General features: G+C 48.0%; 1 protein-coding gene across 2 annotated transcripts; it reads left to right on the top strand.

The window, feature by feature from the left end:
- The first annotated feature begins 12,890 nt into the window (after positions 1-12,890).
- Positions 12,891-48,878, top strand: LOC311605627 (overexpressed in colon carcinoma 1 protein homolog). Of its 2 annotated transcripts, none has more exons than XM_084796323.1 (6): positions 12,891-13,059; positions 26,855-26,879; positions 43,235-43,270; positions 43,924-44,003; positions 45,197-45,232; positions 47,995-48,878. In XM_084796323.1, the coding sequence occupies exons 1-6, from the start codon at positions 13,014-13,016 to the stop codon at positions 48,003-48,005; spliced, it is 234 nt and encodes a 77-aa protein (XP_084652449.1). In that variant the 5' UTR covers positions 12,891-13,013; the 3' UTR covers positions 48,006-48,878. The 2 variants fall into 2 exon arrangements, with proteins under 2 accessions (XP_084652449.1, XP_084652450.1); XM_084796324.1 differs by having other exon boundaries at positions 12,892-13,059; positions 45,192-45,232.
- The last annotated feature ends 22,275 nt before the right edge of the window (positions 48,879-71,153 follow it).

Genomic DNA, 71,153 nt, shown 5'->3' with positions numbered 1-71,153 from the left:
CCCAGCAACCACATGGTGGCTCACAACCATCTATGATGGGATCTGGTGCCCTCTTCTGGCCTGCAGGTGTACATGCAGGCAGAACACTGTATAAATAATACATACATAAATAATTTTTTAAGAAAAGGAAAAGAAATATACCTAGGCTATGGAGGGAGGAGGAATTAATTCTTCTCGGCCAGATAAAACACTGGCCAGTGAGGGTATATTTTATGAGTTGTGCTAGGCTTTTGTTGCTAGCACAAAAGAAAGACAAGAAAAAACAAAGAGCCCAGGCCACGGTCACTTGGCTCCGGGTTTCTGGGACAGCTGGTGGCAGAAGCGAACCATGTGAAAGATCTGCTTCGCCTCATTAGAGGGGAGCGGCCAGGAGAGGAGATGAGAGAAGAGGAAGAGGGAGGGGAAGAGGAAGATGAGATGGGGGAGACTGAAGGGAGAAAAAACAATGTAACTCAGAGCCTCTGACCCGGTGACCTAGTTCCTTCATTTAGGCTCCGCCTCCCAAAATTTCCATGGCCTCCAAAAATAGTGCAACCAACTGGAGACTGTATTTTTAAAACCTGAGCCCATGGGGGACATTTCACATTCAACTCACCACAGGGCCTTTGGTCACAACCTGGGAGTGAAGGTTTTGGGGCAGGGGGTGCGGGTTGGGGGTAGGGGGAGTCAGGAAGAGGACAGCACCCCCAACAAGAGCGCCTGCGCCAACACAAATGTGATCATGAGTGACTGTGTGAAGGGCTCACAACAGAAGCTCACGAAAGGCTGGAAGCTGGCAGAGAGGCAGGGTCAAACTGTGAAAAGGCAGTGCCTGCCCTGTGACAGCCTTGTGGCAGTGGCGGGGGGCAACATCAGGTGTTTAGTAGCAAGACCCTGTCAGACCCAGTATGGCAGAAAGAACATGTGGCATCAGGCAGTGTGTGGCTGCCTCCTCTCCCTGGGTACCATGCCTGTCTCCTCCAACTGCCTAGTATCATGCACTTGATGTGGCCTCCTGCAGGGAGTCTTGCATGATTTTCCCTATGTCCCTGTCACCATCCCCTCTTGTGGGTCTCTACCCAGTCCTGTGTGCACGTGTGTCAGAGCACACAGCACCCCATCCCGTGTTCATGTGTGTCAGAGCACACATCATCCCATCCCATGTGCATGTGTGTCAGAGCACATGGCACCCCCATCCCGTGTGCACGTGTGTCTGAGCACACGTCACCCCATCTCTCCTTCCTCAGCAGCCTGAGAGTTGGCCTCTTGACATCGCCATCTGGCGTGGGTGTTGTGGTGTATGATACATAAACGTGTTCGTGTTTTAATCCCAGGTGTGGGCTATGGGGGCTGCTCTACATATACCCATGTGTTTGTCTACAGTCCCTAACTGCCTCGTGAGAGGGCGAGTGATCCTTGTCAGCTGCGACCCGCCTCCTGCCATGGTGGTATAGTCTTTGCCAGTGGGGATACATGGTAGATCTAAAGCGAGTGGAGGGCAGGAGGGTCCAAGGAAGAAGAAGGCGGCTGCTGGTACTTGTCCCCCGCTGCTCCTGGTTGCTGTTGATGCAGTGTGTGACAAGAAGTTGGAGAGATCCTGGAACAGAGATTGGACTTGCCCCCGAGGAACCCGATGACCCTACACAGCAGGAAGCAGCTAAGAAAAACTACGCACCCCCCCTCTCCCTACTTTTCTCTTCTACCTGGTGTTGGCATGTTGGAAAAGATTGGGTGGAGAAGGGAAAGACTTAAGGAAATCAAAATAAAAATAGATTTAAAAAAACACGCCTACCACCACCACCATTTAGCATCCTGCATTCAACTACGGCTCAATAAGGACATTTGTTCTCAAACGAACAAGAGAATAATCATTCTCCTCTTTAAATTTCCTGCAGGCTGGGGCTAAAGAGATGGCTCAGCGGTTAAAAAGCACTGACTGCTCTTCCAAAGGACCCGGGTTCAATTCCCAGCACCCACATGGCAGCTCACAACTGTCTGTAACTCCGAGATCTGACACCCTCACCCAGACATACATGCAGGCAAAACACCAATGCTACATACAATAAAAATAAATACATTATTTTTTAAAAAAATTTCCTGCAGGCTTACATGAAGGACAGGTCCCGGCGAGCTGAATGCTTACCATTTGTGGGGTGCTCTGTGGTCCCGCTTAATCCACACACAAAACGGTTAGCTAGTAATGGCTAGAGTATCCCTGGGATAGTGCTATGTTTAAATCAAATCCTCAGTCGGGCGTGGTGGCGCACGCCTTTAATCCCAGCACTCGGGAGGCAGAGGTAGGCCGATTGCTGTGAGTTCGAGGCCAGCCTGGTCTACAAAGTGAGTCCAGGACGGCCAAGGCTACACAGAGACCCTGTCTCGAAAAACCAAAAAAAAAAAAAAAAAAAAAAAAAAAAAAAAAAAAAATCAAATCCTCAACATAGCTCCCATGTATGTGTCTGGTGTGCTAAAGGTTGGCTCTACTAGCCCATTTAGCCCTCAGAACAACTGGCTGCAGGTCCTTATTTACTCTCTTGACAAACAGGGAAACCGAGTCACAGAGTGACCAAGTAACTTGCTAGTACATGGCGACCTCAGAATCTGGACACAGGAGATCTTTGTTTCTATAGGTTCTGCCCATGCCACAGGCAGAAGAACATGCCACTCGTAGTGGCTACCCGTGTCTGTGGCTCCCCCGTTCTGAGCCTGCAATTTCCTTCCGTGTTCTAGTGTAAACATGATGTGAGCGATCCCCAGGGTTGTGGCTGAAGACACTCAGAAAACTGGATCTCCAGTGAAATGAAGCACCGCACAGAGGAATCTGAGTCATGGTTGGTTTAGGCACAGCAGACCCTGCCTACTAGTGGCTTAAAAGCTCGCGTGAGAAGAGCTGAGGAAAATCGAGACGGGAAACTGAGTTTGTAAGGAACGGGGAGAGGTGGGCGGGGGGAGGGGGTTGGGGGGGTTGGGGAGACGGCGGGGAAAGCTCATGCTGAGTCTATGTGAAAACCAGACACAGTGCTGGGGCTGGTGTTCGAGACAGGCAGATGCCAAGGTTGAGGGGCTGGGTCATCTAGCTAAATAGCGAGAGCTCCAGGTTCAGCGGGAGACCCTGTCTCAAAAAATCAGGGGTGACATGGTAGAGGAGGACATATGATATTGACATCTTACACTAGCAGGTGTCCTTGCAAGCGTACCTGTGTGTCCATGCTTGCATGTGCACGCACGCACGTACGCACGTATGCACGCACGTACGCACGTATGCACGCACATACGCACGTATGCACGCACAGAGGAATGGGAAGGAAGCTTTGACCTAGGGGTTTGCGGCCTGAGACGTGACTGGAATCCCGTTTTAATCTCTTCAAGCTTGGAAACCCTGCAGCAGTTCAATATTGACATCCCCTTATGCTCTCTGACATCCGCTGTAGCATTTCCAATCAGAAAAAGGATGTCCCCATTACGCCTCTACACCCCGCCGAGTCTCCTCTGCGCACAGGGCCTGCCTGCCTGAATTAGGAAATTGCTACTTTCGGAACCCCCACCTCCACCCCCTAAGCTCGGGTTCCAGACTCAGCATCCCAAGTATCTTAATGAGTCAGCCGCTGCTCTTCACCTCTCCTTCCTCGCTTCCAAGCGATTTAATCATAACTGGCCCTGGATGTTGTTTAGTTACTCATGGCAACCGAGCTGTTTCGTAGGCCAATTAGCAACACAGACACGATTGACATTGTGGCTGTGTGAGGCGAATTCCCGAGATCCTAGTACAAAAGTCTGACTGATTTCCACGCATCTCCCCAAACTTGGCTGATGAGGGTGTTGTAGGCGAAGGAAGTCTCGCTCACACGGCACACGTGCAGGAGGGCTCATTGACTGAGTCTGCAAACCCATTTGTAAGGCAATCACGAGAGGCGGGAGGGCAGCTTGTGTGGTCTCATTTAAAGTAGCTCTGAGGTAAGGATGCAGGGGGAGGGCTTCCTTTGAGAGAGGAGGACTTTCCAGGAGGGATGAAAGAGCCAGAATTTCCGTATCAAGCTTTTTTTTTTTTTTCCTGCTTAGAGAGACAAATCTGCAGCTGTTAAAATTTGGGTTTTGAGCTGGGCTTGGTGGTACATACACACTCTTAATCCCAGCACTCGGGAGGCAGAGGCAGGCAGATCGAGGCCAGCCTGGTCTACAAAGCGAGTCCAGGTCAGCCAAGGCTACACAGAGAAGCCCTGTCTTGAAAAACAACAAAACAAACCAAGAAATTTGGTTTTTGAAAATTGATCTGTTGCCGGGCGTGGTGGCGCACGCCTTTAATCCCAGCACTCGGGAGGCAGAGGCAGGCGGATCACTGTGAGTTCGAGGCCAGCCTGGTCTACAAAGTGAGTCTAGGACAGCCAAAGCTACACAGAGAAACCCTGTCTCGCAAAAAAAAAAAAAAAAAGAAAAAAGAAAGAAAGAAAAAAAGAAAATTGATCTGTGATAAAGACTTCAACGTATGTGCATTCCAGCTACTGCCCTGGCTCCCCCTAAGACTTCCTAGTGTTTTGCTATTTAAATATTGTATCTTAAAATAAAATTCAATAAATAGAAACAAAATTCAAATGAAAAGGCTACATTCAGTAAATAGTTGTAATTGGATACTACATTTGTAAATGGATACATTATAGTGTTTTATAGGTGTTTTTAAATCATCAAAAATTACCCAACTGTATTTCAAATCAACTAGTTAAATGGAAATTAGAATAAAAGGTTTTAAATGTGTTGCATTCTGTGAGGAATCCAGTACATTTACCATGACATAAACATTATATGATGCAGGTATGTCTTTAAATATCACATGGCACCTACATGCACGAACAAATTTTGTTTTATTTTTTGTTTTTTCGAGACAGGGTTTCTCTGTGTAGCCCTGGCTGTCCTGGAACATTCTTTGTAGACCAGGCTGGCCTCAAACTCAGGGATCTGCTTGCCTCTGCCTCCCAAGTGACTGCTGGGACTAAAAGTATGTGCCGTCACCGTCCAACACGTGTGCAATGTTTAAGTAACCAAAAGCTAGAATGTAAAAATGTAAACAAGCCTTTTGTGAGTGACGGCGAAGCAGGACGGACCGCCATGAAGGCGTCGGGCACGCTTCTGGGAGTACAAGGTGATGGGGCGCTGCCTGCCCACCCCAAAGTGTCATACGCCACCGCCGTACCGAATGCCCAACCCCCGCTTCTGGTACTTCGTGTCGTAGCTGAAGAAGATGAAGTCTGGGCCGGGCGTGGTGGCACACGCCTTTAATCCCAGCACTCAGGAGGCAGAGGCAGGTGGATCACTGTGAGTTCGAGGCCAGCCTTGTCTACAAAGCGAGTCCAGGTCAGCCAAGATAACACAGAGAAACCCTGTCTCGAAAAACCAAAAAACCAAAACAACGAGAGGAAGATGAAGTCATCGTGGGAGACAGTGTACTGAGGGCAGGTGTTTGAGAAGTCACCGCTTCATGTAAAGCATCTGGCTGAGTTACAGCTCCCTCAGTGGCACACAACATGTACCGAGAGTACCGGGACCTAACCACCGCCGGCGCCAGCACACAGTGTCACCGCAGCATGGGTGCCTGGCACCGTGCCCATGCGCACTGCATCCAGATCACGAAGGCGGAAGAGATTGCAGCCGGCACGCGCCGCTGGCCAGCTGTCAAGCAGTCTCACGACTCTAAGATCAGGTTTCAGGGGGCTGGAGAGATGGCTCAGAGGTTAAGAGTACTGGCTGCTCTTCCAGAGGTCTTGAGTTCAATTCCCACAACCACATAGTGGCTCACAACCATCTATAATGTGATCTGGTGCCTTCTTCTGGCCTGCAGGTGTACATGCAGGCAGAGCACTAAATAAATCAATCTTTAAAAAAAAAAAAAAATCAGGCTCGAGTTGCCCCACCACATGTTGCGGGTTCCTGCCCAAGTGTAGCTTGATAGTCCCCCAGTCATCAGGTGTGCCCAAGCAAAAATTCCTCAATTCCTCAGGAAAGAACGAAGATGTTTTTCAAATCATATGCTTCCAAGAAAAGGACAAGCCACCACTTATTTTAGAAATGTGTTAGACCTTTATCATGGTGCTGAGTGGGTGCCAGGCAATGGGTTTGCCTAGCTGCCTACTGGAAATCATCTCCTTCTTTCCCCTCCTTACCCCCTTGCTAGAGAAGCCCAGTGACTCTCAACAAACCTTTCACTTCAGATCTTAGTTTGTCCTGAGAGTCAGTAAGTTCATGGGAGCACAAGACAATATGAAGCTTTGATAGGGGGAAAAAATCTACATTATCCAAGTGTAAAATGTAACAGTGTCTCTACTTGTATGAAACATTCCAAACAGGCAAATCCATCAACACAGAAAGCAGGTTAGTGGGGGTGGGTGGGTTGGGGGGTTGGGGGGGGTAATGTGAGGGGTGGGAAGGGAGGTGAAGGGTGGGGGGGTTGAGATGAGGGGTCAGAGGTGAGGTGAGGGGTTGGGCATGACTGCTTGGTGGGTGCCAGGCTTCCTTTGGTGGGGAGGTGGACATGTTCCGGAATTAAACGTGGCTTTGGCAGCACCACACTGAGGATGTGCTAAATACCACGGAGCCATACACTTCACGTTGGTTAGTTCACACTTTGAGAGCTTGTGAGGGCTGGCAATGTGAGGAAATAGGTGTTTTATAAGGGGGTCCACTGCCTGGGTTGGGTCTTTGCTTTACTCCCTCCCATATTGAAAAGGGAAACCACGTGGACAAAGTAGACAACAGTCTAGACACTGTGGCGCTGAGGTGGAATCCCGCCAGGGACCTCCCGTGGGAACTCTGGATCACTTCTTGGATCCCTCTTCTCCATTCTCGGGGTCTACCTGTGCTGTCGCCCTGAGCCTCGCGCCCTGGTGGTGAGGGTGGTGCATGCAATTGATTAAAACAGAGCTTTAAGAGTTCTTGATCTATGATGGGTGTGGTGGCCTTTAATCCCAGCCAGCACTTGGGAGGCAGAGGCAGGTGGATCACTGTGAGTTGGAGGCCAGCCTGGTCTATAAAGTGAGTCTAGGACAGCCAAGGCTACACAGAGAAACCCGGTCTAAAAAAAAAAAACAAAAAAACCCCCAAAACAAAACAAAAACCAAAACAAAAAAACAAAAACGACAAAAACAAAACAAACCAACCACAAAAACAAAACAAGAAGAAATCTTGATCTAGCTCCTTGAATCCTTAAATGTCACCACCTAGTGTTTTCGATCTCAGCCCTTTGTGTGATCAAATAACCTTCCATACACTCATCCCAACAAGATGGGGGAAAGGGAGGCACTCCTTTGTATTTATTTCTTTTCTTGTCTGTCTCCTCTTTAGAAAGTGACCCTGGTAGGAGCACAGGCAGAGGCTCTCCAACACCGTTGAGCTCTTATCTGAGCAAAGTGCTAGGGAAACAGCAAGGACGCAAACTGGGCCTTTAATGAACGCCTTGTCCACGGGGAGAGACAGAGGCTCATACTAACAGGAAAGTGTACTGCCTTCAGGCTCAAGGCTCTGTCACTGCAAAGGTGACAAGAGTTTTCTAGGTAAGGGAGTAAGTACTGAGTAAAGCGTGAAGGGTCAGTAGAAATTAATTAGGCAAAGAGGAAAGGAAGCAGTATTCCCTGCAGGAGGCACAGGAAGTCTAAGGAGCTGAAAGACGGTGGAAAGAGGAGAGAAACGGTGACGGATAGAGAGCCTTACCGCCCCGTTAGGCATTTTCATTTTGTGCATAAGAAAGGTGGGGAACTAGGGAAGGTGTACGGAGAGCAGGAAGTGGGGATTTAATCAGATTTACATCTGAAGATCTACTCTCCAGTGGAAGAAATGCTGAAGAGAGGTCCTGGGCCTGGATGTGTGATACCATTTGCTTCCTCTTTGTGCAGTCTGAGTGGACAAGTGGCTGGAAGCTCTGAGTTCAAGTTCTTGCTCTGAACAAGGGATCCGCAGCGAATGAGACTTCCATGGACCTCAGTTTCCCCATACTCAAATGATTACATGCTAGAGGGACAACTGCCTTTTTTTTTTTTTTTTGAGACAGAGGCAGGTGGATCGCTGTGAGTTCGAGGCCAGCCTGATCTACAAAGCAAGTCTCTTGGACAGCCAAGGCTACAAAGAGAGACCCAGCTGTACATGCCTGGCACCCATGGAGGTCACAAAAGGGCATCAGGTGCCCTGGAACTGGGGTTGGATGATTGTGAGCCACCACATGCATGCTGGGAAGTGAACTCTCTCTACAATGGCTCTGCATGCTACGTCCATACTTTCCCTCATGAGGATGTGAGATGATGTGGCTTGGGAGACGACAAGGTGAATGACAGACATTGTGGCACAGTGTTAAGCTACTGACCTTCTGAAGATTCATCGGGGGCAGAAAGACGATTCTGGCCCATGAGATGGGAGAAGAAGTGTGCACAAGGCGGGAGCTCTCATTACTGTGTCTTACATGCGATGTGCTTAGGGGCCAAGGCAGCCATGTTGCAACTTATCAGCAGAGAAAGGAAGAAAAATGTAAATGAAATCCAAGCCATCCAACATGGCGGAGGGGCGAGTATGGGAGGGAGAATGGGGAAAACATGGGGACTTCCTCTGCTTCCTCCCAGAAAGCTGGGACAGAAAGCTCCCAGCTTTCTGTCTTCCTACACAGCAGATTCAGACACTTCTCTCTCTCTTTTCCACAAAGCGGTTGCTGTCCAAAGGTGGAACACAGGGGCCCAGTGGGGTGGTTTTCCCATCACAGAGAACAAAGCCACCATCGATCAGTCAGGAAATGGGGTATTATGCAGTAATGATTTTCTTTTGACTATGTTTATAAGCATCTAAATGCAACAAACCTTTGTCTGTAAGATAAGATTAAATAAGATGAAACAGGGCTGGAGAGATGGCTCAGAGGTTAAGAGCACTGCCTGCTCTTCCAAAGGTCCTGAGTTCAATTCCCAGCAACCACATGGTGGGTCACAACCATCTATAGTGAGATCTGGTGCCCTCGTCTGGCATGCAGGCATATATGAAAGTGAAACACTGTATACATAAATAAATGAATTTAAAAAAAAGATGAAACAAAACAAATACATTTTCTTAAAAAGGAAAAAAGAAGGCAAAATGTTTGCTCTTCCCATTGTATTGCCATCTGTTAGGAACTTTTTTCCTCCTGGCTTTCAAAGTTTCTCTGTGTAGCCCTGGCTGTCTTGGAACTCTTTGTAGACCAGGCTGGCATCGAACCCACAGAGATCCGCTTGCCTCTGCCTCCTGAGTGTTGGGATTAAAGGTGTGCGCCACCACGCCTGACCTCTTAGGAACTTTTCCTTGCCCTTTAACTGCCCACAGTCATAGCCACAGTGAAATCACCCCCACTCCACCCCCACCCCCACCCCTAGGCCCCACCTGGCCTCTAGCCTGGTCTCCTGGAGGGTTTTTTGTTTTTTGTTTTTTTCTCTATTGACGGAGCACACTCAGAATGTTCTTGCCTCAGGGATCTGTACTTATCCTTTTTGCCTGGGACCATCTTGGATGAGTCTGAGTTCTCATCCCGTAGGCTTCTCTAAAAACCCATGCCGTTATGACCACCTACTTTAAGTGTTGTCATTCTCTCTCCCCCCTGAGCCTTTATTCCAGGGGCTTGCTTTACACACACACACACACACACACACACACACACACACACACACACACACGTAGCTGCATGGAAAGCCATGAGTTCTCCAAAGACGAGGATGTGGGGAGAGACCTTACATGATTTGTGTTTCTAGTAGGTCATGTTGTTGGGATTTAGGAAACAAGATGCTTCCCCCCCCCACCCCCCCCCCACCCCCCGTTGGGTATCGTCAGGTGGCAGGGACAATCCCTTGGGTGTAGCTCTAGAAACAAGCCATCAGCAGTTGATAAAGGTGGCATCGGCTGCTCATACTCCCAGGACAGGGCATGTTCTCTGTTTATGCGGTGACTCATTGGCAGTGCTTGGACACGATTACTGAAAGGTCTTGTTTTGTGTCTCTGATCTTCAGTTAGAGTGGCCAGGGGTGATATTGCTGTCCTGGGCCATCATACTGGGCAGAAACTGCCCCAGACTAACTGGGGGTGTTGAGGCAGTTTCTGGATCTCATGGTATGTTCTTATAGGTATCTTGAGAAAGAAGCCCAGAGTCAGATACCACAGAAATAAAGAACAGCAATTTTTCTGGCTATCCCATAGTGGTACCCCCTCTACCCCCAATGTAAGATTTGCTTGGTTCAGGGGTAGCCACTGAACCAAGACAGTAGACTGTGGTTTGGGGGCCAGGTGGAAGTATTCATTTGGAAGGCTGTGGAACCTCTAAGGGGTGGAGACTTGCTGGAGGAAGGAGGTCCCTGGGTGTGGGCCCTGAGGTTATCATACGGGCCCAGCCTCTCTTCCTGTTTGTTCTTTGTTGATTTAGTGAGACCGGCCACCCGATGTAGGAGTTTAGTTTACAGTCGGCCAAAGGGGAAAAGGGCTCGTGGTGCAGGCTGTAACATGGACACTCACATATGTTAGGGTGCGAATGGATGTTAGAGTTCAGATAGGATGCTAGGTTTAAGACAGTGAGGCCAGGAGCGCTGAGGACGAGAAAGAGACACTTGCAGCTGGGTGAGGGACAGTCAAGAGGACGTGGTCACACCACGAGAGAAAGCCAGGAAATTAAGCTCCCATTTTAAACGTCCTTGGTATTTAGAGAGAAGCCCAGGTTGTGCCAAGTTCCTCACTAAGTTCTGGGGTTACAAACATGAGGGAGACAGTCTCCTCAGACAGACAGATGATAAACAGATTAGCTGCATTGCAGCAGGGACACCAACAGAGTGATACAGGGAGGACAGGCTTTCAGCCACCAGCAGTATTGGTGAGCTGGCTGGACAGCGTCCACGAGGCCCCAGACCATCTGGTAGACAAGAGACAGCCAAGCCAAGACACAGCAGCCGCCTCTTGGTAGCTGTGAGGACGGACAGAACTTACGACTAACTGACAACATTTAGGACATCCATAGGGATGGAGGCAAACACAGAGAGCTTTTTACTAAATCTTTATATCTTAGGAGCCTGCCTCATTTTTCCTTAACTTCTTACTGTTCTGAAAATATCTTTTAAATTTTACCTTTTCCCTCTTACAAGAGTCTGCAACATCGATCTTTTTTTGTTTTTCTTTTCCTGAGACAGGGTTTCACTCTGTAGCACTGGCTGTCTTGGACTCGCTTTGTAGACCAGGCTGGCCTTGAACTCACATTGATTCACCTGCCTCTGCCTCCCAAGTGCTGGAGATTAAAGGGGCGCTCCACTACTGCCTGGCTTGCAGCTTCAGTCTTTATTGGCATAAGACGATGACCTTGGAGTCACTGCCTCAGGTCAATCTTTGGTGATGGTTAACTGTCCGGTACCTTAGGACTCTGGGTCAAGCCCAACTGGCTGAGAAGGGCTGTGGCTCTTAAGCAACGTAACAGCCTTGAGTGCTCCGACCACCATCCCTTCCCCCACGACCATGGCTTGCATTCCCCTCTAACCACTAGCCAGAGGAAAACCTTTCTTTCTTCAGTGGCTTCTTGTCACGTATTTTGTCATAACTAGGAAAAAGAAAGAAAGAAAGAAAGAAAGAAAGAAAGAAAGAAAGAAAATAACTCACAGCACTTCTAGAAGTAAACCAAAGAGCGCCTTACTTAGTCCCAGAATAACTGTATCTTACCACAAGGTTGCAGTTCCTTAATTTCCATAGAGGATACGGTATCTCTTGTATCCTCAACAACAGGGCTCCCAAGTCCTAGCCCCCCCCCCCCCCCCCCCCCCGTCTGTTTATTTTTTGTTTGTTTTTTCGAGACAGGGTTTCTCTGTGTAGCCTTGGCTGTCCTCGAGTCAGGCTGGCATCGAACTCACAGAGATGGGCCTGCCTCCCGAGTGCTGGGATTAAAGGCCTGCGCCACCGCGCCCAGCCTAGTCCTAGTATCTCAAAGGTCACGTTCAGATGTCTGCCTGAGCTTTGGTTCAAGCCCATCCCTTAAGCATTTCCTCCCTGCATTACTCTGTTGGTGTCTCTGTTTTAATGGAGCTAGTTTGTTTATAATCTGTCTGTCTGAGGAGACTGTCTCCCTCATGTTTGTAAAGCCACAATTTAGCAAAGAACTTGGCACAACTTGGGCTTCTCTCTAAATACCAAGAGAGCTTAAAACGGAGCTTTATTTCCTGGCTTGAGTTCACCTCTCGACGAGTTTTATTGATTCAGCATTTATGAGCCAGGAGGACAGTAAGAAACGGGGGATCCTCACCTCCAAGGAATTTGTATTTTTGCTCAGAAGCCCACGGTCTATAACGGTAGCCGGGCATTGACTGAGGCACAGGCGCTAAGCTGAAACTTCACTCACACTCATTTATGGCCACGTCTCTGTATCACTCCTGACGTTCATAGATCTGCCTTGCATCAAAAAGCAGGGCGAGACCTTAGTTACAGACCTGGGAGACATTGATTTTGAGGAGGATCACCAGGTCTGACCAACATGGGGGTGAACTGGGTTTTCTAGGTGAGGCTGTGGGGAACAGGGCTGTCTCTGCTTTCTTCAAAAGCACAAGTTTTGGTTTCGTCTTCAGACCTGAAAGTCATTTAGTCTGTCAACCTTAGCCTTATCAGATAGACATTCACGGTGCTCAAGGCAGGTGTTCCCGGTCATTTCCTCCCCTCTCCACAGCCACAGGACAAGGAGGGGGCGTGAGTAAAAAAAGGGCAGGAGGGCGAGCACCGCTTATTCCACGTACTCCAGGGCCCTGCTGCGGACCCTGCCTGCGGCCTTGGCCTGCCCCCTCCCTAACCCTACTTTAAACTCCCGCCCCCTCTGAACCAGCACCAATGCCGGGCCGAGGAGAGCTCTGGAGGCTGCGGATTGGTTGGTGCCGTGGTTGCCGCGGTGATGGGTGGGTCTATAGGGGGTCCCCGCGCAGGGCGGGGCTAGGGCTGTCCCAGGTCCCGCGCACCGCCTCCCTCGGGGTCTCCGCCTCCGGGACCTGCGGCCGCGGCAAGCTTCAGAGCGCGGCTTCCCCGCGGGCGGCTTGATGGGTTGCGGGAACTCCACTGCCACCAGCGCGGGCGCTGGCCGAGGTAAGCGGGGGGGGGGCTGCGGGGGGGCGGGGGGCTGCGGGGCGTGGGTCCCTCGGGAGATGTGGCGGCAGCGGGGGATGGGGTGGGGTGGGGTGGGTGGGGGGCGCAGTTCCCTCGCCCCATCCTCGTTCTCGAGACTGGAGCCTTTCGTCTGCTTCTGGAAAGACCGGGAGGGAGCCAGTGCCCCGTGCGGGGGCGGTCACGCCCGGATTTAGCGGGAAGGACTGTCGTCTGGATCCTGCAACCTGGCTCTGCACCGCTGTGGGGGGACCAGGATTTTCGGGACCTGTCTCTGGTCCCTTACATCCCTTTCCACTGGCGCGCATCCAAGCCTCGCTCCCCCGCCCCCGCCCCTTTGACTCCCAGACCCTGCGCCCGGAAAAGTGCAGCCGAGCAAGTCAGGACTTTTCTGGAGATGGGGGTGGGGCCGTGCGCCAGTGGGTTGGGAACCGGAGCCTGCAAGGGCTCTTGAATCGCATCTGTGTGGCTCTGCTTACTTAAGACCCACCCGGCTGCTGCGCGCTTCGGCTCTCACTGACAAGCTGTGGTAGCTAGATGCTCAGATTTGCGCCATAGGGCATGGGTATTGGCCCCTCTATTGATACAGTTTCACTTGAAAATATAGCCAAACTTGCCTGTGCACGACTTCATTTCGTTGATTGGCAGGGCTGGGCTTCTAGATTTCCCTGGCTAAGCTAGGGTTTGTATCCAGTAACTTATTGTGAGATTCAGCTCTTCCGATTAAACTAGCTTACATCAGATTTGTTTGGGGGTGTTCTCTGCTGACGTATGTTAGCATCCTTTCGGACAGGCTTCCCTAGCTCCTGTAGCCGAGTTCAGCCAGATGCCGCAGCCCACCCTAAGCAGCAAGTGTAAACAGCAGTCTGTTCCTGCAGTGTTTGCCAGGCTGATGTGGGTGCTCTGCTAGTCATACTGAAACCTCGAGCTGTCACCTCCCATAATGCCTGGCAGTTATTTTTGTGATTGATTGATGTACTCAGGTATGAACCGGGGGCCGGATTACTGTGCATGCTCGGCAGGACTTCGGCCACTGGACAGGATTCCCTGTCTTGCTTTTTATTTTGAGATCGGGTCTCACTGAATTGCCCAGGCTTGGCCTGAACTCATCCCGTTGCTGAGGCTGGCCTTAAACTTGCCTCTCCTGGATCAGCCTTCTCCATGGGTTGGGATGAAAGGCCTGGGACACCAAACCTGGCTAAACTTTTAATCTTTGCACAATGGAAGCCATCGTGGAAATCTGCCCAGATCATGGGTCTATCTTTTTTTTTTTTTTTTTTTTTTGGCAGTCGGTGTCATACTTGCGGTATTAAGTCTGTTTCAAGAGCCATGACTAGAACACCTGGGAGTCTGGGCCCAGGGAAAGTTTATCCGTTCTAGGGGACCTTCACTGTCTTGAATTAAGGTCTGTGTTTGGGATGTGCCCCTGGGAAACAAAGCTCTTAGATGCATATAGCGCGACTCAGCTTAGTTAGCATCATATGCAGATGTGAGCAAGGGCAGGATTCAAGCTACAGAGTGGCCGTGTTGCATTGCTACATGGAAATCAGCCTCACCGGTTGTTTGTGTGCAGGTCCCGGGTTCTGTGGTTCTGTATAGCATATTGCACATGTGCTTGGCTAAAAAAGAAAGAAAGAAAAAAAGGTTGAGAATATTAAAACAAAATAAAAAATTGAAGAATGATCCGTAACAGATTTCCTTAAGAGTGGAGGAAGTTTAGTGCTGTGCGCATGGAGGTGCCCAGGAATGCCACAAGAGGGCATCATATCCCCCAGATACGAGTTACAAGCAGCTGTGAGCCACCATGTTGGTGCTGGGAACCAACACCTGCATTTTCTGCAAGAACAGGAAATGCTCCTAACTGCTGAGCTGCTAGTTCAGTCCCATGCTTTTACATTAAAAAAAATTTTATTTATTTATTTATTATGTATACCATGTTTGGCCTGCACACCAGAAGAGGGCACCAGATCTCATTATAGATGGTTATGAGCCACCATGTGGTTGCTGGGAATTGAACTCAGGACCTCTGGAAGAGCAGTCAGCGCTCTTAACCTCTGAGCCATCTCTCCAGCCCTTATATTTTTATTAACAGATCACCTGTCAAATGTGGGAATAGAAGGAGACGTACCTTGGTTAAGTGGAATTCAGAGTGGTGATTAGGTAGTTTTGAAATGTTAATGTACAAATTACATTTCGGTGGTAGTGTGGCCAAGCAGTCTAGAAACTGTATTTCAGGCCTGGACACATGGCTTAGTTGGTAGAGTACCTGCCTAGGACACACAAACATAGGAATTTTATCTCCAGCGTCTAGTAGACTGGACACGGTTTATGGGTCTGTAATACCACACAGGAGAGTCAGAAGTTCAAGACCATCCTCAGTGGTTCCTCACTTCATAGTGAGCTCAAGCTATCTTAAAAATCAAACAAACAATGCCGGGCGGGCGGTGGTGGTGCACACCTTTAATCCCAGCACTCTGGAGGCAAAGGCAGGCGCATTTCTCTGTAAGTTCGAGGCCAGCCTGGTCTACAAAGTGAGTCCAGGACAGCCAAGGCTACACAGAGAAACTCTGTCTCGAAAAACCGAAAAAAACAAACAAACAAACAAAAACCCAAACAACCAAACAAAAAACAACAACGACAGAAAACACAACCCAAACAAAGAAGCAAACAATCAGATTTCTTCTGCAAGTCTGAGTCTTGGTGATCTGTGCCTGTAATCCTACACTCAGGAGACAGGGCCAGGAAGTTTACTACAAGTTTCACGGCCATCTTGGTCTATATGGGGAGTTCCATGTAAGCCAGAGCTGTACCTGAAGAAAGAGGAAGAGGAGAAGACGGAGGAGGGGAGATGGAGGAAGAAGAGGAGGAGGAGGAAAGAATCTTATTTCTTGGGGCAAAAAAAAAAAAAAAAAAGATCCTCTGTAAGTATTCAGTTGACTTTTCCCCCCTTCCTTTCCTGAGTAGATCTCTCATGGGGTAAATGGAAATACGGTTACACTGAAAAAGATCTCTCAAAGTGCACGTCCTTAATGCTCGCTTTTGTTTGTGAAGGACGTCGTGCGAGAGCACGCTGTTCTCTGGCTTGCTCTTTGCTAAAAATTACTTGACGTTTTCAGAGAGAGCAGGGGTAGGGAGTTTGTCCTGTAAACCGGGAAGGAGCAGGCAACCGTGAGCGGGCGTGTCTGCATCGTCTCTAACCAGGCTCTCGCCCTTGGCTTTGAGGAGTCGTTCCCAAATTATCCCCCCAGCCTGTGTGTCCAGCTGGCAGCTGCTTTCAGGATCTGGCCATTGTTGTTTTCTGTCTGCCAGCTGGTGGTCGGAATTTTTATTTTCCGGAAGGGAATGCATCAAGATGAGAGCGAGAAGGGCAAGAAAGGAATGCCTCCCCCCCCCCCCCCCCAGAGATGAATCTGTTCCCAACCGTGAGCTGTGATTTCAGTACCTCCGTCTCTAACGACCAGGCTGCAGACCCATCCCAAGCCTGTGAGGTTCTCCCAATAGACGATGCTGTCCCGGACCTCTGGGGATAAACCGAGCACAGCTTCTAAAATGACCCAGGAGTCTTGCTTTCAATATTATATACTTTTCAGTCGCCACACTGGGGGAAAAAAAAAAAAGAAGAAGAAGAAAATGATTAGAAAGGCAAAGAGAGGTGAGGGAGAGCCGATGACCTTGGCCGGGCGGCTCAGGCTTCTGTTGGGGCTGTGTGTTGCCGTGGGCATTTTCGCCCTGCTTTTCTGAGCTCTGGTTCATTTATCTATGTTGTGGTGGATAATTGGATGTACCCTGTTTCCTAGGGCCTGTGTGAAACTCCAAACCAGAGAGTGAAGGGAGACACTCTGTAAAATGAGATTACCATACTGCACGGAAAAAAAAAAAGCTATTAGTACGTTGAAAAGAAGGTGCTGTCTGTGAATATTTTTCCTACAAGAAAAATGACGAATCTACTTCTGTCTCAACAGGCCTGAAAATCACCATTATAAACTCTATTGTGATTATTTATTTGTTTTTGAAACAGTCGCACTATGTGTCCCTGGCTGACCTGGGACTTGCTGTGTAGATAGGGCTAGCCTCAGATAAACCCCATTTCATTCGCTGCATATTCAGGCATACCTAGGCAATTATCTCCCTCCTTTCCCAGCTACCTGGACCACCGCCTTTCTCGGCTGTAGCCTTGTGAACTTGGCTCGTCTCACAGCCTGCCGTGCTGCCGTGGGCCTGAGCTCACATGATTCTCTATGCCACAGTAGTGGACAAACTGGAGTCCCAGGACCCATGGCCGTGAAGAAAGAGACACATGTAGCCCTTTCACTGTACAGGCTCCCTTGTGCCCTTGACCTCAAGCTGACCCCTCTGTGCAGGACCCTCCCCCGCCCCGTGCCCCCCACCATAGGACACAGGTAGGGCTGCCATCAAGAGACGACGAGAGAATAGAGTCCAGCTTTCCGGCTCTTGAGGAGCTAAACGTGGAAGGCTGAGTGTGTGAGAGCGATTGCCGCGCAGCGTAAGGTAGAATACACCAAGAACACCTATATGGCAGGGCTCATCAGGGAGGGCTTCCTGGAGGAGGAGTGGAGCGGTAGCGGCCCTCCCTCCCCTCCCCCACCGGTCCATAGTGCAGGCTCTCCAACTCCTTGTTTCTCTGTGCGTGTTATCCGCAGGCCACCCATTTACTTATTTAAAATTGGCAGCAGATCTGGTTGCCCTAGTCTCCCACGCGCTGGGCTCTAGCCTTTCCCAGGGACTCTTAGGAACGGCTCATTTTAATATTTTGCTAGGAGCATTTTCTCTCTGCGGGAATTTGATTGTTTCCCAGCGTAGAGCCACAGAACCCGGCTGCTTGTGTTTTCTGTTTTTGTGATGTTTTAGCACATTTCTTCAGAAAAACAGCTGTGGAAAGCACTCTGTTTGGAAGTGTTTGGATATTTATTCCAATACAGAGAGCTTTGGGGTGCCCCTGCCCTTTGTCCTCTAGCTCTTCTCTCTGGAGGTAAAGATTGAAGTCCATGGGGTTACCCAGTCCCTTAAAAAAATAAAATAAAAATCACAGAGAGGGCCAGGCATAGTGTTACATTCCTTTAATCCTAGCATTTAGGAGGCAGAAGAGGAGGCAAGTGAATCTCTGTGATTTTGAGGCTATCCTGGGCTACATAACAAGGTCTAGATTAGCCCAGGATTATGTGGTGAGATCTTGTCTCCAAATAAATAAAAGGAAAGGAAGCCGCGCATGGTGGCGCACGCCTTTAATCCCAGCACTCGGGTGGCAGAGGCAGGTGGATCGCTGTGAGTTTGAGGCCAGCCTGTTCTACAAAGCGAGTCCAGGACAGCTAAGGCTACACAGAGAAACCCTATCTCGGAAACCTCCTCCCTCTCACCCCCCCCCAAAAAAAAAAGAAAGAAAGGAAAGGAAAGGGAAAAAATGTACACACAGGGCTGAGGATGGCTCAGTTGATAAAGGGCTTGCCTTGCAATCACTGAGGACCTGTGACTGATCCTGAGAACCCTAAACAAAGCATCCCAGCACAGGGGGCTGGGGGTGGGGGCTGGGGGGTGGGGCTGGGGAGGAGGGGGCAGAAGGAACACTGCGGCTTGCTGCCCTCCAGCTTACTTGGTCCGTCCCAGGCCAGAGAGAGATCCCGTGAACAGAGATGGATGACTCCTGAGGTTGACCTCTGACCTCCACAAGCACTGAGAGGAGGGTGTCCACTCACACGCACAGGTCACACAGGTGTACACTGTTAAGTGAGCGTTTGGAATATAAGCCGGGAAAATCCCTTTTTTATGAGAGTCAGAAAATTTCTTAAACATCCCAGTGGGAGCCTGGGGAGATGGCTGGGTGGTTAGAGCACTTGTCACGTGGGTGTGTGGGCTGTGCTGGGTGGGTGTGGCGGCCACCTGTGACTCTAGTGCTCCCTTTCCTACTGTCATTCTCCACTTTTTTTTTTTTGAAAGTCAAAGTTTCTCACTGAATGGAAACCCCATTGTGCCTTCTATCTTTGCACAGAACCCCCCTCTCCTCTCCCCTCCCTTCTCCCCCCTCCCCTCTCCCCTTCCCCCTCCAGCTCCATGCTGGGGTTAAGCCAAGTCTGGCTAGGCTCAATGAATAAAGTGGAGAGAGACTGAGGAAGACATTTGATGTCAACCAGGGGCTTTTCACATGCCTGTGAACCCATACACATAATATATAACACATGCATGCACGTGTACACACACACACACACACACACACACACACACACACACACACATACATGAAGAAAAAGTCCCAGCATTCCCAGATATCTGTCAGGTCACTCTCAGTGCCGACTATTTTAGAAGCATTTGGCACGTCATATTTGAATCTGTTAGTTGTAATTTTCACCAGAGATAGGTAATGAATGGGCAAGCATCTGGCCTTAATTCTGTGGGCGGTTTATTGTCACAATGCTCCGACTTGGATAGAAACAGTAGTCAGAAGGGGAGGAGCTTAGCAATTGCCTTATTTATCAGCGTTCCCCCGGGGAGTTAATATAATGCTTTGGGGCCCAATTATTTAGATTAGTTATCAAATTGCCCTCAACTAGCGGAGTAATTGTATTCCCCTTAACATAACCACAAAGGTCCAGCCTTGACTGGTGTCTGCAGATAGTGTTGAAGAGAGGGCTGCCCGGCTTAGCATCAGCCCGTGCCTGGTGGGAAACGGTAAAAGAGTTTGATGTCATCAAAGTGGCCGTTTCTGTCTTGCCTCACTCCTTCCTACTGCCCCTCATGCCGGAAAGGCCATAGCACCTTCCTTATGCTCTGTAAGCCTCTGAGCTGTTTCCTCTCTGAGGCACATTTTGCTGGAGAGCTTCTGTTTCATCATTTTTTTTTTCTTTTTTCTTTTTCTTTTTTTCCCAGACAGGGTTTCTCTATGTAATAACCCTGGCTGTTCTGGAACTCTCTTTGTAGATCAGGCTGGCCTTGAACTCACAACGATCTGCCTGCCTCTCCCTCTTGAGTGCTGGGATTTAAGGTGTTTGCCACCCTGCCTGGCGTATTTTGTCATTCTTTGTCTCATGTGTTTGCCTCCCCATGGGATATCCTCCTGAGAGCCCCTTATATTTTATTCATAGCGGTACCCCTGGCCTCTAGGCCAGTTTCCAAACTTAAACAATTTCAATCAATCCCTCTCTCTCTCTCTCTCTCTCTCTCTCTCTCTCTCTCTCTGTGTGTGTGTGTGTGTGTGTGTGTGTGTACACAGGTATGGTGGCCAAATGTTTGGAGTCTTCCTTTACTGAGTTCCACCAACCTTTTTTTTTTTTTTTTTTTTTTTGGTTTTTCGAGACAGGGTTTCTCTCTGTGTGTAGCCTTGGCTGTCCTAGACTTGCTTTGTAGACCAGGCTGGCCTTGAACTCACAGCGATCTGCCTGGCTCCCAAGTGCTGGAATTAAAGGTGTGTGGCTCCACCTTACCTTTTTAAAAAAAGTTATTTATTATTATGTATACAGTGTTCTGCCTGCATGCACACCTGCATCAGATTACACTACAGATGGTTGTGAGCCACCATGTGGGTGCCGGGAATTGAACTCAAGAACCTCTGGAAGAGCAGTCAGTGCCCTTAACTGCTGAGCCCTCTCTCCAGCCCCTCCACCTTACCTTTTAAGATGTCTCTTACTGAACCTGGGGTTCCAGTTTCAGCTAGACTGCCTTTCGGGAACCCCCAGCTCTGCTCCCCGACAGATACTGGGCTTCCAGGCCTGTGCTGCTGTGCCTGGCTTTCACATGGGTCACGGGGATCCAGACCCAGGGCCTTGTGCTTGGAAGGCCATCTGCCGAGCCCCGCCCCCCCCGCCCCTCCCTGCACACAACGCCTCCTGCCCCACAGTCCCAATCTCAAAACTTTTAATGGATTTTTTTTTAAGCTTTCTAAAAATATTTGTTTGAAAGAATGAGTATGTTTGGGAAACAAATAAGTTGGAAAATGAAGTTCTAAATTGTGTGAGCACACTGTGACTGGCGAAGTAATTGGGAAAATGAGCCGAAGCCGTTAACAGTCAGGAAAGCTTGCTCTCAAAGTGGGACCCGATTGCTTTAGAAGCATCTGTAAAATGCGAATAAATAGAATTTGGAAGGGCAGTTTTTGCCTCTTGGCTTCTTAAAGGTGTAGGGGGTTCAGAAATCAGTCCCCTGGCTTCCTGTATGCTAGGCAAGAGTTTTACTGCTGAACCCCACTGTTAGCTGGAGGACATCTATAGTGTCCTATGGCGTTCTGGAGACAAGTGACCATGGGACATGTATAGGCAGTGAAAAGCCTGCCTTGGCTGGGTCCCTTGTTTTTTTTTTTTTTTTTTTTTTTTTTGTGTGTGTGTGTGATGGGACAGAAATAGAGATGGTGTTGGTTGGGGGAGAGGCACCCCAGCATGGATAGTGTGGGTTTGGGAGCCCAAGGGAGCCCTGCATTTGCTGTTCATCTGCTGTGACCTTGGACAACCTGCATAAGGTGTCTGTGGTGTATTTCCTCTGCTTTAACACAGAGCGATAATAACCCAATCTTCGTAAGAATGAGTTAGTGTTCCTCACTGTTGAAAACAGTGCCTCTGGGGCTGGAGAGATGGCTCAGAGGTTAAGAGCACTGGGCTGCTCTTCCAAAGGTCCTGAGATCAATTCCCAGCAGCCACAAGGTGGCTCATGACCATCTATAATGAGATCTGGTGCCCTCTTCTGGCCTGCAGGTGTACATGCAGGCAGAACACTGTACATAATAATAAAGAAAGAAAGAAAAAAAGAGAAGAAAACAGATCCTCCTCCATTGGAAGTGCTGGATGCACTTGCACTGTTAGTGACCCGCAGGGAAAGGCGTTTACCATGACATTGAAGGGAGCATGAGCCACAGAAAGTGTGTGCCACAGAAAGTGTGAGCCACAGAAAGTGTGTGCCACAGAAAGTGTGAGCCACAGAAAGTGTGTGCCACAGAAAGTGTGAGCCACAGAAAGTATGAGCCACAGAAAGTGTGAGCCACAGAAAATGTGTGCTCATGGAAAGGTCTTGACTCAAAGATGATAATGGAGCCTTTGAGGCACCAAAAGTGCCTGGGCCTAGGCGGGTGGAGGTCCTGTAGTCAGACCCGGAAGATGGGCTGAGGAGGGATGCAGGCGCGAGTGGGGGAGGAGGGAGATGAGCGACCCAGTCAACTGTGTGGCCTAGGTACCAGGAAGGAGGGTGCGGCCCGTTGGGAGAAAAAGGTAGGCAGGATGGGAGACCTGCGTGCTCTTGGAAAGGCGGGGAATGAAGAAGAACTGGTTACCTCCTCAGACAGGCAGAATCATGATGCTCTTCCATCATTCACGCCAACCATTCTGTCTCCTCAGAGCCGGCACTCAGACCACGTGAGGGGCCCCTAACGGTTTCCTGTGGAGTCAGTCAGTTCCACCATGAGGGACTTTCCATGGATGGCCGTGGATGAACTTATGTTACAGCAGCTAAACGTTCTTGTTTTACCTTATCTCGCAGCCTTTGGTGTGTGTGTGTGTGCTCGTGCGAGCATGCGTGCGTGCGTGCGTGTATGTGCGCATGCGCGTATGTGCCTGCACGTGTGCGTACGTGCTGTACGGGAGGCAGAGGAAGTCACCAGGTATCCCACAGTACCATTCTCTACCTTTTTCCAGTGGTCACCTTGGCCGTCCAGCAAGCTCCCAGGATCCACCAGCCTCAGTCCCCAATGCTGGGGTTGCAGGCATGTGTGTCCGTGCCCGGCTTTTATGTGGTCTGCAGCAAGCGTTCTTACCCCCTAGCCCCATCTTTTTTTCCCCCCTTCCTTGCCAATCTAAAGTTAAAGCATTTAAGGCCAGCTAAGAGTCAAGGCGTTCTTCTGTGAGAGCATCCACACTCATCGACATAATTGTCTAGTTTCTAGGACACACTGACCTGAAATTTTCACTACATTATTGGAAGAAACATGGCTTATGAATCTGTAATTTCCTGCCCCCCCCCCCCAAACTGGCTTCTAAAAAAAAAAACCCCACCTCAAAACCATTGTTTTGAATTCGTGAGCTGGTGTTTCACTTGTCCTGGCCAGATTGAGACTGTGAACTAGATTTAGTACCGTTCCTGGAGGGGGCCGGAGCGAAGTGTTAAAACGAAAGAGGACGCCAAGCGGCCTGGAGATGTTTACACAGTTCTCAGCAGGATTTTCCTTTCAGAGAACAGAGTGCGGCATTCAGCATGCCCTCATCATGTTCCATAAGTACCAAAGGTATTTAGGGTTCTGAGCGCTTCTACTTTAAGAAGAGAGGTTTGTGAAAGTTGTACTAGAGGTTTGGTTTTATTTTTTTTTTTCTTATGTGAAAACGTATGCTATTCGTTTAGAAAGGGAGAAGGGGGGCTCAGTGGGTGGGGCTCGGTGGTAGACTGTGTGTGTGTGTGTGTGTGTGAGTGTGTGTGTGTGTGTGTGTGTGTGTGAGTGTGTGTGTGTGTGTGTGTGTGTGTGTGTGTGTGTGTGTGTGAAAGGAGAGGAAGGACAGGAGCAAGATGTTGTCATGGATTGAATGGTGTTCCTTAGAAAGGGTACCCCTGCCCTGACCCCCACCATGTCTGAATGTCCCCCCCTTTTTGTACCTATAGCCAAGTGAAGGATTTTGAGGCAGGGAGGTGATATTAGGTGGTCTGACCGGGTCCTCAGTCTAGCAAGAAGTATTACTCTCTGGCCGTGGCGGTGCGAATGCTTGTAATCCAGGCGCTGTGCGGGAGGTGGAGGTGGAGGGACCTGGCGTTTCAGTGCCATCCTCAGCTCAAGAGGTGGAAGCCAGTCTGGGCTCCTCGGAACTTTTATCTCAAAAATACATCCTTGTGAGACTAGAGAAGACAGAGACTGGGTGGGGGAGGGCGAACGCGGTCACTAGCGGAAGGATGCTGTGGCTGCCCGCTCTCCCCGGGAGCTAGAATGGGTTCCTGGATGTTGGGGAGAACACTTTAGAGTCTCAGGCTTCTCGTGGTTGGGCCTTTTGGACACCAGCCCCCACCCCCACCCCTACCCTCCATCCCCCCCCCACCCCATCCCCCACCCTCTACCCCCACCCCCTCCAAAGCTGCTGAAGGACCTTCCTGACCAAGAATCTCTGTGTAAAAAGGTCCTAGCAATGCTGCCCACACAGGAGATGCCAAGGGTTTTAAAAGCCAAGGGGAAAAAGACCGATCAAATCTCGGTGGCACCCCAGGAGTGGATTAAAAATAGAATATTTGGCTTGATGGAGTTTGCAGCGCATTTTTATGTGGCCGGCTTTCAGGCTGAAGTGTAAAGTGGAAGGTAAAACTTCTAAGGTGAACAACTCAATCTCCTTAAAGATACAGTTACCTTCAGAAAGAAATGGTCCTTCTCCTATAGGTGGAGCTCTTCCATATAAGACACTGTCACCTTCCTCCATTTCTTTTTTTGTTTGTTTGTTTTGTTTTGTTTTTTCGAGACAAGGTCTTTCTGTGTAGCCTTGGCTGTCCTGGACTCGCTTTATAGACCAGCCTGGCCTCGAACTCACAGCGATCCACCTGCCTCTGCCTCTCAAGTGCTGGGATTACAGGCGTGTGCCGCCACGTCCGTCTCCCTCCATTTCTTTAAAACAATTTAAAGAAGATTTTGATTTTATTTTGTATTTGAGTGTGTTGCCCGAGTGTGTGTGTGCGCGCGCGCGTGCGTGCGCGCATTCACTGTGCTTACCCCATGTAAGGTGTGGGATTCCCAGGAACTGGAGTTACTGATGTTTGTGAACCAGCATGCGGATGCAGGTGACTGAGCCGGGTCCTCCATGAGGCCTACAAGTGGTCTTAATGTTAAGCCATCCATCTCTCCAGCCCCACCCCTTGTCTCTCATTTCTTCTAGGACCATTGACCTTAGCTCACAAATGCTGTTTAAATAGGGCAGAGGCAGTCTGGCAGAAAATGAAGGGTTTTATTCTTTTGTTTTGCTTTGCTTTTTAGCTGAGCTGATGTATCTCTGGTGCCCACTGAGAAGTCAGTGCCCCGCTCTGAATGTTTGTTAAATAAATTGGAAATCAAATGACTTGCAAACACAGTTTAAAGCAAGTAGGATTCAACCCCCCCCCACTCCCCCCCCACATACACTATCTAAATAATTCTATTCAAGCATTTTTTCTTTTTGGACACAAATTAGATTACAAATTTGATCTGGCTTATTGTAATTAAACAAGACGTGATTAAAATGCTAAAGGAGGCCCTTGTATTTTTCATCGTTTTATGATCTGACACTTTTTCAGGATAAGGTGGGTTTAAAAACCTACATTTTATATGTCTATGTACTCTGATAATTTTGTCACAGATTTCCAAACATTACACAATTATCTTAAGGAAAACAAACAAACAAAAACCAAAACCTCTGAAAAGAAGCATGTGTGGAGGACCACATTTGCTCCACCCTGCGTAGCTAACCTGGTTGTAACCATTTCTCAGAATGGCGATTCCTTTCCCTTCTGAAAATGAGGGGCCCTTGACACGCCTGCCTGCTCTTGATGAAGTGTGGCTAGGCTCTTCCCCTAGCCGCAGTTATTAAACACATACTAAACACATATTAAACACATATTAAACTCTTTTCCAGTAGGGCACAGATATCTTAAGAGAATGAAAGAGAGGCTGACTTCTTGGGGCAGGGGCCACCACTCATTCCCGCTGAGCATGCTGGGATGGATGCTCACCAGCAGAGAGCCCAGCACGGAGGGGCTCTAATGGCGTCCAGGGCCGGGTGCAGTCAAGGTGCAGCCGATAGGGAGTTGTGCCTCTCCCCGACACCCTTCCCCGAGATGGGTTCTCTGTGTAGCCTTGGCTGTCCAGGACTTGTTTTGTAGACCAGACTGGCCTCAAACCCATAGAGATCCGCCCGCCTCTGCCTCTCGGAGTGCTGGGATTACAGGCATGCGCCACCGAGCGCGGCTGGATGGTGAGTTCTTGATGGTTGCTGATTACACAACACGCTGCAGCTTTTGAAAGAACGTGGTCCACACAGGGGATTGTGCGTTGCCGTCTAAGCTGCCTTTGTCTGTTCAGGGTGTTCCCATTCCCTAGACTCTGGAACATTATGATTTAGACAAACACTGGAGAGAAAAGCTGGGCATGGTGGCTCGCGCCTTTAATCCCAGTACTCGGGAGGCAGAGGCAGGGGGATCACTGTGAGTTTGAGGCCACCCTGGTCTACAAAGGGAGTCCAGGACAGCCAGTGCTGCTAACACAGAGAGACCCGGTCTCGAAAAACCAAAACCAACCAAACAAAAACAAACACTGGCGAGAAGACTCTATTTGTTGCTATCCAGTTCTGTGACGAGCGACTTCGGGATGCCTCCCGTCCTGTGACCGCCTCCCATGCTTTCAGCAACTGTAGTCTCAAGACGTGTTTTCTTCGTAAGACTCTAAGGATCAGAGTTTCTCACATCTCTGGTTGTTCCCTCTCCCACCACACAAGGAACAGGGATCACGCTCTTCCCAGGAATACAACTAAGAAGGACGTTATTTCTTTCTAGTCTTTCTTCTAGATCCTCTGCTCGTTTTGACTCTGAAATTGCTCACTTTTGAGGCATTGATTGCTTTTTTTTTTTAACTCATCAAAATATCCTGTCGCTGGTTGTTTTCATTTTTTAATTTTACGGTGATGGTTTAAAGGATTATTAAATTCTAAAGTGTCTCTGCCTGCTTGTCTGTCTGTCTGTCTGTCTCTCCCCTCTGCCCCCACCACGATTGTTTCAACCCATCAGGTATGGGGCTTAATTTTCAGGAGTACTATTATACTAACACAATTTTTTTTTTCTTTTCCCTCCCTAGGTCCAACAGGAGCAGTTAAAGATGCGTAAGTACTTGGCATTTTCGTTTCATAAGCTCCCTCTGCGAGGAAGGCTGTTTTTCATGGCTCTGACCTTTAGGAGTCTAGGTGTGGCTAAAAAGATACAGGACACTTTGTGTTCTGCATGAGTAAACGTTATGGTTTGATGGACAGCTAAGTGCTATTTGAAGGATCTTAGCATTTGTGACTTTTCCTGTTAGCCCACCTGTTAACCCTGTCCTGCTAACTTTGAATGATAATAAGAAAGAGTCTGTTTGTCTTTCCCAAGTGGTGCAGAGACTTGCGTTAGCAACAAGTGATAGCCGGGGCGGTGGTGGCGTAGGCCTTTAATCCCAGCACTTGGGAGGCAGAAGTAGATCGCTGTGAGTTCGAGGCCAGCCTGGTCTACAAAGTGAGTCCAGGACAGCGAAGGCTACACAGAGAAACCTTGTCTCAAAAGAAACAAAAACAAAAACCAAACAAAAACAAAACCAAAAAACCCCAAAGCAACAAGTGACGATGAGAGAGCCCCTCATGTGCCTCCTGGGACTCTGCTGTGTCTCATCCATCCAGGGAGGAAAGCCGGAGCCTTGCCTTTACTCACGTGAACACTCCGTTGTTCTGGGGGGGGGGGGGATTGCGCAACCAGTTTCCGCGTTTTCAGGGGTCCCTTCCTGAAGTTTTTGTGTTGGAAAGTCAATCCTCAGGTCACGCTGTTGATACTTTGAAGCTCTGCAGCGGGGATTAGGGTTCGTGGGGTCATGGTGGTGGGGGTGGGGCCCCCATGATGACATTTCTAAGAAGGGGAAGAGAGACCATCCAAGTGCGTTTGCTTGTGTGTCTCCGTGTCCTCTGCCGTATCCTGACACAGCACGACTGCCCCCCCCCACTGCCCCCCCCCCCAACAGACGCTGAGCACCTGCCACATTGTGCTCTTAGACTTTCCAGCCTCCAGGACCACACATCAAATATATTTCTATTATTTGTAGGCTACCCAGTCTCAGGTGTTTCGTTATAGCCATGGAGACGGCATCAAGCCATCCTTCCGTATAAGCTGTGTTGAACTGAACTGCAGGCTGAGGACGTAACAGCCACTTATCTCTATGAGAGGTTTCTAACGCGCAGGAGTGCTGTCATTGTTTCTGTTGCACCCACCTCTCCGCATCCTATCTAATTATATCTGTATTTTAGATATAACCAGGCCAGTATAGGAGCTGTGGTTTCAGGTGTTTCTAGTCACAGTGCTCTTCTAGTTTCGTTTCTGATGCTGTCACTGAAATAGGCTGACATAACAATGTTACATTGACTCACAGTTCCTGGACAAGTCTGAGCAGGGCAGACACAGCAGCAGGCAGGGAAGGCAGGCGGGAGGAGCAGGAACCTGACTGATCACATTGTATCAGCACTCAGGAAGCAGAGAGACCAGGAAGCAGGGGCCCACCCCTAGGATGATGAGGCTTCCTCCAGCGAGGCCCCACCTTCTCAAAAATTCCACAGCCTTCCCAAACATCATCCCCAGTGAGGGACCTCATGTGCAAACACATGGACCTGTGTGTGGGACACCTCACATTCAGACTGCACCCGTGGAGGTTGCAATTAAATTTCCTGCCCCCAGTTAGTTAGCTGATGGGGCCACAGGGTGTCTAGAGAGTATGAAAAGCCTCAGTACTTATTTGGTGAGGCTTTCTGGAGGGAGGGGGCGACAGGGATTGCACCCTCAGTGGTCCACTTAGGTTGGGTGGACGATGGGCGTGCCTTTGGTCTGTGTTGTAGTTGGGGGGTGGGTCAGGGTGGGAGAGCCTACACAGGGACAGGGCAGCAGTGTCCAGCCTTTTGTACAGCTTCTGTGGATGTCAGGCTGGAGGGGGGGAGGGGTGATGATTTAAATCTGTCAGTGCTCCAATATTAAAAATAGAATCAGGCCTTTTTTTTTTTTTTAAATCACAAAGAAGAATTTAGAGAGGGCTGCAGCGTTGTAAAGTTTTCTGGGAATTAAGTAGCCATTTTATGTGAGACTGTGGGGGCACAAAAGGAACAGTAATCACTTGCTTAGAATTCCTGGTGTAGCGCTTGAGTTTCCAGTGGTTTCTGAAATGGCTCTAAACACACTTCTGCCTTTGCAAACTATGTATTCAAATGAAGTGGCCGTCTGAAGTGGCATTTATTATTGAAAAGGAAAATATGATAAGATGAAAACTGTCAGGGATGCTAAGTGCCCTGCAGTGCCAGATTTCCAGCCAAAATGTAACGGATGCTTTTAAAGAAGTTTTTATTCCATTTCTTTATTTGTGTGCACACGTGTGTGTGTGCACGTCTGTGGACACATGCACATCACGACACATACATGTGACAGTCAGAGGACAGCGTGTAGTGGCTGGTTTTCTCCATGTACCACGCCAGCCCTGGGGATCAAACTCAGGTCATCAGGATTGTCTGCAAGCATCATTACCCACTGAGCCCACTCACTGACCCAAGATTTGATTCTTTAGGTAAAAATATATTAGCACAACTATCTCATTAGTGAACCAATTTAGTTCATCCTTAATATGTTGAAAATTTCAGTGACTTAAAAAAAACAAACTTCTTTAAAATTTCTTTCTTTTTTTGTTTTTGAGACAGGGTTTCTCTGTGTAGCCTTGGCTGTCCTGGACTTGCTCTGTCGACCTTGAACTCACAGCGATCCACCTGCCTCTGCCTCCCAAGTGCTGGGGTTAAGGGCATGTGCCACCAGGCCCTGAAAATTTTCATATTAGTAAATGTTTGTATACCTGTTTTATTTATGTTCTGGTATACCTGGGGTCATGTGACAATTTCTTAGGCATAAAGAGGCTTCAAATAGAGAATGTTCTAGAAGTCTGGCTTTAGGGGAGGTGTCTAGTTCTTACCACCTTTTTCCTTTCTTCCTCAGTTGTCTTTTTCTGTGAGTTCAAGGTCAGCCTGGTCTACAAAAGTGAGTCCAGGACAGCCAAGGTACACAGAGAAACTCGGTCTCAAAAAAACCAAAAACCAAAACAAACAAACAAACAAACAAACAAACAAAAAACCAATTAGCTGGGCCTAGTAGAGCATGACTTTAATCCTAGTATTCAGGGAGGCAGAGGCAGGCCAGACTGGCCTACAGATCAGGATCCAGGACAGCCAAGGCCAGACAGAGAAACCCTGTCTCAGGATGTGTGTGTGTGTGTGGGGGGGGGGTGGGGGGCAGGGGAGAAGAAAACCAAACAATTAAAAACAGGAACTCAAACTGTGAGACAAGAGGTTGCATAGATGGTGTCATAGGTTTAAAACTGACTGAGAGCTGGGTGTGGTAGCACATGCCTGTGAGTTCAAGGCCAGCCTGGTCTACAAAGCGAGTCCAGGACCACCGAGGCTACACAGAGAAACCCTGTCTTGAAACACAAAACAAAAACAAACAAACAAAAAACCAAATAAAACTGACTGAGCTGGGGACAGACTTTTCGGTAGAAGCCAGAATCTTTAGTGCTTTGGGGGTTTTTAAGGCAGACACAAGACTCCAAAGGGGAGGGTTCCTGAGTGTTGATGGTATTGGCCCTGCCTGCTCCCTCAGTGGGGGACTTAGGAACACACTGGCTTCATCCTGTTTCCAGATGCTGTGTGTCCTTGAGGCTTTGAGCAGAACTGATATGGCAGAAGGAAAGCCAAGGTTTCCGAGGGCAGAAGACAGCATGTTCCTGCCTTGCTGATAGCAATTCCTAGCTCTGCCACTGGCCTGACAGACCCCCTCAGACTGTGGTTCTTCTCCGAGAAGAGAGCAATTAGGACATCAGGTGAAGGTTGGAGATGCAACTTAGCCCTTGGTCCCCTTTCTCTCTGCAGAGGCCCAAAGTACCTGCTTTGAAGCCAATGTTACTTGTGCTTTTCAGGGGGCTAAAAAAAAAAAACCAAACAAAACAAAAAACCAAACCAAACAAACAAACAAAAACCTGCAGCCAGTCTTGGGAAAGAATGAGAATTAGAACGCTGGAAGAAGGTTTGAAATCTCGGACCAGTGAATTAGATTGAATACAGCCTGTGGCAGAAGAATTGAGTTGGAAATCGCCTCTTAACTGTCTGGTAGATTTGCTCTGCGCCACAGTGTTGGTTACATGTCTCATGACTGCACCAACACTCCTGACATAAATCGGGAGGAAAGACTGCTTTTGGCTGAGCTTCAGATGCTCCTGGCAGGGAGGGCTTGGTGGCAGGGGCAGGGGACAGGGTCTGCCTGTATCACCAGGAAGCAGGGAGTGAGGCAGGGACGAGCAGTGGCTGTACCTGCAAAGGCCCACTCCTGGAGAGAGCCTTCTGCCAACTAGCTCTACCTCTTAAAGTCTCCACGGCTTCCAGAAATTGTGCCACCGGGCAGGGCAGGGCAGGGCAGGGCAGGGCAGGGCAGGGCACTGTTGTTGAAAACACAAGCCTATGGGGACAGTTTCAAATTCTAATTGTAGCACTACTCTGAGGAGCTGGGGGCACCATTAAAGAACTAAAGAAAGTTGAGTGATAAGGTTTGCATGTGGAGAATTATACTATAATTATGGCAAATGTATTGTTAATTAATAAGCCCGTTCCAGCTGGGTGGGGTGGTTCATGCCTTCATCCCAAAGCTCCAGAAGCAGCAGAGGCAAAGGGTTTGAGGCTAGCCTGGGCTACCCTTGTGAGACTTCGTCTAAAACAAAAAACAAAGTGACAACACACCCCCAAAACAGCCTCCCCTGCAGCAAAACGAAAAACCTATTTCAAAAGACTATTGTGAAAAAAACAAAAACAAACCCCAAAAAACTAGACAACCAGAATGGAGCGCCGGCTCTGGCAGCTTCCGTATTAAATTTGTACTCTTTACAAATGAGGTGGTAGATGGATGGGAAAGGCGCAGGTAATGGGTTGTTTTTCTGCTTCTCAGAGCGGCTCTCTAAGAAGAGCTTTATATTTAGAACATTTTTTCTTGATGAATAAGTAAAAAACAAAACAAAACAAAACAAAATCCATTGTTTTTTTTGCCACATAAATATGTTTGCTCTGAGAGGTGGAGGGAAGTGAGATTCTTGTGGTTTTCAGGGAAAACGAAGCAGGGAGAAATTGGAGAGATGCTGTGTCTACTGATTGCTCAGCAGTGTGTGTGTGTGTGTGTGTGTGTGTGTGTGTGTGTGTGTGTGTGTGTAGTTTTTTTTGAGGGGGCCGGGGGAAAGCATGACATGGTTTTGTGATTTTAACCCTCAAAGAGTTTGGGCATTTTTAGGGTAGTTCATTCAACCCCAAAGCTGAGAAAATACAATGATGAAGATATTTTGACTACCGTGTGTGTGTGTGTGTGTGTGTGTGTGTGTGTGTGTGTTCATTTGTTTGAACATGCTCCACCTTGCCAGTCCCACGCCAATTCCCCTGGAGGCACATGTATGTATGTATGTATGTATGTGTGTATGTATGTATGTATGTATGTATGTATGTATGTATGTATATGGATGGATGGATGGCAGTTCTGAACCTTAGGGCTTTAAATGTCCTAGGCAAACTAAGTTATATCCCAACCCCTCTTCTTTTTTTTTTGATTTTTTTTTGTTTGTTTGTTTTGTTTTGTTTGTATTTTGTTTTCCCAGAGTCTCTCTATGTAGCCTTGGCTGTCCTGGACTCGCTTTGTAGACCAGGCTGGCCTCCAACTCACAGCGATCCACCTGCCTCTACCTCCCGAATGCTGGGATTAAAGGCGTGTGCCACCACGCCTGGCCCCAACCCCTCTTCTTATTTTTAATTTTGAGACATTGTCTTACTAAGTAGCCCAGTCTGGACTTGAACTTATAACCTTCGAACTTCAGCCTCTTTGTCATGTAGCTGGGATCACCTGTTTGGGTCTATTTGATGGATCAGTGTTGAAAAGGTTTCTCTTAGTGAACCTGCTAATTGCTGATAGAATAAAAATCATAGTGTAAAATAATTGAAAGATTTTGTTGTGTCCTGTACAGCTGATTGTTTTTAAATGGACCTGTACCAAATACATTATTGAAAGGCTGAGTGGAGGAAAGCCCACCTTTTGCTGAGAAACCACAGGCGCTGGCCAGTTGGGAGTGGTCCATCTTCTAGAGGCTTGACTTAAAAGAAAACAGAGCCTCTTTATGACTAAGGAGATGATCCGTAGCTGGTTCATTAGGAAAAGCCTACAAGATGAAGATGGAGCAGAAAGGTGTGTAATTATTTGTAGCCTCTGGATCAATGTATGATTGACCCTGGGGCAGGGAGGAAGAGCGGCACCCTGGTTTGGGGTAGCTCACAAGACGTAGCTGCAAGTGGGATTAAATAGGCACGGTCTATACTCTTAGATGCGATGGTTGCCTTGGTACCTGGGGCTTCGCAAACATTCTCCCTCTCTGGGTCTGTCTGCCTTTTCCTAAAGGGCATCCTTCTCTGTGGACTAACTCATGCCTCAACCGCATGCGGAGGACGTGCCCACAATCCCAAGACATTAAAGGCAAGAGGGATGAGCATTACAGCAGTCTGCTGCACTTGCAGTAACATTTGCTTTTGCGAACATTCTCATTGACCTTGTGACCAGGGTTCTGAGTCAGAGTCCTGGAAGTTTGTGATCTTAACCTTGGAGATTATTATTCTCAGTGGGTGGCTTTAGCCTTGACATATTTTCCCTGGAAAACCTGTTCTTTTGGCAAGAGACCCTATATCTCTGCTGACAAAGAGAGACCCTCACTTCAATGAAATGCTCAATGCGTTTTATAAACTTGGTTCTCAAAGGTTAGTGGTTGATTCTTTGGGAACGTTTCTGTGGGCTCGAACTTCTTTAGGCTTGCCTCAGAAAATGGTTAGGAACATTTCACTCATATTAAAAAAAAAAAATCTTAAACCACATCCCACATAGTTTTCAAACACAATCTTGATACAGGAAAAGGAGTCACGCTCCCTCTGGGAAACACAAGTGTCTCAGCCTAGTGGTTCATGTGTCACGACGGACCGGAGTAATGCCTCCTGAAAACTGATGTCAAGCCCTTTAGTGTCTCTGCTCTTGAGACTGGAGAGCTAAGTCTTCTTGTTAAGCTCTGTTCTGAGTACAGCTGTGGGATGGACCGTTTACACCACATGCATCTTGTGGTTCCAGCCCCGCCCCAGGCTCTTTCCTGTCTCTTGCTAACTTACTGGCCTCTCCTTTTATTATTGACTTTGAGACACTCATGACTGATAACGGAGAACTTGAATTTGTGGGCTTCCCCCCCCCCCCCTTTCCGAGACAGGGTTTCTCTGTGTTACCCTGGCTGTCCTGGACTCACTCTGTAGACTAGGTTGGCCTCGAACTGACAGTGATCCCCCTCCCTCTGCTGGGATCAGAGGCGTGTGCCACCACGCCTGGCTTTCGAATTTGTATCTTTAGCCAGACAACAGGTGATGAATTTCATTCCAATCTACACCTTTCTAGGCCTTTAAAATGACTTACATATGGCTCAGCTGATGACAGACAGCCCTGGTCCCTTGGGCTGAGGACGCGAGCTTGGTCCCTGAGACCTGCGTGGTAGACAGAGAGACTGACTCCTGTTGTCCCCTGACCTCCTGTGCACAGCACGACCATTGACATACTTGTGCACACATGCACACACATAAATGAAATGCAATAACAGTGCTCACAAGTCCTTACGTAGGTGGTCCCTGCTACCACTGTAGAGAAAAGGCCCTTCTGTCAGACTTCATCTCTCCTTCCTCCCTTCACTCTGTGCTTAGCTCTGGGGAGTAGAAACCAAGGTGGCTTGTGGCATACAGTCAGTGAACTGTGTTAGGTTGGGAGTGGGGCGTACTCAGTGGAAACATGCTGCTTAGTGTGGACAAAGCCCCGGGGTTAAATCTGTAGCAAACCCAAACCCCCAAAGCTAACACCACAAACAAACAAACAAAGAAACAAAAGCCCCCCCCCCCAAACAGTGTTCCAAGCTGCAGGGGTGCCTTGTAGCCATTTGGGCTCTGGTTAGGTAAGAGACAGCTGTTGTAGCCTTTTCAATTTCCTTTATCTTCTCTCAAGAGTGCTAGACAGGCCTAAATTAGGGCAGTGAAATGAATTAGAAGAGCTGGTGTTCTCGCTACATTTCGCCAGCCAGCAGCTTCAATCCTCTGACGGGGCCTTAGTGCGGTTCAGCTGCGGTGGGAAATATCCACCTGGGGGCCCCTTGCCTGGGTGGGTAGGTGTGGGAAGTCTAGATAAGCCTTTGGGGGGTGTGTGGCCCACAGAAAATGGTGAGTGAGGCGCACGCGGCTCCTGCGGCTCCTGGATTGCTCCTGATCCACTGCACATGGTGTTGCTCTACTAGGGACTCCGAGCACCCTAGTGAGGTCTTGAAATGGATCCTAGGCTGGGGGGGGGTGTGACTGTTTTCCCCCTTCTTTATGGAAGTCTCCTGAGGTGACCTTCCCCCCTAGCTCCCTCTCCCCCACATCTCCTTATTGCTACACTAACCTGATTGATTGCTATTGGTGCTTGAGGCTAGCACGGGGTGGTCTGATTGGCCCTTCAATTGTGAAAAGGCTTATACTCGGCACTCTAAAGTTGGATCTGCGCCTTGAGTCTGGTTCCCTTGATTCTCTGTAGGCTCCTCCCCCTTCTCCACGACTCCCCCCACGTGGGTGGGGCCTGGCCTTGCTCGCTTGCTGCTTAGCCCCTGCTCCAGTGTCCTCATAGCTCTTAGATTTGAAGATGCCACCTCAGCTCCCTGACCCATGAAGTCAGGGCCATTGAGGTGACAGGAGCTGAGATCTCCAAATGAGAATGGATCTGTGGCCTCCACTGTCCAAGCAAGGGGAACTCACGTAGCAACCATGACTGCAAGCCTGGAGGACATGTGTGGGAACAGACTGGAGCCAGGCGTGGTAGCGCACATCTGTAATCCCAGCACTCGAGAGGCAGGCGGATCACTGTGAATTCGAGGCCAGCCTGGTCTATAAAGTGAGTCCAGGACAGCCAAGGCTACACAGAGAAACCCTGTCTCGAAAAACAAACACACAAACAAAAACCAAAAAACAACAACAACAAAAGACAGTGGAGGACCTTCATTGCAGCTGTTGGCTCCCATTCCCAGACTGCCTTGTGTAGTCTGGTAAAGAAAATGGAATTTGGGCCAAGGTTGAAGTCACAGCGGATGCTGTAGCCTGCAGATCCGTGCTCTGCCTGCTTTCTGAATTGAGTCATAAGTGGAACAGTGTCTCCGCTAGCTGCCTGCACCCCCGGCGGCCCTCTGACCACGAAGTGAAGGCTACACAGTAGCTAAGGCCGAGTGAGGCCAAGTGGGAACCACTGACTTTTCTTCCCCTACTGGGATAACAGGCAGAAGGTCAGAGGGCACTGCAGGGCCTTGCTGTGATAACTCCTCTCCCTGAAGACTTGAAAACACAGGTTCATTCCCTTGTGTGTCTGAAATCCCTGTTGAGTGCTAGAGGAGGCAGCTTCATCTTAGAGAATGATTTTGGGTTATTGTGCGTTTCATCTGATGAGGACTCAAATTTCAACTGGAAAGGAGTGGTGTATGCATGGGCGGGGGTGGGTGGGTGGGGGCGGGGGCGAAATCAACCTAGCCCCTGGCTTCCGTGTCTGACAGATACCGTTTCTCTGCACCAGAAGTAGTTCGTGTTATGAGGCACGGCCCTTGTATTCCAGCATGCGTTAGACATATTCCCTGGTTCCCCTCACCTTCTGTTCCACAGTGCTGCCCTGTGTCTGCTTCCCGCTTCCCGCTTGCTGTAGCGGTTGTGCGCTTTGTACCCTCCGTGGACTGGAGGGAGGGAGCTTAGCCAGGTGAGTGCACTACAGCGCAGGGTCTGGGCAGGCGGTGAGTGCACAGGCACTGAACACACCTGGGACCAATTTCAGAGAACTGGTTCGGTTTATTGGAGGAGGGGTATTTATTCCCCTAGGGAGGTGGCCAGGGTCTCTGGGGGCAAGGTTTGTGTGGCCGGGTACCACTGGCCAAGGCACGGGTGTTGGAAGATGCTTCATTTGCGTACTTAGGGAATGTAGGGTCCAGGGTGGTGTGTGTGTGTGTGTGTGTGTGTGTGTGTGTGTGTGCGTGTGTGTATGTGTGTGTGTGTGTGTTACCTTATAAGGTCAAACAAGAGTGAAACCTGGTAACTGTCAGGGTAATTAATTCTTACTAGGGTTGATGGTTTTGCGGAATGGGTTTTGTGGTGCTAGGTTGGGAGAGGGGAGGTAGCCAACTCCTGCCATCTTCCTGTTTGTGGTATCTAGGGTTGAAGCTCCCTCAGCCTCTTCCATCCCTGGGCCGTATGGTCCCACACTACAGGGTGCAATTCTGGATGATTGGAGGTGCTGTGTCCCCCTCCCCCCTGGTATCTGGATCAGTTAACTCCCTAAGCCTTATCAAGTGCAGAAGAGCTGCCCGGCCCCCTTTCTGGTTCATGCACTGTGATTTTGCCTCATTTTCATTTTATCTTCTCCAGCTGGGAACAGTTCAATCTGTAGGCTTTCTCCTCTCCAAGGAGAGACTTCAGGAGGTAAAGCCATCCTGCTATCTGCTTTTCCCAGTGTGCCTCAGTTCTGGCAAAGAACAATGACGCTGCCTGTTCTGAGGAAACTTCTGGACTTCTCTTGATAGCTCCCATTCTCAGAGCTGGGGGGGGGGGGAAATGTGATTTCAACGGTCTGCTCTCACTTCCGGCCCCCAGCCCCTGCGTGCCTCCCTCCGCACTGGTGTAGGGAAAAGTCTTCAGCTGCAACCCATGTGATAGTCACCACCTTCCCAGTGGAGCGTTAGTGGCCGCGAGGGGAAAGTGACTGCAGCCTCAGTGAGGTGCAGCGCAGCTCAGTGGCTCATTGGAGCTTACCTGGCTGTGGATGCTCCGACCCAGCACAGGCAGCTGGTGTCTGTGCATCGTTCGTTATAACTAATGATTTCCATCACTTCTGTTCCTTACAGAAGTCTCCGTGCACTCACAGTGCTGCTCATGGGCCACCAAACTTGCTCTTCGTTTCAAATTTATCTGTGTTCCCCACGGGGATCTTTTTTTTTTCTATATACATTTTTAAAATTAATTTATTCTTGTTACATCTCAATGGTTATCCCATCCCTTGTATCCTCCCATTCTTCCCTCCCTCCCATTTTCTCCTTATTCCCCTCCCCTATGACTGTTTCTGAGGGGGATTACCTCCCCCTGTATATGCTCATAGGGTATCAAGTCTCTTCTGGGTAACCTGCTGTCCTTCCTCTGAGTGACACCAGGTCTCCCTCTCCAGGGGACATGGTCAAATGCCCCACGGGGATCTTGGCCGTTCAGTACCCCTCAGACGTTCTCTCTGACCCTCAGCTAGGGACATATTAACACACGCTAAAGGCAATAGAGGTTTATGGGGGACAAGACGGGTCAGCTCTGTTGCTCATGGACTGAGCATAGCATTCAGAACTTGGGCTTGAAGACAAATTAGAGCCCCAAAGACCTCAAGTTTCTGTCTAAGTCCCCGGGTGAGTGTGTGGTGAGATTAATTTAGGATTCCAGTTTTGAGCCACTGCTGGTCAATGTGCACATCTCCTTACAAGGGATAAAAGGGATGAAGGAGAGGCAAGCCAGTCTTCCATACCACAGTGTGCATGGGTGTGGATGTGTGTGTACCTATGTGTGTGTGCGTGAGTGCATGTGTGTATAGCTCTGTTTGCAAGCATATTTTGTATGCGCACGTATCTGCAAATATGTGCCAGTTTGTGTGTGTGTTTGTGTATTTGTATTTATTTTTGTGTGTGCATGTTTTCATATGCTTGCATGCTTTTGTGTATATTGTGTGTGCATGTGTGCCTTTGTTTATGTGTGCATGTTAGTATGTGCATATATTTACATGCATGGGGGCATATGTGTACATTTGTACTTTGTGTACATGTTTGTGTGACTCTGAGTGCATGTGCTATGTGCATGTGTTTGTGTGCGTTTGTATTTACATGTGTGTGCCCTTCTTTGTATATGTGTTTGTGTTTCAGCAAGTGTGTGCAATCGTGAAAGTGTGCAATGTGTGGATGTGTTTGTGCATGTAGGTGTGTGCACATGCCTGTGTATTTGAGTATAAGTGCATGCACATGTGTGTGCACATGTGTTTTTGTGTATATGTATTTGTAGTTGTGTCTTTATGTGCATGAATGTTTGAGTGTGTGCATATATATATATTTATAATTGCATGCTTATGTGCAAATAAGTGTATGTTTTTGTCAGCACACATGCATATGTATGCATGCATGTTTTAGTGCATAGATATGTTTCTGTACTTGAGTGCATATTTGTGTGTTTTAATATATATGTGTGTACTTGTGCATCTTTGTGTTTGGGTGTATTTATGTGTAAATATTTGTTTATGTGTATGCACATATGTGCGCATGTGTTCTAATGTGTAGGCAGCTTTTTATGTACATGTATGTACTTCCAAGTATAGGTGCACAAATATCCTTATGTGTTCCCTTGTATGCATATACTTATTTCTTCATGTATATTTGTGTCACATGTTTGTATATGCACGTGCGCATGATTGTGTGTGTTAGTTTCTGTGTGCGCTTCTGTTTCCTGTGTATGCTTGTGTGCTTGTGTATGCATGTGTTGTGTTTGTATTTGTATGTGTATTTGCATGTTCTCACACATTTTTTGTGTGTGCGTTGACCTGTTTGCCCACACATATATTCATGTACATATGTGTGTGCATGTGTGAAGGACTTCTGTTGGAAACGGCATATTCCAGTAGTCGCCGTTACGTGTGTTTATGTGTATGGGTACATGTGGTGGGCTGCTTATGGAAAATGCTGCACTCTAGTGGTCTTTCCAGCGTAGCAAGGTCACTTTTGGGAATCCAAATGTCTCCACTCCTGCTCCTTGAGCTTAATGGCCGCCTCTTCGCCTGCTTCTCCACAGCCTGGCTGTCCCTGGGCACAGGAAGGCTAGCTGTGGGCAGGCAAGACTCTCAAGTGGAGCCTAAAACCCATTCACCTTAAAGAAATCCCATTGGCCTTTGGGCCTTTGGCCCTGCATCTTCAGGCCTCCCTTAGTTTGCCAAAGCTTTATTTTCCCTGTACGTGGCCCGTGTGGCTGGGGAGACCCACTTCAGCCCAGCAGGGAGGGTGCGCACAGCTTCCGTGTTGCCAGGGCAGTGCGTGATCTCTGCTGGCAGCTGAATAGTACCTCAGACATTTCTTTCTATCAAGGAGATTCCATCTAGAGCAACCAGCTGTTCAGTCTTAGCCCGGCTCTGGTTTTCCAGATGATTCTAATGTAGCAGCTGGTCAGGACAGCCCTTGAGCCTGGGAACACAGGAGTGACATAGCAATTGAAAAAAAAAATGCTAAGATTGATGGTTTCCAGCAGTGTCTAGAGGCTTCTTCTAAAGTGAGTGCTGCACAGCCAGGATTCTCCTCCACCTTGCTTGAATGGGATGGTGTTTAAAAGACTGGATGGTGTGCGTGCGTGCGTGCGTGCGTGCGTGCGTGCGTGCGTGCGTGTGTAGAAGTTCAAAGATGACGTCATGTACAGTTCGCCATCACTACTTATTTTATTGAAGCAGGGTCTCCCACTGCCTCCAGCTCACCAGGCTGTTGAGGAAAGCCCCGCATTTCTGTATAATTCTGGGAGTGTGGCACCCCTGCTCGGCTCTTACATGGATGCGGATGATCCAAACTCCAGCCCTCGCATCCACACAGCAAACACTTTATACACGGAGCCCCTTTTCCCAGCCTGAGACTGGGCATCCGTTATACATGAGGTCTTTAGAGAATTTGTACCTGAAACTTTAATAACTCAATCTGACGACTGTGTTATCATTTCCTGTTCGTGCAAAGGTTGTTTATACTGAGAACACAGACTGGGTTTTAGAGAGTTGATAAGAGAGAATAGGTCTAAAATAATAGGCTGACAAGATAGCTCGGCAGTTAAGAAGATGGACTACTCTCGGAGGGGGTACTCACGCTGGGCAGCTCACAACTTCATGTAATCCCAGCCATGGTGGCTCTGATGCCTCTGCCCTCCAAAGGCCACACACACACACACACACACACACACACACACACACACACACTTAAAAATAAATATTTTTAAACATTACCGTTTTCTTGTATTTGGGAAAGTTAAAATTTGAACCAGAGTTAGGCAAAAGAAGGAAGAATTAAAACACATAGCTGGAAATTGAATGTGAAAAGAAAGGGTATGGCCAGGCAGTGGTGGCACACACCTTTCATCCCAGCACTCGGGAGGCAGAGGAAGGTGGCTCTCTGTGAGTTCAAGGCCAGCCTGGTCTACAGAGTGAGTCCAGAACAGCCAAGGCTACGCAGGGAAACCCTGAATTGAAAAACAAAGGGGGGGGGGGAGAAAGAAAGAAAAAAAAATAGAAGAAGAAAGAAGGGCTGTGGCTGAATTGGTGAGACATCATGCATGTCCAAACCTACTAGTGACATCTTCATAAATGATGGCGTGCCAGCCAGTAGTGTAAGTCCCTGAGGACCACAGCAAACAGTTCTCATAAGTGCGTCTGAGCCTCTCACCACTCTTTCCCTATTCTTTGTGCCACAGATCTACGAATCCATTTTAGTTTAAAGCAGTAAATATCACCACAGCAATATGCACAACCCCCTTTCTAATACAGCGCTGTGATACTCCTCAGCTACAGAAGGATTAGGCTCTGCTGCAAGGGCGGGCGAAACGGAAGATCGCGTGGCGTGTAACTACTGGGCTAAGTTCAGTAAACGGCATCTCAGGATGGATTTCACGCCCAATCTCAGTGTTACTGTGCTCGTGGGCAGCATTCACCGGGTAACTGTCAAATCTGCTCGAGGCGAGGGAAATCACAGGCGCGCGCACAGCTGCGGCAGAAGCTGCCGACTCAAATTCTAAGTGGGTGAAAACCATGGCAAAGCTACCTCCGGAATCAGAAGACCCAGTGAGGCCGTTGTAGCCTGCGGTGTGTGCTCTGCCCGAGGCCCCTTCCGGATGACCTCCATGTTGCCTTTTGAGCAACCTGTGTGTGCTAACCAGGGCCCTGCTGCCGGCTTTTCCTTAGTGATAGGCTGAGGAATTATACTGGAATGTTTACTCCTCTTATACAAGGAGAGAGTCTCTTAAAAGCACCCCGGGGGCCTGAGGTCAAGCTCAGGTGTTGTTTTCCAGGATGCGTCGTCCATTTTTTCTTGATTGAAAGTAATACCGTTCTCGGGTGTGAAATCAGTCCTGAGATGTCATTTATTGAACTGAGCCCAGGATGCAAACATCCATGTAACCTTGTGTGTGTGTGCACCTATGTGTATATTTGTGTGAGTGTGTGTGCATGTGTGTGCACAAGGGCATGTAGAGACCAGAGGTCAAGCTCAGGTGTTTTATTGAGGTGTCTGTTTTTTTTTTTTTCTTCTTGTTTTGAGGCAGAGGCTGGCACTAGCCTTTGGCTTAGCAATATAGCATAGCTGGTCGGCCAGCAATGTCCTGCCCCCCCAGGGGTCAGCCTGCCTCTGTCTTCCAACTACTGGGATGACAAGCATGCATCATCTGCGTCTGGCTTCTGCGGATCAAACTGGGGTCTCATGGCTTGCACCACAAGCCCTTAACAACTGAACTATGTCTCCAGCACTGACTCTGCGTTTTAAGGAAGAGAGAGCCTTTGGGGGAGGGTGCTAGAGAGATGGATTAGAGGTTAAGAGCACTGGCTGTTCTTCGAAATGTCCTGAGTTCAATTCCCAGCAGCCACATGATGGCTCACAACCATCTATAATGAGATCTGATGCCCTCTTGTGGCGTGCAGGTGTACATGCAGGCAGAATACTGTATAAGTAATAAATAAATCTTAAAAAAAAAGAAAAAAGAAAAAAGAAAAAGGAAGTTTCTTTGGAATGTTTCCCTACTCTCTGTAGTAGAATGTGTATTAAAGGGCTCATTTTTTGAACAAAGGGAAATCAAATCAGCATTAATTCTTTCTCACGAGAGAATTCTCTTACTGTGCTCAGCTGTGCCTCTCTAATGGCGCAAGGGGCTCTACACCACAGTGAAAGCTGGGAAGGGTTTCAGGGGGTCACCTGCCACACCCTTTATTTTATGCATGAGGTCCAGGCAGCTTGCCACTGTCAGTCACCAGGGAGCAGGTGACAGCTTTCTGACATCTAACCTTTGTGGCCTCTCCAGTCTCAGCTGCCCCTGGTCCTCTATTTGGCTCGCCAGCAGGGCTTGTGAGCATTTGCCGCCTCGATCTATTTTGATACGTAGAAACTTGCTCAGTCTTTGGTGTACGGTCAGAGGTAGCCAGAGTACTTACTGTGCTGCAGGGGCGCGGGGCGGCGTAGATGGGAAACAAGGGCACTGTCACCCCGACTTCGCTTGTAACCGAGGATGAGGTGTCTGGGGCACAGCTGAATGGCTCATGGTGGTTGTTTTTGGCCTTTTAGAACAGAAGACTCCATAACAGAAGAGGACAAGAGGAGGTACGTGCACTGGCTGTCACGGCTGGTTTGACGTGAGTGATTTTAGCCGTAGCTCATGGTGTGACCCACGCTAGCACAGGATGATAGCGCAGATTCCATCTGGTGGTGGCCTGAAAGGGACGCAATCTGAAAAGATGGCAGCCCAGACTGAGGATCTTGTGCTCTGTCCTGTGACTGTGGCTCTGGGCCACTCCTGTCCCTGAGCTGACTTCCCTTCCTCACCCGTCCACTTCCTGTTCCTCTCACGCTTCCCCAGGTCCATTCTCCTCTGCTGTGCACTCCGGGGCCCTCTCTCTCACACCACACATGTCTTTCTCTATGAGAAAGTGATTTTTGTGCCTAATACCACAGGGACCTCGGCATCTGTCATAAATGGTGATTGACACCTGTCACATATTACTCACCACGTCACTATAGTTACCTAGCTCTCTTCTTTGCTTTCTCATTACAAGCAAAATATTTGAACATTTTACTGACTTAACACAGCTATTTTTTCCCCAAAGCTTCCTTTTTAACACAGAGAGACAAGAATTTTCGAAAAGTCATGAGTTATCTTCATAATTGTGTAGTTGTGTGGAGTGGTCTGTGCCTCAGTTTTTGATGCTTCTCTCCCTCCAGCACCCTTTAAATTGATCTCATTTCTTTTTTGAAAGAAACTATGGAGGAGTGTATGTTGGCCTGCCCTCTGAAGCTGTCAGTATGGTGTCTAGTCAAGCAAAGACTGTACAGAAAAGTAAGCAAGGGTTATGTGGAACTATTTCCTAAAAAGAAAAAAAAATGAGTGTGTATGTGTGTGTATGTGCATGTGTGTATGTGTGCGTGCGTGCATGTGTGTGCACATGCATGTGTGTATGTATGTATGTATGTGGTATATTTATGGGTGTGGGTTTTTGTGTGTCTGTGTGTATGTCCTCTGTGTGCGGTGTGTGTCTATGTATGTGTGGCTGAGTATTTGTGTGTGCATGCATGAGTGTGTGCATGCATGCATCTATGGGTGTGCAGGTTCACACGCATGTGAAGGTCAGAGAAGAGGCTCTGCTGGTCCTCAGGAGCTGTCCTCCTCCGTTTTGGAGATAGGGTCTCTCACCGACTTGGGCCTTGGCAAGTCCTGTCGTCTGGCTGGCCAGCAAGCCCAGAGGCCTGCCGGTCTTTGCCTCCTCAGCACCAGGGTTACAAGTGCATGCCACCATGCTAGGCTTTGTTTGTAAAATGTGAGTTTGGGGGCTCAAACTCAGGTCATCATGCTGCTCAGCAGGCACTTTGCCTTACCTACTGAGCTATCTCCATGGTCTCAAAAAGCTATGCAATTCATATTTTCCATTTGCCTGACTTAACCTATCTGATCCGAAGTGGCGGCGAGCCACGTGTGAACTGTTTGTTCCTTGTCACTGTTTCTCAAAATTGCCACCCACATGTTAAAAGCGACTTCCGCCAAAGCCCAATTCACTCGGAGGTTGGTTGCAAATTGGGATTTTTATTGGTGTGTATGCGCCACGGACACTCTTAATTTCTTGTTAACTTCAGCGCTGATGGGTGTGAAATGGGAAGCCGGTGTTTAAACAAGGTAATGGAGTGTTTGTGAACACGGGCTGCACTTCCGTAGCAGGAAGATGATGAGCTGATCGCAAGTGTGGTGATGACAGTAAAAACGAAGTGCTCACAAAGCTGTATTACATTATGATTTTGATGAGCGCGTGTGTGTGTGTGTGTGTGTGTGTGTGTGTGTGTGTGTGTGTGAGAGAGAGAGAGAGAGAGAGAGAGAGAGAGAGAGAGAGAGAGAGAGAGAGAAGAGAAGAGAGGAGAGTGAGAGAGACAGACAGACAGATAGACAGACAGACAGACAGACTATTGGTAGCCTTTGGGAAACTATAATGAGCTTTTAAAAAGCCGAACACTAACTGTTATTCATTTTCTCTCTAAGATTAGAGGAAGACAAAGCAGTGATGGCTGCATACCCGAGAGGTACGGTGTGTTTTCCCGAATTGTCTCCTGTACTGACCCTCGACGACAAAGAAGGCTTGTGATTTCTGTGTGTGTCTCCCGGAACCCTGGAATCCCAGGATGAGAGTCTCCTCCTGCGACTGGAGGGTTTCGTTGTACAGAGACCGGCCCGTCGTCTTCCCAGCTTCAATGGTCTCACATTTTTTCCCAAACACAGCAGAATTCGCTCAGTAAGAGAGCAAGCCGCAAGCCTGCCTGCAAACCCCAGGGCTCACCAAAGCCTGGGAGGACTCAGGGCTTGAATGACAGACAGATGGGAGACCTCAGGCGGAGAGGCGAGCCAGAAATCAGTGCGTAGCCGGAGGTTCGGGGGAGATAAGTCCGTAGCGGAACACCAGTGGGGACGGACAGTCATTCTGGTCTACACAGGAGCAGACATGTGGGTTCCATGGCGCAGTCCGTGTTTGGCTCTTCACTGTGTGCCGGGCTTGCCAAACACACCTAGCCTCTTAAGAAGCCTCCCTTTTCTGAGAGAGCCTGTTATGTGTTCGAAGTCAGCCTTAGGCTTGAATTCAGGCTCTTCCGCTGGCTGGCTGAGCAGGTTACTTTTCTCTTGTCGTCTCAGTTTTATAATCTGTAGAATGGACCTTTGGCTTTATAAGGGTTGTTGTTGGGATTAAAGGGAACAAGCGGTAGCTTTTCCTTTCATCGCTGCCCTCGTCCTCTTTCTCCCTTCTTACTCTTTCTCTCCCTCCTCCCCCACTTTTTCGTCCCCCTCCCCCTACCCATCTCCCCCCTCCTTCTAGAACCCAGACTCTAGCAAACCAGAAACAAGAGTTCTTTGCTGTTGAAGCACCTCTTGTCCCGGGGTCAGTGCTGGAGTTGGTGTGTGGATGGGGTAGGCTCGTGCGTGGAGCAGGCTGACAGAGGCAGGTGGAGAAGTTTCCCCACCGGAGGGTTGCGGCTCCTCAGAGAGGCAGCATGGAGGTTTAGGCTGGAGCCCCCACCAGCAGCAGCTCTTGAAAATTCACCAAGGACGACGACGACGACGACGATGATGATGATGATTTTTGGGTTTTCGAGACAGGGTCTCTCTGTGTAGCCTTGGCTCTCCTGAACTCACTTTGTAGATCAGGCTGGCCTCCAACTCACAGCGAACCGCCTGCCTCTGCCTCCTGAGTGCTGGCATTAAAGGCGTGCGCCACCATGCCCTGCCTCACCAAGAATTTTTAAAGTCTAGTATTCGAATAGAGTGAATCCCCCTCCCCACACAGAATTCCCCCTGGGGTGGCTGTCACTTGGTCCCTTTTGGAAGTCTGTGTGCGATCTGCCTTTTTGTGTCAGCTGAGCTGGTGGGACGCCAGCCTGTACTCTCACCCCGTCCCTCTTTTATAAAGAGGAAGTGTCTCACAGGTGTGGGAACTGATCAGAAGAGGTGCCCTGCAGACTCACAGGAGGAACCTGGCCCCCTGTGCTGCGCAAAGCAGACCCCAGGTGAACTGTGCTGTGCCTTAGCTGTGCCTTTATAAAGGGGGGAGGGTCAGAAAGTCCCCAGTAGCAGTTTAGTGGTTACTGCTGACCCAGCCCACGTGGTTGAGATACCCTCACCCCCCTCACGGATCCGTATGTGTCCCCTGACTGTCACCCTCTTCTGTTTCCTTGATTCTTTGATCGGATCTCTTAAGTAGCCAGTTTGATCCCGGGCTCTCCCTCGCCTCACCTTTGAAATTGCCAGAAAGGCTTTCTCAGCTGTCTGGCTTGGCTTTCCAATTTCCTGAGGGGCTCCGTGCCCTCTGTCCCTCTTGTCTGTGGCACACCTACACCTGCGACTTTCCAGGCCTGTCCTCGGACTGAATCTCGCTGGGAGGGCTGTCCTGGGAAGCTTTTGCTACAAAGGACAAGCTACGCTCTTCTGGGCTGACACCACAGCCTTTCAGAACGGGATTCACTCCGTGAGCTCGTTTGGCGACATTTTGGACCGAGTCAAGGAATGACTTCAGCATCTCGGCATCACACGGGCAAATGGGCAGTTTCTCACGCCCCTGACTCCAGAGCGGAAATGGCGGCAGCCGTGTAGCTGTGGCTCTTTGAGAGGCATCCTCTCCCCATGAGGGAAATAGTAGCATAGGTCTTCTTTCTACCAAGCCAGCAAACAGCGGCTTATGAGATGGCTCTCAGATGCCCTGTGGACCAGTCCCGTCAGTATCCCCTGGGGGAGCGCCAAGGCTGTGGCCTGGCTGGCACTCCTCTGCAGTTAAATGCTGGGAAGGGATAGGATTCTGACTTAAGTGATCTATATTACAGATTCTGTGCTGGCATGCATGCAGTCTGGGTTGGCCATTGCTCTTCTGTTTTTTAATTTTTAATTGTTATTTTTAGTAAGTCACCCAGCATCCAATTTGATCTCTTTATATAAATATTACCAACATCCAGAACTCTGCTGCCCAATCCTAAATCTTTTTTTTTTTTTCCTCCCTGAGACAGGGTTTGTCTGTGTGTAGCCTTGACTATCCTGGACTAGCTTTGTAGACCAGGCTGGCCTTGAACTCATAGTGATCCGCCTGCCTCTGCCTCCCAAGTGCTGGGATTAAAGGCGTGCGTCACCACCACCTGGCCCCAATCCTAAATCTTAAGTAGCTGCCAGTTGGCCATTGAACATGCATTCTACCTAAAAGCTAATCAGTAAATAACTTGCAGGCTTGAGACATTTGCTTTTTATCTACGTTGGGATTTTTGAGGGTGCTAATTCTTTTCTCTCCCCCTTTTCTTTTCTTCCTTCATAGCTTGCTCATGACTTTGGAAGGAATTTGGCTCCAGGGACCTGTGGCTATGTACTACACAGATAATCTTCAACCAAATTCTGCAAGGTGGTCCCCTGCTGTGCCTCCCCCCCCCCAGGTCCTAACTGTGTGGTTAAAGCCATGGGTACATACCAAATGTGGTTGTAGAAGGAAACTGGTGAGACTTGGCGTTCATCGGTGGGACTTCCTGTTGTCCACCAGTGAAAAAGCATCAAGGCCGTTGCTGCCTGGCCTGGACCATCAGGCTCCACACCACAGTCCTGGCCTTTCAACACAGTTCACGAAAGTCCTGCTTTTTCACTGATGCTCTTTTGATAGTTTTTATATAACACAGTCCTCCTTGTATTTATAACACGGTAATAGGGCCCTCTAGAGGAGTTACCTGAAGTCGTATATTTGCCTCTTGTCCTTTGATGTTTCTACTTTATTTGTTTTTTTTTTTAGCTGTAAAGTTGGTAAATGGATTCTTACAACGATCTCTCTTTTTTTTACTAGTTGGTTTAAATTTTTAAATTTAAATTTCAGAGAATTTCCCTTTGTTTAAGAACGTTGCAGGACTTGTAAATGCCTTAGTTAAATTTGCATGCTATACCCGTGTGTGGATTAAATTCCTGTTTCAGTCAAAGGCCTATTACACAACCGACTGTTCTTCAGCCGCCCTGTTGCCTGTTCGCCCTTTGTGGAATCTGAGCATCTCACTGTGTTAGCGCCGCCCCTGTGACTTAGGAGTTATGGTTGATGTTTAGTGGGAGACCTGGAAAGCTCTCAGTTTGCCGACAGTGTGTATACCTATTTATGACTGCAGTGTAAGCGACTCAGTTTACCCGTGTGTTGTTTCAACAATTAAATATTTTTATTCCTCTTTACCTGGGTTTCTCAATTTTTTTTTCCAGAAGAACACTTTCAAAAAAGCCACGTGGGTATTATCATCTGTAAATAGAGTATATCAATATGAAACATAACTCTGGTTGTCTTAGTTTGGGTTTCACTGCTGTGAAGAGAGAGACACCATGGCCAAGGCAACTCTTATGAAGGAAAATACTTAATTGGGGCTGGCTTACAGGTTCAGAGGTTTGGCCCATTATCATCATGGCGGGAAGCTTGGCGGCGCGCAGACAGACATGGTGCTGGAGAAGGAGCTGAGAGCGCTACATCTTGATCTGTAGAAGGCAGCTGAAGGAGACTGGGTGCCACACTGGGCATAGCTTGAGCATAGGAGATCTCAAAGCCTGCCCACACAGTGACGCATTTTCTCCAAAAGGCCCCACCCACTTTAACAGGACCACACCCACTTTAACAAGGCCACACCTAATAGTGCCACTCCTTATGGGCCAAACATTCAGACGCATGAGTCTATGAGGGGCCCCATTTCTATGCAAACCACCACACGGGTTAAATAGATTTCTCTGAAAAGTAGAAAATTTTTCCAAAGAGAAAGGCACTATCTTCTATATTTGCATGCTGTGATAATTGTAGAGCCATCAAATTGCTAAAAAATAAAAGTAAAGATTTCAAAAGTAAAACTTACTAAGAACTTATGAGGCACATGTTCTACTTAATGTCTGCAAGCTCAACCGAGGCACTCGGGGTGGGGGGTGGGCCATCGATGTTTATATCATTAGTAACATCCCTGAGGAGCCTGGGGCAGGATAGTCAGGGGTTCAAGACTAGCTGGCTACACAGTGAGTTTGAGATCAGAGTGAACCACACGAGACCTTGTCCCAATTTTCTTTTCAAATTAAAAAAATAACAAATACATTAACTTTTGAAAAGTTAATTTACAAATAGCTTTAGACTGACAGAACACAAGGACGGACTGGGGACATGGTTCGATTCTGACGGAATTCCATTAGGTTTTTGTGTGTCTCTTTTGCTACTGTTCCCATCCCAGACCTCACTGTGTCCCAGTTAGATTTATCTATTTGTTTCCTCTTCTTTCTGATGATGTTTTCTCAGCCCTTCCAGAGGCCTTTTGAAGGTTACTGTACAGGAACCTCGGATATGTCTCTGCATATGAGCCTCTCTGTGCTCTTTATATTAAACTGGGGGTACACATCTTGAGGGAGACCCCCACTGAGATGGAGTGGTCCCTTGTCACATCGCATCATGAGATCACAGGGTCCCATCTGAGGGTGTAATGTGTGCCAGGCAGGTACACTGAGATACACCCCTAAACCCATCCTAGGGGCTTGTAGCAGAGTTACTGGGTGCTCCAGCCCCATTTTTTTCCCTTTCCATTCCTTCAGTAGGTACTGCTAAAATTTTTCTACAGTGTTTATATCAGTAAGCACTGTAATGCCACCATCACTCTTGGGCCATGAGGATGTCTGCTCTCAGTTACTGTGACCTGGCCCCACATCACTGATGGATTTGGGGTCCATAGGCAAGGATTTCCCTTACCTGTATATTGGTTACTTTGGGGGCACCTGGAACCAAATATCTGACAGAGACACCTGAAGGGAGGTGTTCTAGGTTAACGTGTTGCTGTGATTAAAAAAAAAAATGCCCCGACAGGAAGCAACTGAGGAGAAAGGGGACTTATTTCAACTTAACACTTTGCATTAAAGTCCATCACAGTAGAGGAGTGACAGGCAGGAGCCTGGTCACATATGCCTACAGTCAAGGGCAGGGAGAAATAAATGCATGCAGATATGCTTGACTGCATTCTCCTCCCTTAGACAGCCCAGACCCCCCTGTGTAGGAGTGGTGCTGCCCACAGTGAGATGGGGGTTCCCACACCAGTCAACAAGACACTCTTCCATAGACACGCCTACCCCCCAACCTGATGTGGACAGTTCTTCAATTAAGGCTCTTTTCTTTACTTTTTCATTGATTGATTTATTATTTATACAGTATTCTGCCCACATGTGTGCCTGCAGGCCAGAAGAGGGCATCAGATCACATAACAGATGGCTGTGAGCCACCATGTGGCTGCTGGGAATTGAACTCAGGACCTTTGGAAGAGCAGACAGTGCTCAACCTCTGAGCCATCTCTCCAGCCCCTTTTTTTGTTTTTTTTTTCGAGACAGGGTTTCTCTGTGTCGTCTTGGTTGTCCTGAGACCAGGCTGGCCTCGAACTCACAGCGATACGCCTGCCTCTGCCTCCTGAATGCACTGGGATGGTTCTTGGTGTGTCAAGCTGACAGTAAAAAAAAAAAACAAAAAACAAAAAACAAAAAACTAAAAACTAAAAACAAAACAAAAAACCTGGCTGTCACAGGAGAAAAGATTAATTCTGGCTTATGGCTTCAGGGGGATTTCATGCCTTTATACTGCAGGCAGAATGGGAGGGGAAATAGAGAGCGCATAAGAAAGACTCCTGACACTGCGGTGAAACAGATCCAGGGGCCTGAACCAGCAGCTGTATAACCTTTGACCTGCCCTCAGTGGCCAGCGCCCACCAGCCAGGCCCCACCTGTACACGCCCCCTGGTTTGAATCTGAGCAATCTCCCATGGGCGCATAGTTTGAGTTCTTCTCAGGCTTGTGGCGCTATTGTTCAAGGTTGGGCCAACTGGCTTCCTTCGTATTCTCCAAAGGCCCAGGGTGGTCCACACTGTAGAGTTCTACACATCAGAACCCTACACTGGGGTCCAGAACACTCTTCTTGGAACATGTGGCTCTTTCTGTCCAGCAGCTGCTTAGGCCCTCCCGCCACCCCTGGCATCTCTCAAGACCCTAGTGGCATTGTCATCTCCTGGCAGGATGGGTCCTTGCTACCTCCGCACGCCATCGTCAACTCTGTGGTGACCTGAAGGGACCATTCACCACACAGCTTTTTTTTTTTTTTTTTTTTTTTTTGGTTTTTCGAGACAGGGTTTCTCTGTGGAACCTTGACTGTCCTGGACTCGCTTTGTAGACCAGGCTGGCCTTGAACTCACAGCAATCTGCCTGCCTCTGCCTCCCGAGTGCTGGGATTAAAGGCATGCGCCACCACTGCCTGGCTCCCACACAGCTGTGTTCCAAGTGTTTTCTGAACCCTCTCATCTTTTTCTCTCTCCAGTGCGGCGGACCACACCGTCTTGTACCAGGACCTCAATGTAGTTATTCAGCCAAGAATTAGGCAGGGTGGAGGGAGGGTCCCTGTTTTTAATTTCTCCGTGAATCCCATTCCTTTACAGTGGGATCATCCTGAGCAGGGCTCGCCTAGTGAGGCTGCTCTTAAATACTGGCCTGCAATTCAATCCACTGCATTGCTCTTTAGACATACATGTACAGATGTGGCCATATCAGACATATTAGACACACATAGCAAGTGTCTAATCTTTATGGCAATAAAAAAATGTTGAACCAACTTCTTAAATGATTGGCATAAAATTTACAATAAAACTTCTTAGAGGTTTCTGGGCTTTTTTGTTCTTGTTTTTGACTTTTGTTTTTTAAGGCGAGGTTTCATGTAGCCCAGGTTGGCCTCAAACTCACTGTAAGGAGAAGGATAGGCTCATCTTTTTGCCTTCACCTCTCAAATGTTGTGATTACAGGCAAGGACCACTAGGTTAGGCAAAGCCTTCCGTTTTTTTAATGTATAAAGCAGACAAGCAAAAACCAGTGGGCGCTGGTCATGCTTTTCTAATGTGTGTGTCTCCTGCCCTCTGGTGGGAGGGACATGTAATAGCAGCTTGATTTCTCTCTCGGTTTTGATGGGAGTGTTCGTTCCTTGTTTCCGTTCTAGTCTAGCAGGCGTTACTAGTCATTAGCTCCAAACACTGGACACTTTATTTAGCTTTTCTCTGCCTCCTGTGAAGTGGAGACATTGTTTATAATAAAATGTCTAGAAGTCTGTGTGTGGAGTGATTATTACATGCCAGTATTAGCCCTCTGGACTCCCACGGCAGTCCTGCTCTAGGGCAGTGGTTCTCAACCTTCCGAATGATGTGGCCCTTGAATACAGTTCCTCGTCTTGTGGTGACCCCAAAAGATAAAAGCATTTTTCTGCTGCTTCATAACTGTAATTTTGTTGCTGTTATGAATCATAATGTAAATATCTGTGTTTTCTGATGGCCTTAGGCGACCCCTGTGAAAGGGTCCTTGCATCCCTAAAAGGGTTGTAACCCCATAGGTTGAGAGCCACCATTATACAGGGAAAGAGGGAATCGAAGGCCCACAGACAAGGAGCTTGAGGGTGAAATGACTTACTATGCAGACAGCGATTAAAAGGCCCAGTATACGGTGAGTGTCCTGGGATAACATTGTATCAATAGCACTGCAGGACTGAATGTGCGGCAGACACGGCTGTGGAGAACAGGGATCCTCTTCCATTGGGGTAACTGCTGTTTTTTAGCATCGGGCTGTCTCTCGTATAATAAACTGCGCAGTATTTTAAATGAATAGCTATATTAACCCACACATGCTTCCTAGGCACGTCTGCTAAGCTGGGCCATGACTCCTCATTTCTCTAGGGGGTGACGTGCAAGCCTCCTGCCTCACTGTACTGGGGAAGTGCTGGGTGAGGCGAGGAGAAAGGGCGTTTCTGTGTTAGTCCATTTTCTGTTGTTGTAACAAAATGCACGAAGCTGTGTACTTTTTACGGAAAGAGGTTTGTTTAGTTCGCGGTTTTGGAGGCCAGCGTCGCCGGAGCCCTGGGGAAAGGCCTAGGCTACATCATGATACGGCACACAGTATCATGGAGGGAACTGGGAGGGGACCAAAGCTGCCGTGAAATCCTGGCCTGTGGCACAGGTGAACGAGAGCCGCCAGGGGTACCCTGGCTTTATTTTGAGTCGTTCTTATGGCTCTAGTCTTGAGAGGTGCTGTGGTGGTATTAACTCCACTTCAAGAAAGATGCGATCGAAGATCCTGCCGCTACCAACCCCAAGCCACCTACGCCAACACCTCCCTCTGATACTCCTTTCTATCACTTTGGCCCCTCAGGATGCATGCATCTGATTGGTGTAGCCAAGGTCACATGGCAGGCCCTCCCCTGAATGGAATAATAATTTTTAAAAAGAGAGAGGGAGATTAGGCTCCTATAATCTACTTTGGTGGTGTACCCCCAAAGACCTAAGATCCTCCCACTAGGTTTCTCCTCTTGAAGCCTACATCACATCCCTTAACATCACTGGATTTGAACCCCGGTCTTTAACTCATGGCCATCGGGGACCGGGCAGGATGCACGGCAAAGCACTGCTCTTATAAGATCATTTATTTCGCCAAGAAATGTCCCTTTCACTAGGTGCCGGGTGCTCTCTCTGTGGTGTTTGTTATTCTGCGTTTCTGAGGAATGGGATGGGAGAAGAGCTGTTGTCTTAACACTTCTCCAGTGGCCATTTTCACACCCATCTTTGCCAACATCTACAAAGGGTTGGCCTGAAGAAACTGGCAGTGAGCAGGGTTGGGTTTAAATCCAGGCGTGCATACCCCCAAGGCCTTTCTTTCACAGTTTAGAAGGGTTTGCCAGAGCTCTGCCTTCCAAAAGGGATGGCTGAAAGCACGAAGGAAGAGAAGATGAAATGAGAAAGAAGAAAGGAAGACAGACTAGAGGTGGGAGCTGGGCTGTGGTGGCTCAGGCCTTTAGTCCCAGCACTCAGGAGGCAGAGGCAGGCGGATGGCTGTGAGTTCAAGGCCAGCCTGGACTACAAAGTGAGTCCAGGACAGCCAAGGCTACACAGGGAAACCCTGTCTCGAAAAACCAAAACAAACAAAAAAGCTGTGTGGTGAATGGTCCCTTCAGGTCACCACAGAGTTGGCGATGGCCTGTGGAGGTAGCAAGGACCCATCCTGCCAGGAGATGACAATGCCACTAGGGTCTTGAGAGATGCCGGGGGTGGTGGGAGAGCGATAAATGTAACCCACCATATAAACAAACTGAAAGAAGAAACCCACATGATCATCTCATTAGTTTCTAAAAAGCCTTTGACAAAATCCAACACCCCTTCCTGATAGAAGTCTCGGAGAGATCAGGGATACAATGGGACATACTTCAATAAAATAAAGGTAATTTACAGGAAGCCTATAGCCAACACCAAATTAAATGGAGAGAAACTCAAAGTGATTCTACTAAAACCAGGAACAAGACGAGGCTGTCCACACTCCACATCTAGTCAATATAGTATTTGAAATTCTAGCTGGAGGAATAAGACAACTGAAGGAGATCAAAGGGCTACAAATTTGAGAGGAAGAAGTCAAAGTATTGTCATTTGCAGGTAATATAATAGTGTATACATGAGTGAGCCTCCAAAATCCTACCAGGAAACTCTTAAAGCTGATAAACACTATTAGTGGAGTAGCTGGGTACAAGATTAACTTAAAAAGAAAATCATTAGCACTACTATACACAAATGACAAATAGGGTAAAAAAGAAACCAGAGAGACAATAACTCTTTATAATAGCCATAAATAATATAAAATATCCTGGGGGCAACTCTACCCAAGGAAGTGAAAGACTTGTATGACAGAACCTTCAAGCCTTTGAAAAAAGATATTAAAGAATATATCAGAAGATGGGATGATCTCCCATGCTCATGGATTGGTAGGATCAACATAGTAAAAATGACCATCTTACCAAAGGCATACAGATTCAATGCAATTCCCATCAAGGTTCAAACACAATTATTTACAGACCTTGAAAGGATAAATCTAAACTTCATTTGGAAAAACAAAAAAACCCAGGATAGCTAAAATAATCTTATATGATAGAAGAACATCCAGAGGCTTCACCATCGCTGACTTAAAGCTGCACTACGGAGCAATAGTAACAAAAACCACTTTGTACTGGCATAAAAACAGACAGGTTGACCAATGAAATTGAATGGAAGACCCAGACATAAATTCACACACACACACACACACACACACACACACACACACACACACACACGTCTGATTCTTTTATTAAGAAGTATACAGTGGAAAAAAGAAAGCATCTTCAACAAATGGTGCTGATCTGACTGAATGTCAGCATGCAGAAGAATGCAAATAGATCCATGTCTCTGACCCTTCACAAAACTCAAGTTCAAGTGGATCCAATACCTCAACACAAAACCAGACACACTGAATCCAATAGAAGACAAAGTGGGCAATAGCCTAACCTCATTGGCACAGGAGACGATTTTCTGAACAGAACACCAATAGCATGGGCACTAAGAACAATAGTCAATCAATGGGACCCAGTGAAGCAGAAAAGCTTCTGTAAGGCAAAGGACACAGTCAGTAAGAAAACAGCAGCCACTCAAAAAGCTGTGTGTGGCGCCTGCGCCACCGCGGTACCAAGTTGAGGTTGAGGGCGAGGGGCGGATTTAACTCATGCACACATACACACACATGCACACGCACACGCACACACACACAATAACACAACGGGTCCTTTGTGCTAAGAGAGCAGTCGCTGCAGCAGCAGCCGCAGCAGCGGTTTATTATTCTTGTCCGACCCTTCAGAGTTTCAAAGAGCCGTCTTAGAGGCAGTAAAACAGGAATCCTCCTCCCAGGTGAAATCCCTCAAGCGGTGATCGCACACGGGAGGAAAAGTCTTGAGGAAGGGAGGGGCTCGTTCTCAGAGTAGTAAACATGACTAGCTAACCAAGATAAACACAGACATGGAAGCTGCTAGAAACAGGACATGAAACAGCAAGACAGGCAGGCAGCCCAGTCGGGCCTGGTTCCTACAGCTGTGTGGGTCTCAGAGCTCAGTAGCCTGCCGTGTGGGGGGCTTCTTTCCATTTCCTGTTCTTCTGTTTGATGTTTGCCCTGCTTGGGCCTCCGGGAGCTGCAGCAGGAAGCTCACACCTTCCCCACAACCGTCTCCCTATTCCAGATCTGGGGAACCGGAGGATGCCTGCACAGTTTTAGGTTTTCATAGAGTCCTGACTCATACAGGCTGCTTAAGCTTTGGGGACAACTTTGGTTCCCCCTACTTTTCTAAATAAATGTTTCCACACTCATCACAAAACCATCATACCATGATGCTTGCTATAAGGAGGACCAATGGGCACCTGCTGAGGGCATCTGGTATGGTCCCATGAGGATCTTTACTGAGCACCTTAATTGCACAGAAGAAGGAATGGGGATGCTGAGAGGCAGAGAAACTTGCTTGGAGTCGCTAGCTGCTGAGCTCCGGTGTCCAGGGAAGGCCCTAGAACCATCTGATGTTGGAGAGACAGCTTCTCCCTGCAAGCCTCATCAGAATGGCTTTGCTGCGCTCACCTCTTGCCCTACTTAAAATTATTATTATTATTATTATTATTATTATTATTATTATTATTATTATTATTATTATTAATTTTGTTTTTTACATTTTTTTATTAATTTATTCATATTACATCTCGATTGTTAGCCCTTCCCCTGTTTCCTCCCATTCTTCCCTCCCTCCCACTTCCCCCCTTCTCCCTTCCCCTATGTCTGTGATTGAGGGAGACCTCCTCCCCCTATATATGCTCTTATGATATCGAGTCTCTTCTTGGTAACTTGCTATCCCTCCTCTGAGTGCCGCCAGGCCTCCCCATCCAGGGGACATGGTCAGAAAAGGGGCACCAGAGTTCGTGTGAGAGTCAGATCTCACTCTCCACTCAACGGTGGAGAATATCATGTTCGTCGGCTAGGTCTTGGTAGGGGTTCGAAGTTTACTGCCTATATTCTCCTTGGCTGGTGCCTTAGTTTGAGGAGGACCCCAGGACCCAGATCTGCCTGTCATAAAGTTCTTCTTGTAGGTTTCCAGGACCCTGTGGGTCCTACTATTTCCCCATTCTTCCATGCTACTCTCGCCTAAAGTCTCAATAGGATGTCCTCTCCTCTGACCCATTTTCCTGGTAAGTAAAGTTTTTCATGGTACGTATCCCTTGGACTAGTGTTTTGATATAAGTGAGTATATACTGTTTGTCTCTTTTTGCTTCTGGGTGAACTCACTCATTATGATAATTTCTAGATCAATCCATTTGTCCACAAATTTCGGGAATTCCTTGTTTTTAATAGCTGAGTAGTATTCCATAGTGTAAATGTACCAGTTTCTTAGTCCATTCTTCTACTGAGGGACACTTAGGCTGTTTCCATGTTCTGGCTATTATGTATAAAGCAGCTATAGGTGTTTTGCTAGCATGTGTGTCTGTGCTCTATGTGCAAGGTGCATGTAGTGCCACCAGAGGCCAGAAGAGGGCGCTGGATCCATTGAGACTGAATAGTGGGTGATGGGACTGGAAACCCCAGGGGTCCTTTGGTGGAACTCTCAGTCCTTTGGAAGATGAACAAGTACTCTTAACCACTGAGCCGTCTCTCCAGCCCTTGCCCTATTTAAAAAGGCCCATTATCTCTTCTCTTGCTTTTTAGATCCCTGTGGGTTTATGGGATGCTGTTGTTTACCACACGCATATCTGGAGGGCAGATGGAGGTGTGGGTCTGGTGGCTTCTCTGTAGGTGAATCTGGAGATGCCAGGTCCCGACACTTAGTTCCAGGTACTTGACGGCTCGTAGCCTTTGTCGCCTGCTTTACTTCCGTTTAACAGTTCTGCTTCAGATGGAAGAGTTTATAGTTTTTGTTTTTTTTAATGGTTTAAAAAAAAAATCCTTGGGGGTTGGAGGTGATGGGTGGAAAATCAAGCAGAGCAGAGGAAAAGCTCTTTCTTTTCTGGCCTGGTCTTATTAAAACAACCCTCTTTGTCTTATCCTCAGCATCTTGGCTTTCCTGTTTTTCACTTGTTAGTGGTTTTGGCCGGGCTCTGTTCTGTAATTTGTGGCTGGAGCGATAGTTTCTCAGAAGCGGACAACCCATACTGCATCTCACTCTGTCCAAGTGTTGCCCACACTCTGTCAAGGCCTTCTTTGTGCCCGGGCTGTTTCTTCTGCTTAACAGGGGTGTCATCCCAGGGGGTCCTTCCATGGGGGGCAGGAACAGGATAGAGTCCTATTGGAACAACCTGATGTTTGGGACATATTCTGGGCCCAAGATGTTTTCCCTGGCTCAGGGCCACCCAGGCAAAGGTCTAACATGCACGATCTTAGTGTAGGTGACAGAAACACAATTTGATTCAAGGATGTTTTTCCCCAGGAGCAAGGGCAGAAGCTCTTCAGAGCTGGATCCAGTGAAGAGCTTATTTCAAGCCACCTCAATGGAAAACGATGGTGCTTGGGCTCTCGGGAATGGGGCTAGGCTTTGGGGGACACAGATCATACCCTTAGCTCTTAGGCATTGTGGGGGTTCTCTTGTCCTCCCATTTCCTGGGGCCGTGTGGCCTTTTTGAATCTTCTATGCATAAAAAGCATCATGGGATGATGAAGGCTCAGACACCTGTGGTTTGTTCTCACCATCACTTCCTGAGGGTTTAGTGAGTGGCACCGTTCATCCTTCCTGTTTCCAGTGTGTGTGTGTGTGTGTGTGTGTGTATGTGTGTGTGTGTGTGTCGTTATGTGGGTTAGTGGCCCTCCATGGCTTGGCTTAGGGCCTAGAGCTGATATTTGTTTCTTGCTACCATTTCTCCTTGCTCTCAGATGTCTGAGCATAGCCATAGCCATGTGACCTCTGACACAGATAGTGATGACTGCTCCCTGGCACCGATCTTTAACTACACGCTCTTTGTGTGTAGGTGCACAAGTGTGTGAGTGTGTGGAGGCCAATGGTCAACCTTGTCTGTCATTCTTAGGTGTGTGTGCATGTGTGCATGCGTGCACGTGTGGTGTGTATGTGTGTGTGGTGTGTGTATGTGTGTGTGTCTGTGAGTGTGTGTGTCTGTGTCCCACCAAACCCCAGATCCTTGTACTTACCCAGCAAGCACTTTACTAATGAGGTCATTGCCTCAACCCTGAGACACATTCTTTTTTTTTTATTTTAAAGATTTATTTATTTATTATGTATACAGTGTTCTCCCTGCATGTAACAACTGCAGGCCAGAAGAAGGCACCAGGTCTCATTATATATGGTTATGAGCCACCATGTGGTTGCTGGGAATTGAACTCAGGACCTTCAAAAGAGCAGCCAGTGCTCTTAACCTCTGAGCCATCTCTCCAGCCCGACACATTCTTTTTGTATTCATAAGAATCACTTTGAGGGGGGTCAGAGGGAATGGCTCAGTTGGTCAAGTGCTTGCTGTGCCTACATGAAAGTCTGGCTGTGGTAGCACTGGCCTGCAAAGCCATCATTGTGGGGAGCAGAGATGTGGATTCCCTGGGGATTGTTGGCCACTTAGCCTACCTGAGTCAGTGAGCTCTGTGGTCAGTCTGTGAGGAGAAATCCTGTGTCCAAAAAATGGAGAAATGATTGATGGAAACAGCTGATGTGCAAACATACATGTGCATACATGTGCTGTTGAACCTGCAGACAAATGCACAAATACACAGAACTCACTCACACACACCAGCATATGCTCTGCCCATACACACCATGCACACATCCCCCCCCATCCCATCCCACATACCTTTAATATATACAAATTAAGTTCTAGGATTCACATATGAGGGAAAACATGAGCCATCTGCTTTTCAGAGTCTGGCTTATTTCATTTAACATAATAGTTTCCAGTTCTATCCATTTTTCCAATGAGTGTCATTTTATATTTTCTTTAGAGCAGGGTAAAGTTCCACTATGAACTTGTATTGCATTTTCTTCATGCCTTCATCTGTTGATGGCCATCTGGCTAGTTTGTTTTCTTAGCTATTGTGAATGAACATAGACATGCTAGCATCTCTGTGGTAAAATGTATAGTCATTTGAGTGTTACCCAGGGATGGTATAGTCCCATAGACCAGCTTTGGGATCAGAGAGGAGAAAGTCTTGGTGGTTCTGTGGTGGGGAGAATTGAGAAAGCAGGGAACAGCGGGCCAGAGATGCCAACTTTGGGGGAACAATTAGGCAAAGGGGAACTAATTGTTGAGGAGAGATTGAGGAATGGAGAAGAAAAGAAATATTGAGGCCCAGACATAAATTGCAGTGCAAACTGAAAGGTCTTCTAAGCCAAGAGAACTTTATTTTTCCTTTGCTGTCTCTGTGTATCTCCCTGGGCCAACCCCAGTGCTTTATTTAAGGTGAAGCTCAATTTTTTCATTGCAGATTACATCATTATTTTCTCGTCTTTTACAATCACTAGAGCATTTAAAAATCAACAGGGGGGGGGGAACAATCTAAAAGCAATGCAAACAGTTCTGTATAAACTACAATAAACCATACAGCAAAAATCAATCAACGAAGGCTGGGTGTGGTGGCGCACGCCTTTAATCCCAGCACTCGGGAGGCAGAGACAGGTGGATCACTGTGACACCAGCTTGGTCTACAAAGGGAGTCCAGGACAGCCAAGGCTAACACAGAGAGACCCTGTCTCAAAAAACAAAAACAAAAACAAAAACAAAAAATCAATCAGTGTCCAAACAATGCTTAGCATGACCTGAGTATAATTTCTTAAACAATACTAGGGAAAGTTTAAGTTTAATCATAAATTTTCCCAGGCTAAAGCCAATCTGTTTACATGATTGTCATAGCAACATAGCTTGAAACTAAATGTTCTTAATACAGAAAAAACTTGACTTACTTCCAGCTCCAAATCAGGCAGTTTCTGCCTGGCTGATGACAATAGTCAGAGCCAAGAATCTTATTGTCTCAAGCCTTTGGCCAGATGCCTTTTTCTACATTCTGTACGGGGGAAAAAAGTTTTTCAGTGTATTTTTCATTAGGGCTCATAGTCAAAGTGAGAAATAGAGAAAAAGACAGTTTTAGGAGAAAAAGTAGATTTCAATGTAGTTTTTTAAGGCAAAATTACACCCACCTGGACCATAGACAGCATTTAAGGACAGTGGTGATCATCTGGAGATATTTGGAACTTTGTCAAGCAAAGCATCAACAGCAGTTCAGGATGTCTAAAGATCATGCTGGGCAGTCGGAGGTCTTTGGAACTTTGTCAAGCAAAGCCTCTACGACTTGTCCTTATGTCTGTGGTAGTACAGCTGGAAGCACAGTAACTTGTCCAGAGTTACCTGAAGGAGAGATAAACCTGTTTTTTAGGATCCCAAGTGCAGGATTGGAACTGTCTTGTGAGCAAACAGGTGAGGTTAATCCACTAGAAGACCGACCACCTCGTGTGGGAGCTTGATTGTTGCCAGCTGAAAAGATCCTGTGAACAGACTTTGGGAAGACATATATAAATGAGCCCAGAACTGGAGGTGGGGCTTTTTGGAGACTTGGGATAGATTTGGCTGTTCATAGCTGCACTTTGAGATGCTCCTAGAGAGAACCGCTCAACAAGGGAAGGCTTCGGGGCACCGGCTCCTGCTGAGGTTCTGGGTTCTGGTTACTCTAGGTTCCAGCAGAAGAAACCCTGCAGATTGTGTCAGGAGAATCGTTCCTTGGAACTGATATCCTTACATTTTTTAAAAATTGTGTCCATTAATCCTCATTTCCTATTGTTTTGGTTAGTTGGGTTACAAGTGACATGTGCTTGGTGACTAAGTTGTTAATAAAATATATTGGTTAAAAATTTGAGCCTACAGTTACCTTGTAGAAGAATTTTAATCTAGCAACATGGCTGCTTTGGCAAGGGATCACTTCCAAAGACCTTCTAGGTCTATGTGATCTGGCTGGAATGCAGACACACTCTAGATTACAATATGATCTTTCTGGAATACAGACACGCCATTAGTATGCACTTTTAATCCCAAACAATAAAGGTAAGGTAAGGCTTATCGAAGGAAGCAGTCATGTTTAAAAAATGACATCTAATAGAGGGGCAGACAAAGTGATGACTCAGAGAAAGATTTGACAGAATGAGTCAGAGAGAGGGTCTCTCATGAGACCAACTCTCATGAGAACATGACAGAAAATAGAGGCTACTTAAGAGCAGTGCAGGGAGAGAGAAGAGAGCCCCCCAGTCCCTGAGAGTTTTTTTTTAAAGGAAAGTTTTACAGAGGCAGGTTGCAAAAAGAACAAGTTAAACACAGGTAAAGACAGAATGATCCAGAGAACGAGAAGGAGCCAGAAGATTAGACTAGATTGCCAGAATTAGTTTGAGCAATTCAGTCAGAAGTCAAGAGAAGCCAGTTTGAGTCAATCAGCTTGGAGAGGAGTTTAGGTTAGAACAGCTGAGTTGAGCCAGCCAGTGAGTATTCAGAAAGAGTTAGAAAGGTGCGGCGACGGCTCTCTTTTCATCCTCTTATCTGAGGAAATAATATAGCATTTACATACCCAGAGCCAAATTTGCCTCTGTTGGACCCCACTGGCTATCTGGGTCCTCCAATTCTACCTACGGTGCGGTTCATAGCTCTCAGTTTTGACTTCTTAGTTCAAGCAGTGGAGAGGAATGTGACAACTGAGTTCAGGTCACAATTTCTCTTGTTGGATTAGGCCAGAGTGGCGGGGCCACATGGCTCTAATATGGTAATCTGAACCATGAAAGGCTAGCTTGCTCCCCTCAGACACTGGAGCTGGACAATTGTGGTGGTTTGAATGGCCCCATGCTTGTCCTCCAGTTGGTGGAACTGTTTGGTGTGGTTCTGCGTTTCGCTTCTCTCTGGGGTTGTCTGGACGCCACTGAACATTGGAGCCAAAAAGGACGAAGCAGAGACCGAGACTGGTGCGCTATGTAGAACTCTGGCTTTGCGTGGTCTGGCTTTGCGTGCAGGAGAGGAAAAGCTTCTCCCTAAGTCAAAGCTCTTTTGCTAGGCGCTGGTGCCAAGGTCAGGTGACAGCAGGTGGTGGCAGTGAGAGACTGGCCTGACCCAGGTTGGTAGGATGGCTGTATCGGGAACGGCATCCTGGTGAGCGCCACAAAGGACTGTGACAGAGATGGTCAGGGCTCCTCATCTTGTGGGTGGTGGGAGCTTGTGGCTTACAATGGTCTGGGTGGTGAGATTTGGCCGCAGCAGCTGTTCAAGTACAGAGAGAGAGAGAGAGAGAGAGAGAGAGAGAGAGAGAGAGAGAGAGAGAGAGAGAGAGAGAGAGAGAGAGAGAGAGAGAGAGAGAACACATGCTTGATCTCCCAAAAGTGTTACAGCTTTGTGAAAACAGGCACTCTAGACCATCTTCGGTGAAAGAGTTTGTGCTCCCTGAGACAAGCACGGAAATAGGGATGGAGCCGGCCAACCCTTGCTGGGCTCAGGATGAGATTTTTTAACTTCATGTTTGAGACTTCCCGGGTTTCAACGTGCTCATCCTTGCTGGTTCCATTCCAGTTCCTCTGGTGCCACGGTCCACGTGCCCCACAGTTTGGGAAGGATTGGGAGGGGTGGCTTTATCGGAGAAAAAAGCCTGAAGTATTCCCAGTGTCTACCTGCCTACAGCCCCTCATGCCTGCGGATCAATATCTAAGCTCTCAACTATTGCTCCAGTGTCATGGCTGCCTGCCACCATGCTCCCCACCATGACGCTCGTGGCTTCTAGCCCTCTGAAACTATAAACCCCAAGCAAACTCTACAATAAGTTTCCTTGGTTATGGTGTCGTATTATAGCAATAGGACAGTAACTACAAGGTATAAAACCTTCCTAAAATGCCCTTCCTTCAGTCCCTATATTGCCTCAGCCTGGTTCCCCGGAAGGGTGAACAGCACTTAGGGTGGTCTGATCTGCCTGTCTATTCCTGGGCTGGACTGAGGGATAGGGAGCTTCACCAGCAGGCTCAGTCCTGCCCACTTCCGGGATCAATCTGCTCAACCATTGGCTGTGCGTGCATTGTCCGGGTCTGTCAGTGGGCGGGGTCTGGCAATTGGTCCCGCAGACCCAAGCGGCACGTCTCTGTGAGTCCACCGTGCTTTGCCTTGCTGATGCTGTCCCAGCATGAATTTTGGAACCTACCCTGGTTCTGACACTCTTATCAACCCCATTTGATGAACCTGACTTTCTGCCCAGCACATTCCCGTCCTCACCCCACCATCGGGGTTGGGGATTGGGAATGGGGGACCCCAACCACCTGCCGACATCCAGTTGAAGTTCAAAAGCACAGCTGTGAAGGAATAGACACGCTCTGAAGAACCCTGTCTTACCTTCCCCCTCCACCCAACCAGCCCCCTTTTCGTATGTACATTTCAACTTCCATTGTGGCAATTTTCGAACACGAAACTCACAATCGTACGGGAAGTCTTGATTGTGGCCATCTCCAAGTTTCAACGATGACCGCGTCAAGACCAAACGTCTCTCATCTATGGCACTTAATCTCTCCCACCGCCACCCCGATATTAGCTCAAAGCGCATTTCAGGCATCAGATTATTGTATCTGTTAATATTTTTGGTATGTATCTCTAAAGCTTTGAACTGTTTGTTTTTCGTGTCAGCACAACACTGTTATCACACCTAGCCACATTAACAATAACTGTTTAATGCCACCAAATAGTCCAGCTGCTGTTTATATTTCCAGTTGTCTTAGAAATTGTTTAAAGCCTACTTAAAAAAAAAAAAACCATCTGAGTCTGCATCCACATGTGATCTGCATTTTGTGCCCTGTTGATAGCATCTCCAGGTCTTTTTGGGTCTGTATGGCTCTTTTCCTTTTAATTTGTTTCTTTGTGACAGTTCAGGGTGGCCGTGGAGGGACATGGCTGTGTCCGTCAGTATGTGGACGGTTTCCAACTGATCCTGAGTTTCTTCCCCCTGGCAGGCTAACTTTCGAGGAGGCGCTGGCTTCTTTCACCAGGTCCATGACATGCTTGGCTGGGCTGGCTGATTCTGTGTCAACTTGACACAAGCTAGAGTCATGTGACAGGAGGGAGCCTTGGTTGGCAAAATGTCACCATAAGATCAGGCTGTAAGCAAGTCTGTAGGGCATTTTATTAAATTAGTGGTTGGTGGGGGGAGGGTCCAGTCCTTGTGTATGGGGCAGTCCCGGGGCTGGAGGTCCTGGGTTCTGTAAGAAAGTAGGCTGGGCAAGCCTCAAGGACATGAGGAGCGAGCCAGGATGCAGCACCCCTCCATGGCCTCCGCATCAGCTGCTGCCTCTAGGTTTTCATCACTTGAGTTCCTGTCCTGACTTCCTTCCGCAATAGGTTATGGATGAGGAAGTATAAGGCACATGAGCCCTTTTCTTCCCAAGTTGCTTTTGGTCACCGGTGGTTCATCACAGCGATAGTAACCCAAACTAAGACTCTGGCTGTGCCTTTCTTAAAGACACAGTAGCTATTAATGCTCAGCTCTAAAACGTATTAATTAATTAGGGAATAGGAGCTGGAGAGATGGTCCAGTGGTTAGGGGCGCTTGCTACCCTTGCAGAGGATCTGATTTTGCTTCCCAGCACCCCATGTTGTTTGGGCAGCTCACAACTGCCTGGAACTCCAGCTTGAGGGGTATCTGACGCCCACCTTCTGGCTTCTGAGAGCACGCACGTGCACAAGAGCACACGCATAAACAACAACAACAACAAAAAATAAAATAAATATTTAATTGGTGAAGGCTTGTACAATGACCGGCTCTAAAACCATTGTCTGAATTTCTCAGTGACCCCGATAATTCATCCGGGACAGTCCCGTTCTTCCAGGGGCCTAGGCTTGAGTTCTATGCTTCTCCACATGTGAGGTGAATTATGAGCAGTGGGTGGGGGGGGGCTGTCTGACCAGAGTGACAGTGGTGGGGTCGAGGAATGTCCATACCCTGAAAATCTCATCCTGAGATGGCCGGGAGTAGGATCGCTCTCCCCCTCTGCCCCAGGCTTGAGTGTTCCATTTTCTGGTGCACGTAGCCCTGTGCTCTCACCTTTGTCCCCTCCCCCCAGAGGATGTCACTTAGCCCTGTAGCGGGGTTAAACTTGCTCTTCCCTTACGAGGTTGTGTCCGGCAGCACTTAGAATTCCTCCTCATACAAATGAAGCGGCCGCAGCACCCCAGCCCACACCAATGATGTGCACTTACCCCCAAAGCCCCTACCTGCAACCAAAAGTTTAACGAAGGCGAGATAAGCCTGTTTTTTTAGGATCCCAAGTGTGGGATTGGAACGGTCTCGTGAGAGAACAGGTGAGGTTAATTCACTAGAAGAGCAACCATCTAGTTCGGGAGCTTGATTGTTGCCAGCTGAAAAGATCCCGTGAACACTCTGGGAGGAGATATATAAATGAGCCCAGAACTAGAGGAGGGGCTTTTTGGAGACTTGGGGTAGTTTTGGCTGTTCATTGCTGCACTTCGAGATGATCCTAGAAAGAACCGCTCGAGGGAAGGCTTCGGGGCTCCGGCTCCTGCTGAGGTTCTGGGTTCTGGTTACTCTAGGTTCCATCAGAAGAAATCCTGCAGATTGTGCCAGGAGAATCGTTCCTCGGAACTGATATCCTTATGGTTTTGTTATTGTGTCCATTAATCCTCATTTTCTATTGTTTGGTTAGTCAGGTTATAAGTGACGTGTGCTCGGCAACTAAGTTGTTAATAAAATATATTGGTTAAAAAAAATTGAGCCCACAGTTTAAGTTGCCTCTGTTCCCACTCCCCCGCCCCCATGAAATGAGCTGCCTCAGTGAAGCCTGTCTCCCCAGAGTCTGGTCTCGTAGAGCGCTCCTGCCTGAGGTCTCTCCCGTTCTCAGTGTTCCCCCACTTGAGTCCCCTCTCAGGATCTTCCAGTGGTGATGCGGGAAACTGCTGCCACAGGTGGGGAATCGGAGCCTGGATTGCCGAGGACACTTCTCCTCAGCTACCATTTGGTTACCCAATGACAGCACCAGGCAGAGGAGACACTTGATGCTTTTCCAGAATGAGTTAGTTAGGGTCCTTCAACGGGGAGCATTAAAGGCTTGGAAAAGTACAGAATTAACTCTGCTGTGTGTTCTGATCCATCACCCTTTAGTCTTTATGGAGGAACACCCTTGCTCTCTGCTCAGGGTTGGACCAATAGCAGAGGTCCCCATTCCATTCGGCTTTCCATACCATGAGATCTCTTACTTACAAACCAAGGAACCAATCTGTACACACACACACACACACACACACACACACACACACACACACACACACACAATTATTGTAATCCAGAAGCAGAGGAGACGCCTACTGGACAGGTCTTGGGGTGCTCAAGATCTGTGACTCACACCTTCCATTGGGAAAGAGATCATGAAATGATTTTGGGGTCTTCAAAGTCTTACTGTTAATTCAGACCCTGTGTCAGTTTTCAGAATGTGTGGCTTTTCTCCTCTCCTGAGTACAGATGAACAACAGTGTCTATGAGGGCAGTTATCTAGGAAGAGAGAAGCTCAGTTGAGAAAATGGCTCTACCAGACTGGCTTGTAGGCAACTTTGGGGGGAGGCATTTTCTTTCTTTCTTTTTTTTTAAATTATTTTTTTCTTTTAAATATTTATTTTTTATATCTTAATAATTAAACTATTTTTAAATTGCATTTTTTGATTAATGATTGCCATGGGTGGGTCTAGTTGACTGTGGGCAGTGCCACTTTTGGGCAGTAGTGTTAGAGTGCATTAAAAAAAAAAAAGCAAGTTGAGTAAGCTAGGAGGAGCAAGCCTGTAAGTAGCATTATGCTACTTAAAAGTAAGTACTTTGCTACTAAAAGTAAGCTTTTGCTTCCAGGGTCCTGTCTTGACCTTCCTGTCCTGACTTCCCTCATTGAGGGACTAAAACTGTAACTCAGAATTAACCTTTCCTCCCCGAGTTGTCTTTGGCCATGGGGCTCATCACAGTGACAGGAAGTAAACTAGGGCGATTCGTTTTAGCATGCTTGCTTTCCCCAGCCTCTTGATCTCTTTCGCCACCATCTTCCATAAAGCACTGGCAGTCCCCAGATTGGGATGGGCCATCATTTCTCCAAGCTTCTAGGAGCTACCTTAGCAGTCCCTTTGCCCATCTCAGGGTCCTTGTCAGAGTGTTAAATCCTACATCCAGAGGAAATATCCCATATCAGTAAGTTTTCCTGTGCCCATTGGTATGTCCTAACTCTCTCTCCCCATGAAGTTAGTGTCCCCAGAGTCCAGTTCCGTTTGGATCTTCTGAGCTAGTGCCAGCTCTGGTTGGTCAGTTCCAGTGGCTCCTTTCAATGTTTAACTAGGTGGCTTGTGTTAAGAATTGGGACTTAGAGCCGGGCGCAGTGGCGCACACCTGTAATCTCAGCACTCAGGGAGGCAGAGGCAGGTGGATCTCTGTGAGTTTGAGGCCAGCCTGGTCTACAAAGTGAGTCCAGGACGGCCAAGGCTACACAGAGAGACCCTGTCTAGAACCCAGTGTTTGGGCTTATGAAGAATTAAGACCATCACTGAGTTCGTAGCTCAGTTGCTAGAGTGCCTGTCTAGCATGTCCAAGGTCCTGAGGGGTATCCCCAGCACTATATAAACCATGTATGGAGGTACACACCAGTAAGTCTATCTTGGGAGGCAGTCCTTGGAAGATCAGAAGTTCAAGGTCATCCTCAGTTTACATAGTGTGGGTTTGGGGGCCATCTTGGACTATATTCTTTTGCCTTTAAAAAGAATTCTGTTACTCAGGGATCTGAAGTTTTGTGGTTAATCAAATGGATTGGCCCAAGGTCACATCCTGTATCTTGGGGCTTCATGCTTTCTCGATTTCCATCCTCAGCTTTCTATAGCAGATTTACTTAAGGTTGGAACTTTAACCCCTCTGTTGCCACAGATAAGAGGCTTTCTATGTGGTACCCAAGAAGCTCCCGTGCTCTCCAGCTTAGTTTGTAGCTGTCTGTTCCTCACAGTCTTTGATAAGTCCCCCCCCACCCAAGAGCACGTTGCTGTTTAGCATTTGTTCCTACTGCCCTCACTACAATAACCGCTCCCCAATGACTTTCAGGTTGCCTCCTTACTGCCTTTCTTCTCACGTATATCTCATGTTCCCACTGGCAGAAGCTTAACCAGTTTTGCCGCCATCTTGTTTCAAGGGCTTCGCCACCTCTGTGTGCCGGCAAGGGTGATGGGTTTCCTCTTGACTAGCTGTTGGGTAGCAGCTCCAGGTCCCACCATAGCCTTCCCCTTCTCAGAGTACTCACGTGACGTCCACTGCTCCAAGGGGCACGCTTAAGATGGCTACTTGCAGGCCGGGCGTGGTGGTGCACGCCTTTAATCCCAGCACTCGAGAGGCAAAGGCAGGCGGATCGCTGTGAGTTCGAGGCTAGCCTGGTCTACAAAGCGAGCCCAGGACAGCCAAGGCTAACCCAGAGAGACCCCGTCTCGAAAAACCAAAAAAAAAAAAAAAAAAAAAGATGGCTACCTACAGGGTAGGGCATGAAGTCCAACCCAAGGGAGAGAGAGAGAGAGAGAGAGAGAGAGAGAGAGAGAGAGAGAGAGAGAGAGAGAGAGAGAGAGAGGAATCAGACCGCTAAGTGTTTTCCACAAAAGCCTCACGTGACTCACTGGAGAGGCACGGAAGGTGGCAGGAGTCACCCTAAGTTTGAGTAAGAGACCAGCCATCTGTTGATAAGGGCTAAATGTTTGTCCATTCAAGCCCACGCCTAGTAATATGTAAAGATCATAACCTCAAACATGGTGCCAGGAGACGGAGTCTTCAGAAGGTGAATATGCCCTGAGGGTGTGTCCTTGTGAATGAGGTTATAAAAAGAGACCCTACAAAAGCATGGTCTCTTCCCTTTTGGGGGGCAAAAATAGAGAAGGTGGGCTGGGCATACTAATGCAGACCTGTAGCCTCAGCCACTTAGGGGCAGAGGCAGGAGGATTAGTAGTTGGAGGGGTTTAGCCTGGGCAACGTTTGGGGACCCTGTCTCAGAATAAGACAGGCAAACAGCAGCTGGGGAGATGGCTCAGTGGCTAGGTGCGTGCCATGCAAACGTGAGGACTGGAGTATGGGTTCCGGCCTCCAGCACCTACACAAATGCCAGGCAGATGTGGCGACCCCACTTTTAATCCTTGACGGCTGGAGATGGGGGGTGTCTCTCCAGAACAAGCTGGCGAGGTAGTCTAGTCAGATCAGTGGCCTCTTGTTTTAAGTGGGAGACCCTGCCTCAGTGTACAATGTAAAGATCAACTGAGGAAGACACTGTGATTTCAACCTCTGGCTGCCGCTTCTGCACACGTACATTCATTTTCCCTTGTGTGCCCAAATACACCGGAACATGTGCACATACATAAATTTAGGCATGCATATTAACATTTACACATAAAAATCCTCTCAAACAGACCAATACCAAGTAAACAACAACAACAACACATATGCATGGGTACATGCACATGCACAGACAGACAGACAGACACACCCATATGAGAAAACAGGCAATTTTGACCCAAAGGAGGGAGCACCTTTGCCAGAACCCTCCTTTGGGTTTGGACTTTGGACATCTAGACTCTCTCCAGAACTGTGAGTAAAAAG

The sequence above is a fragment of the Acomys minous genome (assembly GCF_964271855.1).
Source record: "Acomys minous genome assembly, chromosome: 9".
NCBI classification, from domain to species: domain Eukaryota; kingdom Metazoa; phylum Chordata; class Mammalia; order Rodentia; family Muridae; genus Acomys; species Acomys minous.
Note: the sequence above shows the minus strand (reverse complement) of the source record. Positions and strands in the feature narration are given on the sequence as shown.

Coding starts and splice junctions, on each gene's coding strand:
- LOC311605627 (XM_084796323.1), top strand. CDS start 13,014: ATGGGTTGCGGGAACTCCACTGCCACCAGCGCGGGCGCTGGCCGAG. Junction 26,880..43,234: donor ACAGGAGCAGTTAAAGATGC/GTAAGTACTTGG, acceptor TTGGCCTTTTAG/AACAGAAGACTCCATAACAG. Junction 43,271..43,923: donor ACAGAAGAGGACAAGAGGAG/GTACGTGCACTG, acceptor CTTTTTTGAAAG/AAACTATGGAGGAGTGTATG.